The following is a 72,089-nucleotide window of genomic DNA, read 5'->3' as shown; positions in this document are numbered from 1 at the left end:
AAGCGGAGAGCGAGAACTTCACGAAAAGAATAATTTTATCAAATGAGGCGCTCTTCCACTTCAGTGGGTACGTGAGTAACTGCAGAATTTGGTGTAACGAAAATCCGCGAGTGACTGTGGAAGATGAGATGTATCCACAGCGCGTGACTGTGTAGTGGCGGTTCTGGGCAGGAGGAGCGATCGGCCCGCCCCTTTTTGAAAATGATGAGAAAGCTGTCGTCACTGTTAACGGCAACGGTTACCGAAACATGCATTCCGATTCATTTTTCCCTCTTATTAATGAAAATGATGATATTAGGTTTCAACAAGGTGGTGCGACATGTCACACATCCAGTGGAACGATTGCTCTGCTGAATGAAAAGTTTCCTCAAAAAATTATCTCCTTGCGTGACAGCCAGGAATCGCCTGCTGGATCATGCGATCTTACGCCTTGTGATTTTTGTTTGTTTGTTAAATCAAAAGTGTAACCTCAAACAAAATTGAAGTATGGAAATAGTGATACCGCTCCTGGCTCCAGCATTGCGTCATTGCTGGCCAATCGTCAGTGAAGTGATAAAAGATTCTCCTAAGATATATTGATTTTGTTCATTACAGTAAAAACGGTAACAGTTATTCACATTTAAACTAAAACTTCTTACATAACAATTAATGTGTGGGCAAAAACATCGTGAACCATGGTGCTGGTTGCGTGAGCGTTGGCTCGCATTTTCAGGTGACAGGCAGATGGTGTGACGCCGTGTTGGTAGCTAGAAAAATGTTCCAGAAAATATTTAATGCTCCCATCCTACAGCGTAATGGTAGAATTGTTTCCGGAGATATACCAGCGTCTTTGTTGTTCACAAAGTAGCTGAAGTGACGTCAGCTGGGAGAGATTAAGTGGCCCACTTGCGGGCAGTGTTTGAGGCATGATGAAAAATGAACTGAAACAACATGTTGTATGACAAGGATTGGAAGTACCCTTCCCGAAAGAAAGTTCGTTTGGCTAGAACACAGTCTCTCGTAACCTGAGGTGCGCAAAGAACATCTGGAAACATAGCACACGTGGTTAAATATTCATCTGGTGCGACGTCAACCACACTATATTCAGTAGAAAAATAGTGTTATTCGCTACTAGCGTATATGTTCTGCTTAATTAATAAGCCACCGATACTGAGAACGGTGGTCAGTGTTCCAGGAAAGCACTGTTCTTTATGCACGTGCCGGTATTCATGTGTCAAAAATTTAGTATTTTCAAACACGACAGTACATTGCGATATCTAAGCCTTGGTAAGGGGGGGAAGCTTGATGTAGTTCGTATTTTATCCACACGGCGATGGCACTGGATGCATAGGTTAGCGGTAATGTCAGTTGTTTACAGTCCCTTGATATTTTTTTCCAAAAGATATGGGTGAGTATCTGCGACATTTCTTCCGACGATACACCGATATGAAAATGGCAGTGTCGAGTGCAGGTATTTTTATTTTAAATCATATTTGTTCCACAATTTTCAGTAAATATTTGAAGCTGTTTTTCTTTTTGTAATTGTAGTAGAACATAAATTTACTTTCACTGTTTGAAGAAGTCTTGCTGCATTTTGAGCTTTCATCACGTCCAGTCTTTCTGTTTGACTGTGTGAAGCAAGTATACGTGGCACAAAAGCAGAAGTCCGATTGCAATGGGGATGGTGCTGAGATTAAACAAGATTTCCGATGCGAAGAAACAGAACACCAGTTGCGTTAAAACGCAACTATTGTGCTATTTCCTCATATAGGCGTTCTTCAAAAACGGTTGCCGAAAATGATGAAGAAAAATCTAAACGACCAGACTGGTCTGCGGTGTACAGAGTAGTATGGGAGGAAATGCTGACGTAATCGGTGCTCGGCGCTTCCAACAATTTTGACAGAACTGCTTGGTCGCTGGCTTTGGCAGAAACAAAAAAACAGGGAAGTCGATATGAAGTTGTGACGAAATCGAGAGACGGACCCAACGGGCACCTTTTATTGTGCCACTGACATGCAGTTACCGTTGTCAGCGAAGTGGTTACCGACAATCTTGAACGTCCATCGTTTTCCTTTCAATTCTTGCTCTAAGGAGATAGGCAGACTGCTAGCTTGTTGATCAACAGAATACCTATTATTAAATCACTACTTAAATATACAGCTCTAAAACCGCTAGTATATTTACAAAGAGCAGCCGGTGTTTTTGTAGGCCGGTACGTCGCTATTCTTTCCGTCGATACATCGATATAGCGATAGTTTTCTTTGCTATGTTGAAATCTGATAATGATAATTTATTAAATATCGATATATCAGATCTCGATTTTTTTTTAATATTTACAATCCTAGCCTACTTAACAGTTCGCAGAATTGTTCGTAGTTTGTGTAGACAAACGTGTCACAGTACGCCGCATTTCTGAACAAACAATACTTATGAATGCACTGAAACTCAGTACTAATAGTTAACTATGTACCTCAGTGTTTAATTACATTTTAATTGTCTAAAATTATAAGTAAATTGTCGTGCCCTCACCATAGGCGACTGACAATCGCAGTCAAAACACAGGTGAACTCAGTCGAAAACAGAACATGATACCTTCTCCTCTTCAACACGTCAGATCGCTGCACAGCTCTAATAGCACCTGTCAAAAGAAATGCTTATCGAGGCGTTAAAAAGGGTTCGTGGTATTCGGAAACAGGTGAGTGTCCACGCATACAGATCTCATTGGATCAGTATCCTACAAGAAGCAATATTCCCTATTGATCGACACCTTTTTGTCAAAGTAAAATGAGTGAATACTATGCATATCATACGTAATATTTCAAATAGAATCACTCAACTGAAATTCCGTGAATAGTGAAAAGCAGGAAAGTATATTACACAAAATAATATACATGTTGAAGAAAACCTTTTCATATATTCTATAATTATAATTGTGCATACATATGTTAAAACAAAGAATGTAATATTACTAACTATATACCGCTTTTAGGTAACATTTACATATAGTCTCTGTCTGTCAATCCGTACGTTGTTTGTGGAAGGGATTCAGATCTTGGAAGAATATAGCCCATTAGCCCTTCCGAATTGAGGTAGATTAGTAAACAGCAGCCAGGGTAAGGTATTCTGGCGATAAAGGCCAGAATGTAACAGCTGCCATTTCTCGTTACAGTGATGACAACGGATTAAAACTTCGTCACCAATCTGACAGGTGTATCTTTGATTTATTGTCATAGCAAAAAATTTCTTTCTCTTGCTGAATCTGAGAATATAATCATAATAGATTCTTTTGTAATCAGCTCTCTTAGTTGTGGTTCGCATAGCGTACGTCTGCAAATATTTCGAAAAAGTATAATATAATATCACACACTTTGCCCCTATTCTTCTCTTTGGTAGGCGTCCTGCTACACCAGTTGCTACGACTTACCACAGGTTAGTAGCTAAGATCAGGTAGAGTTCTTCTTTCGTACATGGGTTCAAGGGTTTTGCTTTCCGACAAGGCAGACATGCGTGTGTCACTTGCTGTACTTTGCCTCACATTGTTAAAGTAACAAGACTTGTCGGTTTTGCAAGCACACTTTACTGCGCCACGGTGGTCCCAGGCATGATGATATACCAAATGAGTTTCTCAGCTGTTTCGTCAGATATGTCCATAAGCCATCCTGCCTGAGATGCCATTGGTAAAATAGCACTCTATTGAGAAACCGTTGATGCTTGCAGAGCTCCGCAGGTGGGTTATCCTGCAAAAGATGCTTAATCTGTAACTAGTTTACCTCTGCATCCTGAATTTTTTCTGCACAGAAAAGGAATGTATCCTATTAACTTCACATGTAATTAGATAAATGTTAATATCGCATCCCTGATCGTTGACCAGGTATACCATCGAAACCTTCAGGTAACCGAGACAAGGCGCCAACCACAATATTGTCTTGGTCCCTGACAGGGTTATTCTGAAAACTGAGCTCTTGCAAGGACAAGGACCATCTTGCAAGTCTTGTGTTCAACAGCTTGTAACTTTGCAGGAAACTGAGTGCCTGGTGGTCAGAATAAGCTTTCGTGTTGTAGCCATACAAATAATAATGGAAACATTTAAACGCCCATACCACAGCCAGAGTCTCAAGCTCTGTGGTCATGTACGACCTCTCACAACTCGTAAGTACCTGCTTGCAAACCCCATGTAACGCACTGGTTCACTATCTATGTTGAACACCTGGAAAAGAACCACCCCCATATCAAAATTAGAGGCATATGTCGACAAACATAACTAATGTACTGTAGTGTAGCAGAATAGTAAAGAGTTGGAAACGTGGAATATTGTCAAAGTTTCGTTGCCTATGCCGAGAACCAGAGGCAGTAGGTTAGCCAAGATGTGTCCGGTTTGATCCCATCTCGTGTGATTATATGGCAAAGAAACTCGAGGCTTCTTCATCCAAACTTGGATTTTTGTAGGCTATCAGTTACCCCAGCATCTTTAAACATCTGCAGCACTTGCTGTACGAGGTGGCGATCAACAAACCATACACAAACAGAATCATTCAGTGTAGTAATTCCGGTCGTAGTACCACATCCTGGGCAGAAACGAACATTCCAGAGCTCACGTTAAAGCCGAAGGGTAACACTGTGACCTTATAGCTGACCCACAAATATAAATGCAATATACTTGCTCGCTTGACCCTATGAAAGCGCTGGATTTTCTCTTCTATGTTTCCCTATCAGGGTTCTGACCGGGACTAGTACTCTATTTATGTCCCTGTCATAGAATATTATCTGCAGTTTTCCTCCTGGTTTCATGATAGCTACTAATGTATTGCTGTAAGGACTGTTTGAGGATGCAGTTATTCTCTAGTCAAGCATTTTCCGTATTTCTTTACAGACTACCGGTCGCTTGGCCCAGGGGACACGGTTCGAGTTGTGGAGTTGTGGCAGAACATTTTATGTGGATGATCATCTAATATGTATTCATAGCCTCAGATAATTCTCAGTCTCATCAGAGACTATAACATTAATAGTCATTATTCGTTCTGACAGCTTGTTCGCCAGCATGAAGATAATCTGACTCTTACATTTTTCTGCATGTGAGTTTTCATGCAAGGGCACATTGATTGTCATTTTGTAATTGCACGGCATGCCAGGCTCGATGAGCTCCCCAAGAAATCTAATTCGTACTCCTTGGCAGCATTTGTCAGGTCCAAGGTAACGTCATCACAACCTACTCTTACATTCTGATTGCAACGGAGAAGTCTATTATTGCCCTAGCGGCCAAAAAATCAGTGTCTACTGTGCATTCGATAGTTAAACCGTCCACGACGAGGAACGAGTGTGCAGACTGCACTTCCCCTAACTTTACCTGCAGCAATGCCTCGAGCTTGATGGGGTAAGATCTTGGGCTTAAGGCTCCAAGAATTTTGCGTCGACTTACTCTAAGCTTTGGAACTTGTTCCTGCTGACTAATCCTACAAAATAATCGGGTCGATACGGCACTCAGATGTACGCAAGTATTCAAAACAACGGTAACAGGTAAATCATTTACCGTGGTGCGAATGGCGGCTTGTACGTCGCGTTTCGCATATGTACTGCACCCGTTGCACTCATGGCACAACTGTCCTGTGATTCTTATCCCCTCATTAACACTTAATAGATTTCCATGGTGTTCTAAGCTCCTACAGTCCACCAAGACCGAGACAGCGGGGTTCTGTCGGTCTCACGTGGTGACTTGTAGTGAACATCTTTGGAGTGAACATCAGTGATAGTCACTCCACGCTCACAACTAAGTGATCTTTTATCTCGCCTGTCCGAAAAGCGATCATGCCACGATTGGGCTAGCCGTCTACAATTTGTTTCGCGATAACGCTTTTTTGTCGTTTGGAACATGTTGTTACATGTAGCGGAAAATAGGCAAATATTCCGAAGATACGAGAAGAACCCAGGGCGTATATCAGTTCAATGGATGGTATACAGAATCACTGTTAAATATTGTAGTTGGTAAGATGATCAAGCAGAGGAATATTTATTATGGAAGAGAGGATACGATCTTGCAGAGAAAGACATTTTGCTGAGTGGTTACTTTTGTTCGCCGGGTGCCGTATTATGTAAAGATCGCGTATATATCATTTGTGTGTCAGACAACACAAAGCTGAGTCTGCGTCATCGCAACCATTCTGCTACTACTCTAGTTCTTTCGTTACTACTGACGCTGTAGTCACATCGTAGTTGCAACCCGAAGTATCAGAATGTCTCTACCTTCTGCAGATTTCGGCTGTTGATATGCAGCATTGCAGCTGTGGAAACTGTCCCAAGTAATTCCAGAATGAGATTTTCACTCTGCAGCGGAGTGTGCGCTGATATGAAACTTCCTGGCAGATTAATCTGCCAGGAAGTTTCTGTCCCAAGTAAGTTTCTGTGATATTTAATTGGGATCCAAACTGCATCGCGCAGTCTTAGGTTGCCTAGAGTAATCGCTGCAGTTCATCACTTACAGAGGCATCTGCGATTTTCGCACATATTATATGATGGACAACAGAGTAACCGTATTTTGTGCTGTCCTCTTCATTCCTTACCAATTTTGCCCAATTTGTTATTTTAAATAGATCAACTATTTACTTTCTTGGCCTCCCCTTACATTTCTTACCAAAAATTTCTCCTTCGAATACGGCTGCTATAAACTTACTGTGCCGAAGTTAATGTCCAAATAGTTTTATTTGCCTTTGTTTGATAGTTGCTTCGGCATTTCTCTGCTCCTTGATCTCTGTCAAACATCTTCATTTGATTATCTTTCTGTTCTGCTGGTCCTCATTAGCCTTATCCAGTGCCACATTTCGATCCCTTTTTGCCGCTGTCTGTCATCACTAGTGTCTAGCTTCCATGGACATAGCACATTTCACTTGAACATCTTGACAAATTCTTACTTTTTTATTGGATGCTAACTACATTTACACCATTTTAAGCGACCATTTCCTGCCATTAGGCCTGTTCAACTATTCACTTGCGGTTGTGTAAGATTTCGAAATTATGAGAAGCGGTAGTTTTGTTTGTGATATTTGCCACAGAAAGCACATTTTCTGAGTACATGTGCAAAGGCGACTCTCTAGATTTCAAAGTTTGTATTGTTGTCGAGTAGTCAGTCCGCACTGGTGGGAACTACGCTTTCAAGTGTTGGTTGAATCGGATGTGTTGACTTGGCCGTGCTGGTGTGGTGGTCTGACTTCCGAATGTTATTGCTGCAGCTTGGATCATATAGATGAGGTAATATCTGGCTATGAATTCGCGTGCTCCGACGTGGCAGAAAATAGCTTGTCGCGTTTAGGGATCATTTCAGTTTTGGGCTGTCAGTACCTTAATTTGTACTTTAACTAGCAGGATATTATATGAATGCGCCGTGTCTCTTCTTTTGCTCATGTACGAAAGAACGGACACCGCACCGAATTCGGAGCTGTGATGCACATTACGTAAACTAAAGGTGGAGGGGGACAAAGGAATGGAAGGGAAGGAACTGTCGAGGTCAGCTGCATCGGGACTTTATCTGGAAGCGGTCGCAACGAGCGAAAATGAGTGCTGGACTGGAATTCTAACCTGGAGTCTCTTGCGTACTATGCAGTTGCGTTAGCCACTACGCCACCCGGACACAGTGTTTACCACAAATGCACGGACTAGGTCGGCACACCTCTCGACTAGCCCACTTTCCCACTTAGCGCCACCTATCTGCAGTATCCGTCCATGTCCTTCACGCTCGCTTCTTTGAGATGTCGCAAAGAACAGAGACCATGTACTCACGTAACTGACTCGCCTCGATGGGAAATAAATCCACCGTCTTTAGTGCGGATGCATAATTACGTTCGACCTCCTGTGAGACTCTAAAAGTAGCAAGTAAGGATGACATGGACAGGCACTGTGGATAGGTCGGCGGGGAACATGGGTCGGCCGAAAGGCGTGACGAGATAGTCCGTGCATTTTCTGTGTCCGGAAATGGTTGTTGTGCGTGCAACGCCAACAAATCGCCGCGCAAAACAGTACGGCATAGCATCCGTGTCACAACAGATGCTGAAAGTGGCCTCCATGGGGTGCAATGCACGTGTTCACAAGTCGGTAAAGAGAACTGATGGTATAAATTCTATAACTGTGATGGTCTGGTGCAAGGACAATCGACAGAATCCTTCTCGTAGAGAGAAATCTGCTGCTGATAATCCTTTCACTCATTGCAGCTGATTGGGCTAGTAATGTGTAAATAGGCTGTTTAGGTTTTTATGTTGGTGAAGCCACGTAGCGCTCTGTATTAACCCTAGGACGCCCAAGCCTTTTTTTCTAACTTGGTCGCCTATGGCGGGGGGGGGGGGGGGGGGGGGCGTGTTGGCGAACCCACAGGTTTTAAATAAGTTTACTGCCGAAAAATTACAATTTTCAAAATGGTTTATGTACTTTAACTAAGGCATCGGTTTATAAATGTCGTTAATTGTTATAAATATTGGATTGAGTGAATAAAAAATTGACATATTACAATACAAAATACAGATCTGTTCATATACAATAGACTACTCTGAGTCCTCAACGTCAAGGCAAGAGAAACACTTCACAATTTTTTCTGAACGTGTGTTACACACATGTGTATGACACTGTCCACAATACTGTTTTGGTTTACTTAGATTGTTGCGCTTCTGCTTCTTTGTTTTAGCTTCTCTTACACAAATATGGCACCAACCTTTCCCTGCAGGAGCCTGACGTGCTCCTGTTGTCATTTCTTTGATTTTCTTTTGTAGAATAGTCTCCATTGATTGAACAATTTGGTTAGCTAACCCTCTTACATTGGCACTTCTTTCTTCTACCTCCAATTTCACTAGTTCCATCCCAGCTTGCAGAAGATAAAGTTTCCAATTGTTGTGTTTCTTTTCATTCCATCTTGGATGTTGCTGGATGAATATGGTGGTTGCATTGATAGCACAAATTTCGATGAGAGAGTAAGTACAGATGAGGCCATCTCTTTGTTCCCGTCTTGCAGGTGTACATACGCGCCATTTGATCAATGGTATCAATTTCACCTTTAGTGGAATTATAATATGCATTTGTCTCGGTTTTATTCTTCTCTCCTCCAACAGTGCCTTTATCTTGGTGCATTGTTGACAACATCAGTAAGTTTTTACTTGGTTTCGTTTTTGCTATATAGGACACCAAATTTACTGGAGGCCTACCTGTTGATGGGTCTGTGAACAAGAACAATGATGAATATAGCTCTCGATTTGACGTGTTCTTCACTAGGCCTGGAATATGCTTCCTGTTTGACTGGAGAGCTCCTACTGTAGTAACATTGTAGTCTTCGTATAACTCTCCCGCCAAATCCATCGATGTGTAGTATCGGTCTGTAGTAATATTTCGACCAGAATTATTCACAAGTGCTACCAGACGTTTGACGACAGCTGCTGAACCCCGTTGTTCTTTCGACAAATTCTGAACATTACCTGCATAGGGTTCCATATTCAAGACGTATCTGTCAACTGCATTGGACATCATGAGTATAAGGATGTCTTACTTTCCCGCTTTATCCTTCACACATACATTGAAGGGGCAGCGCCTTCTAAACTAGCTGAGCATCTCATCAGTGGTGAGGTGGACCCCTGGTTTATTCAGTAGTGGAAACCTATCATTCACTTTGTTGAAAACATCACGGATTGCTGTGAACTTGTCTGCTTCCCTTCTTAGCTGGCAGGTACTTTTGTCATCAAACCTTATGATTGAAATAAGTTCCTTGAAACGTTTTCTTGCCATAATACCCTTGTAAACTGGCCGACCCATTAGGTCTGACCAAAGATCGTGTACACTAACAGAATTGTCCTTATTTGCCCCCATAAGAATCAGGATTCCTATAAAGACATACAATTCTTTCTCATTAGTCAAAGTAACATTTCGCCTAACTGCCTCTTCATTTGAATGTTTTACTATAACATTCACGATGTCAGGCGTAAGAAGTAACTTCAAGGGTTCTCCAGGTGAATGGCAAACACCAGCTGGAGTTGCTCCTGCCTGCTCTCTTACTATATTAACAACAGAACTCCGAGGAATTCTAGGCTGTGTGGTTATGTACCTTCTTCCAGACTTGGCCACAATAACATCCTGTTGGTCACTGCCTGAAGTTGCGCTATCTTCATCTTCTCTAACATCCACTTCACTTTCCCGATTTGAATCATACTCCATAACACCATGCTCATATTCACTTTCACTCCCCTAGTCAGAATCTTCATCTAAAATTTCATTCAGAACTCTTTCTAAAGACGAGTCACGTATTCTTTTAGTCATTTCTAAGTCTGGGTGTGAACAGTAGAGAACTGCACTAACTCACTGCAAGTTTACAAGATAAATAACAGCTGACTGACATCAACAATCACTTCCTCTGAAAGTAAACCGATTGTTGTGAATATCATGAATACAATCAACAAGAAACTAACTTGTATTGTTGTAGAGATGAGATATACGAAATCCTACTGAGGGAAATCTTCTATAGCATGGAAGCCTAAGGGGGGGGGGGTTGTTGGATCCATAATAAGTTTATTTATTTTTTCTTTCAAAGCAGGAATTTTCTATAAAATATATTGACACTAACGTTTCATAAAATAGCCAACAAACAATAACTCAAAGGGAATATGTAGTATGAAAGTTACTTGGGCAAAAGCAGGGAACATAAAAAATTGTGGGTTCAACGAACCCCCCACCCCCCACCCCCGCTTAGGCGTCCTAGAGTTAAAATCGCTGACTGCGCTGTGTGCAGTCTGTGGCTGATTGGACTCATTGTTGGATTATTCGCTTCTGTAGTGTTGGGCAGTTGCATGTGAAAAGCCTGTAGCGTTGGGCAGTTTGAGGTGAGCCGCCAGCAGTGGTGGATGTGGGGAGAGAGATGCCAGAGTTTTGAGATGTTAATATGAGCGGACGATCTGGACGTGTGCCCGTCAGAAAAAGGAAATTTGTCAAAATAGATGTCAAGAAAATATATATATTATGTCTTTTGAACACTATTAAGGTAAATACATTGTTTGTTCTCTATCAAAATCTTTCATTTGCTAACTATATGCCTATCAGTAGTTAGTGCCTTCAGTAGTTAGAATCTTTTATTTAGCTGGCAGTACTGGTGCTCAGTGTATTGCAGTAGCTCGAGTAACGAAGATTTTTGTGACGTAAGTGATTCATGAAGGGTATGGGTTATTGTTAGTCAGGGCTATTCTATTATAGGGATTATTAAAAGTCAGATTGCGTTGCGCTAAAATGTTATGTGCCAGTTTAGAAATGATCAGAATAAGTAAAGAGAATGCTGTCTGAGTACGTTCAGTTTTGCTCAGCTGTTTCTGTATCAAATAACGTAAAAGTTTACCAGCACAGCCTTTCTGTACGTTCAAAGGGGAAGTTTCAAATGGTTGTCATGGAGGATACACATAATCGTACTTTTGTTCACACCATGTTGGTGGGCCACTTACCTGGAGCTTGTACTAGAGTTTGTCTGTAGAAACCGGTGCTTTCGAATCTGATGTAAGCACAGTCTGCCACCTCCCCGTAAGTTCGTCTGTCTGAAAGGACCCATGATCACACAAACGCCCAAAAAGGATTGAAATGTTGTGTTATGTGGTTGGTGTCAGCGAGGGTACTTGTTTTGGTATGGCCTTGCTGCCTATCGACCGTTTCCATCTGTTTGCCCTTACACAAACACTATCTTTGCTCGTTCCCGACGTGAATATCGGACCATCCTGCTGCTCACTGTACGCTGCATCAGTCACACAGCCTGCAACACGCAAGGAAGACATGGCGCACGGTCAGGGGAGCTGTCGTTCGTCAGCGCCATCTACCGTGGCAATGATACATTCCCGGACACATGTTTGTAAGACATTTGTGCCTCCATTTCCAGTCAGGAATCCGTCACTGCAGTTTGTCGGTTTTAGTAACGTTCATCCTGTATGTATGTATGTGTGCGTGTGTGTGTGTATGTGTGTGTGTGTGTATGTGTGCGTGCGTGCGTGTGTGTGTGTGTGTGTGTGTGTGTGTGTGTGTGTGTGCGCATATGTGTGTGTGCGCGCGTGTGTGTGTATGACTGCATGTGTGTGTGTGCGTGTGTGTTTTCCTCAGTTTATCTATGCTACTTGTCACAGAAGCCTTCACGAATACTCGGTGAATGGCGAAGAGATGTGAATAAGAAGAAAAAAGAAGACTTTAAACCCCTAACACCGCTGCCAATGTGTATAGCGAGGTGACATCATGACTGTCAGATAATTTTTGTGACAACACAAGAGTTACCGAAGGGAAATGCATTGCCAAGACTGTAGCTTCTAGACACTCGAAAAATAAACCACATCCTTTTCTTTACTTAAAAATTACTCTTTATTTTTAAAATACAAAAAAAGGTTTACATAGTTTGTGCAGAATTTATATCTACGAAGCGGTAAAAACATTTTAGCTTGGTGAGATACATCAGCACAAAGAAATAACTTGTTACAGAGTTATTCAAGAAAACGTCATGTATTATTCAGGTTGTGAAATTCTTAGAGAGGACGTAACTGTCTATTGTTGCAACTTGACGCCTTACAGATACAGTTTCCGGTGATACGTGAAAAATTACACTACCTGTAAACAAATCAGCTCTACCGCAAATTAGGCAGTTTCATTCCGACATTCTGGTAGCGATCGAAACATACCAAGGAATACAATTACTCTTCATTGTACAAGACGACTTGACTTCAGAAAACTGTTCGTTATACTTTTTGTTGGAGAGCCACAGATATGAGCTACGACTGAGTTCTCAAACTCATCAATAATTTGTTTTTATCATGTGGGAAACAATATACCCACATTCTGAAGAATATTTCTCTCCTCTGTTCGAATGTTTATGTTAAATATGCGCTCCGGTAAGGTATTTTCAGCGTGCATCCTTGTATTACGAACTACTATTCATTTTAAGGGGTTTTTTAGTATGTAGTATTTACAAAACATAATTCCATCAAGAAAGATTATGAAAGAATGTGAAATGTCCAGTGTGATTGCTATCGGAACATTCACGTATCTCGAAACAGATTCACTGATGAGCCAGATTCACTAATGAGCTAGGCGCCTATTCATATGGTTGTTGAGCAACTTATCAGAATAGAAGAAATTTAGGGACAGAGTGAAAAATAAGCGCGACAAGATGATTGCACGATAACATCACGGGGATGATTAAGGAATCTAGTGCATAATGTGCAGATGTATTACAGAATGTCATGTCTGAGCTTCAAAAGACAGGTAACAACCAGTCACCAGAGGATCGGAATGCAGTCACCGTGGTAGGGAGAATAATCTTTGTATAATTGCAGTAAAAAGTAGTAAACAATAAATTAGGCTTATCAGTATGTGCTACAAGTGGCCATTAAGATGTGACAATAGGGCCTTGGAAAGACATAAGTTAGTAATAAACAAACGAGATAATAAGAAAATAATATTATTTCAGTTGGTGAAAATACTTTGGAAGTGGACCTAATTAGCTAAACTATGGTAATAAAATTTTATTGTCAGACACTGCAAGTGGATATTTCGCGTTCAAAAGTAACTCAGGCCCTTTCGTGTCTAGCAGAATATTCGTTGACACCTGAACCGTAGGGGACGTAGTCGTAGGGATAGTAGGGAGGGTAGCCCGTCGGGTAATAGTTATTTGTGGGATAGTTCGCAGGAGGGTAGTTAACTGTGGGGTAGGTGGGATAGTAATTGTTGGGATAGGAAGGGTAATATCTCGGGTAGCCCGGAGGGTAGTAAAAATCGGGGCTGTACTCCGGGTAGTAGCGGTTGTAGCCGATCATGGCGGCGGGGAAGCGGCTGCGCGGGGAGGCCTTGGCCCCCAGTCGACTCTCCTTGACCAGTTCCTCCCCCGCCGCCCCCACCGCAGCCCCAGGGTCCTCCACGGCGTTATCAGCGGCCTCAGGATCGACAGCTGTGCAGCGTCCCACCATCAGCAGCACCGTCACGAACACAACTGCCGTCGCCTGCAACAGGTGGCAGCACCGATCCGTCAAATTTAGTCCACGACCACACAATGCGCTGGATAACTCGAATCAGCAAGTTTAAATTTCGTAGATGGTTCAAATGGCTCTGAGCACTATGGGACTCAACTGCTGAGGTCATTAGTCCCCTAGAACTTAGAACTAGTTAAACCTAACTAACCTAAGGACATCACAAACATCCATGCCCGAAGCAGGATTCGAACCTGCGACCGTAGCGGTCTCGCGGTTCCAGACTGCAGCGCCTTTAACCACGCGGCCACTTCGGCCGGCCAAAATTTCGTAGAGTGTCTAACACACCAGTTACAGCGCTCCACCGTCAACTCAGTCGCCATATTGATGATGGTCAGAACATTGAGAGCAACCAGTAAATCGTTTACCTGTATGGAGAGTCAACTGCTTTATTTGGTGAATAGTTTAATTTTTCTTTGCGATTTCGCTAGAGAAATATATATTAAATATGCCTAAAGTGCGTTTAGTGTTCAATTGGTCGAAACGATGTGACAGGAGCTAATACAGAAATGGGCAACAATTATGAAACGGGATAAGCGGTTCGCATTACGACGAGCTGCATCTGCCCAAACCACTTTGAAGAAGTCAATGGTGGCTCGTTACAACAATTTGCAAATGGGTCGTTTTTTGGAGCTGTATTTACTGGAAAGTTTTTGCTTCTGTCATCGTAATCTTTCCCCTCGTGTTAGTATTTGCTATTAATTACGATACACAGCGTATACAAATATTACAGCTCAGCTCTTCTGACTTCCCTCTCTGCTTTTCGTCCCAAGAGGTCTTTTATGTCGCCTGGGCCTTACGTGGACTTGGTGTTATGTCAAGTTCATCCGATGAAATTCTGTCAAAGGAAACACAAATGCGAAACCGAGAATCAATGTATCTCCTCTACGGTCGACTTCAAGCATTCGATCTACATGAAATCGATTCCTTCACATCGAAACGTAATCTAAGTTTTCTCGTAATAAAAGGTGATTCCTGCTGGGAGTCAGGGGAGGGGGTGACGTAAAAGTATGTGTGGGGCAAACTACACACAAGCTTTCTGGTCCTTTAAGCAAGATTTCACCACGCCCTCACCAGGCAGCGCATACGTCGTCGTCATCTCAGTTCTGTACTGGGACCTCGTGGCAGTAGGGCACTTGCAGCTGGATAAAACGTGGTAAATCACTTTTGTACATTATCGATCTAAAATCGTATATTTTCGACTGAGTGTCAGGCGACCGTAAATCCGTCAAAAAATTGGATAAATTCTGTACCAGAGCTGACGGCTACAAGTTTCCAACACCCTAATCTATCTCCATGTCTTGAGTTGTATGTGTTATCTGTAAATTGCTGAAAAAGGTCTAATGGGGTAGAAGTTCACATTGCATACTTTTACTCCATCAAGACAATATTTGTGAACTTTACCCCGTAACCTGTACTTTGACTTGTAAAGTCCCTTCTAGCGTACTGAAGCCCTTTTATTGGCGTTTATTTACAGTAGATGCCCATTGCTCACCTTAGAGAACACGAACTAGTGTTTATTTTCTGTACCTTTTTTTTCGTTGGTTAGTGGTTTTTTCAAACACACTTCGAATATAGTTGCGTCTCGCGTAGTGCCATTTTTCCTCAGAAAGCGATGAAGAACATCAACTCGGCAGCCTAAAATAGCCGCTCTACTATCAAGATCTTGTGCTTACCGAAAATGGGATCTCAACATGGCAATCATTCAAAGCTATCTGGTTTCCAGAGGCTGCCTTAAGAGAACGTCTTAAAACCATCAAAGCTAGTGAGCAACTCGGCCGACTGACAAACTTTTTTACTACAGGAAGAACAAGCCATAGTACAGCACAGAATTTCCCACAACAATCTTTTTTCGATATACTCTCAGATCGTTACGATATTTACTTTTTGAATTCGTTGTAAAATAAAGAATCCCTAATTTGTTTTTCCATGTATTTCCTTTTCATTTTCTTCAATATGCACGGCGTACTCTTGCCCCAGGCCTACATGCTCTTACCCTACAGCATGAAGTAAGAGCACACGAAATTATTTTTCAGGAAAATGTTTATTACTCCTCTAATAATAATTGAACGACAATCACGCTTTTACACAATGTTATTAAGTTGTCAAACTAGGTGTTGCAAGCTTATCTGATATAGTGTTATAAATTTAAAAAAAAGTAAAATAAAAAACTTTTACCCCATTCTCGGGTACAACAAGAAATTGCTCAAAACTATCCGTCTTTTTTTTCATATAAATCATTGTACTTACATTTACTGTCAGCTCTCATTGCGTGATTCAAGTTTCTGGTTTTGGTTCCGTTTTTAGAATTTATGTCCAACATTACCATTCTACTGAAAGTCAGAACCACTTGCCATTACCTGTGACATAACTGGTATTGTGGGGCCTACCTTTCATGAGCTAATTTCATGAACCCTGACATGAGAGCACTGCTGAACTTATTTTTTGACACCTTCTGAAAAATCATTTAGAAGCAACTGAATTATCTCATCCAGAGCTGGACGTCGAAACTATAGATTCAATTAAATAGTTTCACCTAGAAGAGGATGTTTCGAATAATGTTAACTAACTGAAAGATTTATAAAAATCCATCAACAGTTTTAAAATACATTGCCTTGACAAAATCAGATTTCAGTTTCGTACTCCCCTAACCAAACACAATCATTTGATGTACATAATAACAATATTTTGTTTAACTTTTATTTTTTATTTTTGTAATGATTTATTTTACATATGTCTTAGCACTTCTGACCAGATGCATTTAACATATTATAAACATGATCCGCATACTAATAGCACCTGGAATTTGTGAGGGTCTCAGGTTTTTATTATACTGCCCAGAACCATTCATAAAATTGGCGTAGTTTATTTATTTATATTTTGGGTCCTCAACGTAGTGGCTAGTTTGATGTTTTTTCCTCGAATTCCTCTCCAGTACTTGTACTCTACATCCTCAATTATTTGTTGGAAGTATTCCAGTCTTTGTCTTCCTGTAGCGTTTTTACCCTCTACAGCTCCCTGTAGTACCAAATGTCTTAAGAAATGCCCTACCTTCCTGTACCTTCTTCTTGTCAGTGTTCTCCATGTGTTTCTTTTTTCGCCGATTCTGGAAGAACTTCCTCATTCCTTAACTAATCTGTTCATCAAATTTTCAACATCCTTCTACACTATCACATCTCAAACGCTTCGATTTTCTTCTGTTCCATTGTTGCTACAGTCTATCATTTACTACCGTACAATGCTATTCTCCAAATGTACATTCTCAGAAATTTCTTTGTCAAATTTACGCCTATGTCTGATGCTAGTAGACTTATTATTCTCAGGAATGTCCCTTTTGCCTGGTCTAATTTGTTTTTTATGTCCTATGTGCTTCGTCCGTAGTGTGTAGTTCTGCTTCCAAGTCAGCAGAACACATTAACCTCGTCTACCAGAAATGGTCCGCAGTTTTTATCTCATATCTGTTACTCCTCATTACATTCATCTGTCTTTGATTTACTCTCAGTCTGTATTCTGTACTCATTAAACTATTCATTCTGTTCAATACGTCCTGAAATTCTTCCTTAGTTTCATAGAGTACAGTAACGTCATCAGCGAATCTTATCATTCATATTCTCTCACCCTGAATTTTAAATGCACGCAAATGTTTTCCGTCATTGCTACTTCGATGTACAGTTTGAAGAGTAGGGGCGAAAGACTGCATCCTTGTCTTACATTCTTTATAATCCGAGCTCTTCGATCTTGGTCTTCCAGTCTTAATGTACCCTTTGGTTCTGGTGCATACTGTATATTGCATAATATAGTTTACTTCCATTCTCTCAAATTACGAATGTCTTGTACCATTTGACATTGTCGAACGCTTATTTCCAGGTCGACAAATCCTACGAACTGCTTCAGCCGGACGGTGTGGCCGAGCGGTTCTAGGCGCTTCAGTCTGGAACCGCGCGACCGCTACGTTCGCAGGTTCGAATCCTGCCTCGGACATGGATGAGTTCGGTTAGGTAGGTTTAAGTAGTTCTAAGTTCTAGGGGACTGATGACCTCAGATGTTAAGTCCCATAGTGCTCAGAGCCATTTGAACCATTTCGAACTCCTTCTCTGGTGCTGTCACATTTCCAAACAATATCACTTAGAAATCAAACGAGTTCCTGGTCCTGATAAAACGACGTTGATAAATCGACATCAATAACGGTAATACAAAGGCTATTGGAAAAGAAAGTTCCGATCGTTCGCCAAATGGAAGCCACTGTGAAAATAAAAAATGTTTTATTTACAACAGTTAGCAACACCTTCCAGCCACTTCACTTCGTAGACGGCACTCCGACTTAGACACCTGTCGTACCGTTGCACCAACTTTCCAATCCCCTCGTCATAGAAGGCAACCGCCTGTGCTTTCCGCCAATACTCTACGCTGGTCTACAGCTCGTTGACTATACCAAAATATTGCCTTCAAAGCCAGCGCTTCATGTGAGCAGAGATGAAACTAGGGGCCTTCCAATTACAGCCTATTTGTGAGTGATCAAACACTTCCTACTTAAAACGTTGCAAGAGCAACTTCACTGACGCTGCAGAGTGTGGCCGAAAGTTGTCATGAAGAAGGACCCGCATGACAGTTGTGTTATGTGTGCTGCATGACATCAGGCGAAATCTCTGACCAGGCCCTCATACCTGGCGGCAGGCGCTATTTCCTAGACATCTTTGTGTGATCATTTGTGAGCACTCAGAACTGAAAAGAGCGACGTGACGCGATCGATGGGCATACTAGAGACACTGCCCAGCACACCTCTGCAAAGCTTTATCGGATTTTCACAGTGGTTTCCATTTAACGTTAGGGCGGAAGTTACATTCCAGAAAGCTCAAAAATGGCTCTGAGCACTAAGAGACTTAACTTCTGAGGTAATCAGTCCCCTAGAACTTAGAACTACCTAGAGCTGACTAACCTAAGGACATCACACACATCCATGCCCGAGGCAGGATTCGAACCTGCTACCGTAGCCGTCACGCGGTTCCAGACTGTAGCGCCTAGAACCGCTCGGCCACCCTGGTCGGCTTCCAGAAAGTCCTTGTATATTCATAAGAGTTTTTGATTTGGGTATCTACTAACTGGAGCTCGACTAAATGGCAGAAAACAAACATAGTTCTGAATGCAAAGGGTACAATATCAGCAGATGTGACGGTTCAAACAGAGCTGAATAAACGGGTCAGTGGAACAGAGTGTCATACTGTGATGGCTTGTAAAGGGCACGTTGCTGAAACAGTGATGCGTGTATTGGGCCGGTGTTTAGAAGAGGGACATACATAGTCAAGCAAGGAAAATTGGTGCTTAAGTCCCATCGATGATGAGGTCATCCGAGATGGAGCTCGAGCTCTGACTGGGGAAGGAAAGTAACTGTACTAACGCTAAAGGAAGTATCCCAGCATTCGCATTAAAGTATACACGGAAAGCACAGAAAATCTAAATCTGGATGGCCCAACTGGGGAATAGAAGTCCAGAATGCCTCAGTACATGGTACTGAACAATTAGTGGATCATGCTATTTAACTACTCGATAGGATCACTGACTTATTGTACTTATGGCCGTTAGGAGCCAAACAGTTTCATTCATGTTGTCAATTAGAAGCACTTTGACACGTAGACCTGACTATCATCCACAGCTAGAATCTGCCGCGGGCAGGTCTGGTGGAACACTTCCCGTTGCGTCGGTTTCCACTGTGGAGAAATCACGAACGTTTCAGTATCGCCGTCGCTGTCTTGTGAAGTGGCAAAACGTAGTGTTTTCGGACGAGTCCTACTTCAGCCTGCTGTACGGTGACAGCCGTGTAGAAGTCAGGTGCTGGCACAGCGACTGTGATCTGGAAGCCCGCACGTTGAAACAGCTTGCCAAACTCAGTGCATGTCAGGCATCCAAAAAGTTGGGAGACTGATTTTATTCCTTGCGTTTAAGCGACGTCAACGCATTAACTAGGGTGGTAGCTTGAACTAACAGCTCTCAACAATAGATGTGCATTCGATCAGTCAGCTGTGAACAGGTTGTGTTAAGTAGTGGATTGCTGGCGCAGTGTTTTTTTGGGTCACAAACTGCAATGGAGGAACGTCTCTAAATGAACTGTTCAAGATACTCATTAGAATCTTTTGAAGGATAGGAAAGGGTGTGCAAAGTTTGTACAGCACAACTTAACTCCCGAACAAAAACGACGACTCGTAGGCACGGACCACAACCTGACTGAAAACGAAACACGGACAGGTTTTTCCTTGGGAGACATTATGAAGGGTGAGGAGACCTAGTATTACCAGCACAAACTACGGAAAATGAGAAAGTACAGTAACTGACATGAAGGGTCAACGCTTTGACGACGTTAATGCCATTTGAACCTATGTTAAACGTGAGCTGAGCATCCCAAAGAATGACATTTATGATAATTTTATATGGTTTAATAAACGACTTGTGCATTGTAATCAGTTGAGGCGAGGCTATATAGAACACTTCAACCATTAAAATCACCATCTTAACTTCCCCTCCATTTTTCATTGATGCAGTATCAAAAATTTTTGGACTACCGTGGCATTCTGGTTTGGGACGGCAATGGATAAACAAGTTACCTGGTGGTTATAATTAAACTTTCACTATTTAACATGTTGTTTTTGTTGTGGTCTTCAGTCCTGAGACTGGTTTGATGCAGCTCTCCATGCTACTCTATCCTGTGCAAGCTTCTTCATCTCCCAGTACCTAATGCAACCTACATCCTTCTGAATCTGCTTAGTGTATTCATCTCTTGGTCTCCCTCTACGATTTTTACCCTCCACGGTGCCCTCCAATGCTAAATTTGTGATCCCTTGATGCCTCAAAACATGTCCTACCAACCGATCCCTTCTTCTAGTCAAGTTGTGCCACAAACTTCTCTTCTCCCCAATCCTATTCAATACCTCCTCATTAGTTACGTGATCTACCCACCTTATCTTCAGCATTCTTCTGTAGCACCACATTTCGATAGCTTCTATTCTCTTCTTGTCCAAACTAGTTATCGTCCATGTTTCACTTCCATACATGGCTACACTCCATTGAAATACTTTCAGAAACGACTTCCTGACACTTAAATCTATACTCGATGTTAACAAATTTCTCTTCTTCAGAAACGCTTTCCTTGCCATTGCCAGTCTACATTTTATATCCTCTCTACTTCGACCATCGTCAGTTATTTTACTCCCTAAATAGCAAAACTCCTTTACTACTTTAAGTGTCTCATTTCCTAATCTAATTCCCTCAGCATCACCTGACTTAATTTGACTACATTCCATTATCCTCGTTTTGCTTTTGTTGATGTTCATCTTATATCCTCCTTTCAAGACACTGTCCATTCCGTTCAACTGCTCTTCCAAGTCCTTTGCTGTCTCTGACAGAATTACAATGTCATCGGCGAACCTCAAAGTTTTTACTTCTTGTCCATGAATTTTAATACCTACTCCAAATTTTTCTTTTGTTTCCTTTACTGCTTGCTCAATATACAGATTGAATAACATCGGGGAGAGGCTACAGCCCTGTCTCACTCCTTTCCCAACCACTGCTTCCCTTTCATGCCCCTCGACTCTTATAACTGCCATCTGGTTTCTGTACAAATTGTAAATAGCCTTTCGCTCCCTGTATTTTACCCCCGCCACCTTCAGAATTTGAAAGAGAGTGTTCCAGTTAACATTGTCAAAAGCTTTCTCTAAGTCTACAAATGCTAGAAACGTAGTTTTGCCTTTTCTTAATCTTTCTTCTAAGATAAGTCGTAAGGTCAGTATTGCCTCACGTGTTCCAACATTTCTACGGAATCCAAACTGATCTTCCCCGAGGTCGGCTTCTACCAGTTTTTCCATTCGTCTGTAAAAAATTCGCGTTAGTATTTTGCAGCTGTGACTTATTAAACTGATAGTTCGGTAATTTTCACATCTGTCAACACCTGCTTTCTTTGGTATTGGAATTATTATGTTCTTCTTGAAGTCTGAGGGTATTTCTCCTGTCTCATACATCGTGCTCACCAGATGGTAGAGTTTTGTCATGACTGGCTCTCCCGAGGCCATAAGTAGTTCTAATGGAATGTTGTCTACTGCCGGGGCTTTGTTTCGACTCAGGTCTTTCAGTGCTCTGTCAAACTCTTCACGCAGTATCTTATCTCCCATTTGGTCTTCATCTACATCCTCTTCCATTTCCATAATATTGTCCTCAAGTACATCGTCCTTGTATAAACCCTCTAAATACTCCTTCCACCTTTCTGCCTTCCCTTCTTTGCTTAGAACTGGGTTGCCATCTGAGCTCTTGATATTCATACAAGTGGTTCTCTTCTCTCCAAAGGTCTCTTTAATTTTCCTGTAGGCTGTACCTATCTTACCCCTAGTGAGATAAGCCTCTACATTCTTACATTTGTCCTCTAGCCATCCCTGCTTAGGCATTTTGCACTTCCTGTTGATATTTTTGAGACGTTTGTATTCCTTTTTGCCTGCTTCATTTACTACATTTTTATATTTTCTCCTTTCATCAATTAAATTCAATATTTCTTCTGTTACCCAAGGATTTCTATTAGCCCTCGTCTTTTTACCTACTTGATCGTCTGCTGCCTTCACTACTTCATCCCTCAGAGCTACCCATTCTTCTTCTACTGTATTTCTTTCCCCCATTCCTGTCAATTGTTCCCTTATGCTCTCTCTGAAACTCTCTACAACCTCAGGTTCTTTCAGTTTATCCAGGTCCCATCTCCTTAAATTCCCACCTTTTTGCAGTTTCTTCACTTTCAATCTGCAGTTCATAACCAATAGATTGTGGTCAGAACCCACATCTGCCCCAGGAAATGTCTTACAATTTAAAACCTGGTTCCTAAATCTCTGTCTTACCATTATATAATCTATCTGATACCTTTTAGTATCTCCAGGATTCTTTCAGGTATACAACCTTCTTTTATTATTCTTGAACCAAGTGTTAGCTATGATTAAGTTATGCTCTGTGCCAAATTCAACAAGGCGGCTTCCTCTTTTTCCTTCCTTCCCCCCAATCCATATTCACCTACTATGTTTCCTTCTCTCCCTTTTCCTACTAACGAATTCCAGTCACCCATGACTATTAAATTTTCGTCTCCCTTCACTACCTGAATAATTTCTTTTATCTCGTCATACATTTCATCTATTTCTTCATCATCTGCAGAGCTAGTTGGCATTTAACATGTTATAACACGGAAACTAATTACCGTACGAGCACCAGACTTCGTAGCATTAATGTCCAGAATATGGGGTGCATGATTTCCACGCGTCACAGCGTCGCCACTCAATTCCAACTATGGCCACCAGGTGCCGTGATAAATCATCGTGATTCACAGTCTCACCAACCTGAACAGGAACAGTGCACTTGCTGACGTGTCAACATGAGCATGGACAAAAGGAACACGGCATTGTTGATGAAGCTCTATTATCAAAACAACAGTAATGCTGCAGCTGCACTTCGAGAATATCGCCAGCAGAAACGATTAGGGGAGGGTCCTTTTTCTCCCCCTGCTGTGCTGCGCAAGATGACAAAGCTCGAATCAACACAGGAGCACAGGACGTCGCTCCGGCAACAGGCCGACTACCGGCTGCACCACAGGTGGTTGATAAAATCGCTGTTGCTATGGCAGACAATGCTGCGCATAACTCCCAACCGTCAGGCAGTGCGCGTGCTATATCACGATAGCTGAACATCCCGTGCTCCACTGTACGGAAGGAGCTTCAGACTATTCTCAAATGGTATCCGTACAAGATCGATATCGTACAGCAGCTTGTACCGCATGACGCACAACGATATGTTGACTTCACTCTCCACTTTCTCGCAAGGATTGAAGAGGGCTCGCCGTGAACCATCCTGTGGACAGACGAAGCTCTTTGGTCACTGAAGGGTGAGGTAATGAAAAAGAGCGTTTGGCGTCTTTGGCCCGGAGGCGCCTTGCGGGGCAGGTCCGGCCGCCTTGGTGAGGTGTTATAACATTGGAAGCCACATTGGGCGACCTGCGTCCCGGATGGGGGTGAAAAGATGATGAAGACAGCACAACACCCAGTCCCAGAGCGGAGAAAACCTCCGACCTAGCCGGGAATCGAACCCGGGCCGCCGGCCGTAGTGGCCGAGCGGTTCTAGGCGCTTCAGTCCGGAACCGCGCGACTGCTACGGTAGCAGGTTCGAATCCGGCCTCGGGCATGGATGTGTGTGATGTCCTTAGGTTAGTTAGGTTTAAGTAGTTCTAAGTTCTAGTGGACTGATGACCTCAGATGTTAAGTGCCATAGCGCTCAGAGCCATTTGAAACATTTTTGAACCCGGGCCCGTAGGACGAAGGGTGAGGTGAACAAACAGAACTGCCGAGTGTGGCGAACTTCACCTCCAGTCACTATGCATGAAGTTCCTCTGTATGGTGAACGTGTCACCGTATGGTGTGGCTTCACGGCTACGTTAATCACTGGCCCATTCTTTTTTGAACAGGTTGGCGCTCAAGGACCAAAGGCGTTCATTATGTATGACCAGCGTTACTGCGGTATGCTTCGCAGGGTATGTTTTACCCAACCTATGCGAAGCAGACGCATTAAACTCAACAGTTTTATTGCAAGATGGGCCCCCCACCGTACATCGCTCGTGAAGTTCATCTGCTTCTCCGAAACACATTTGGAAACTATCGAATTATCAGCCGATCGTTTCGAAATTCTTGGGTGGCACGACACCTGGTCTCACTCCCTATGATTTCTGGTTTTGGGCCTTCCTGAAGGACAGCATATCAAGAGAGGTAGCCAGTATACTTACGAACAGGCACCGTTCTGCTGTGCAGAATGCAATCTTGCGCTTTCATACTCTTCTGTACACATATGGGTGGCATATTGTGCCCCCTTTTGTAGCAATAAGGGTACCGGTATGTAATGGTGTGATGTACCGTAGCAGCACATTAAAAGTGTTTCAACTGAAGTGATTCTGCATTATTTTTCGTCTCCATGTCCTTAAAGTTAATGCTACCAAGTTTGGTCCTCAAACGGTAATTATTTTCCGTGTTATAACGTGTTAAATAGGAAAAGTTTAGTTATAACCTCCCAGTATATCGACTCTTATGTTTTGAGAGCAATGTGAAAAGCAGCTGTTACATCATATAAGTTTAGAATACGAAGTACTAACTTTTCTTCAATCAGTTTCAGTTGCAATATTTCAACGGGTAAGTACCCAGCTAGATGTGAGAATAATGTCTAGTCTTCGTAGGAAAACAAATGGAAACACTACTCCTGTGATGTGCAAGTCAGCTGAGATGTCGACAATCAAACATACCTAGCAGCCACAGTTTTTCCAGTTATTTTAAAAGTTTATCTTTCCTAAATAAATAAAATGTTTAGCGGTGCTATCATTTGCTAAGGTACAGTTACATTTTACATATTCACAAATATTAGTCTTATAAATGATATCTATGTATAATTAATAATATAATATCTTTCGTATATTCTCTGAAATAATAAAATATGTATGTTTGTAGAAATACTGCATGTTTAACTTTGAGTTGTTCTAAGTTTTGTTTATAATTGTGCTGTATAATCGAAAGCGTATGTACATGTACATAATTATATTTTCTTATACTGTACTTCCAAACCATGTACACCCTGCTGAAAACAGTACGTTATTTTTCGATGTTTCATAATTTTATAATCTTATATTCACAGTGTCCCATGTTGTAATTACCAATATCATCTTACCGGGACCATAATTAACCTAAATTTGGAAAGAAAATTGATGTAGACTGTTAAAGCACCTGGCGATGAGCCCCAGGGCTCGAAATGCGTCGTGTTTTAAAATAAAATCACGACTGTGACTGAAGGTGGTTATCTTTATTTTACGAAAGTAACAAACACTGACAGAAACGGGTAAAACTGAGATACCTAGGATATGATTGGCAAATAACTTGGTCGTTACTATTCTTCCACAACGATTATTGATGATTTTTAGGGTATAACAGGTGTAGTATTCGTTATGAATAGGAAGGTAGGGTAGAGGGTGTGTTACTGTGAACAGTTCAGTGACCGGGTTGTTCTAATCAGAATAGACATGAGACCAACACCGACAACGATAGTTCAGGTATACATGCCGACGTCGCAAGCTGAAGATGAACAGATAGAGAAAGTGTATGAGGATATTGAAAGGGTAATGCAGTATGTAAAGGGGGACGAAAATCTAATAGTCATGGGCGACTGGAATGCAGTTGTAGGGGAAGGAGTAGAAGAAAAGGTTACAGGAGAATATGGGCTTGGGACAAGGAATGAAAGAGGAGAAAGACTAATTGAGTTCTGTAACAAGTTTCAGGTAGTAATAGCGAATACCCTGTTCAAGAATCACAAGAGGAGGAGGTATACTTGGAAAAGGCCGGGAGATACGGGAAGATTTCAATTAGATTACATCATGGTCAGACAGAGATTCCGAAATCAGATACTGGATTGTATGGCGCACCCAGGAGCAGATATAGACTCAGATCACAATATAGTAGTGATGAAGAGTAGGCTGAAGTTTAAGACATTAGTCAGGAAGAATCAATACGCAAAGAAGTGGGATACGGAAGTACTAAGGAATGACGAGATACGTTTGAAGTTCTCTAACGCTATAGATACACCAACAAGGAATAGCGCAGTAGGCAGTACAGTTGAAGAGGAATGGACATCTCTAAAAAGGGCCATCACAGAAGTTGGGAAGGAAAACATAGGTCCAAAGAAGGTAGCTGCGAAGAAATCATGGGTAACAGAAGAAATACTTCAGTTGATTGATGAAAGGAGGAAGTACAAACATGTTCTGGGAAAATCAGGAATACAGAAATACAAGTCGCTGAGGAATGAAATAAATAGGAAGTGCAGGGAAGCTAAGACGAAATGGCTGCAGGAAAAATGTGAAGACATCGAAAAAGATATGATTGTCGGTAGGACATACTCAGCATACAGGAAAGTCCAAACAACCTTTGGTGACATTAAAAGCAACGTTGGTAACATTAAGAGTGCAACGGGAATTCCACTGTTAAATGCAGAGGAGAGAGCAGATAGGTGGAAAGAATACATTAAAAGCCTCTATGAGGGTGAAAATTTGTCTGATGTGATAGAAGAAGAAACAGGAGTCGATTTAGAAGAGATAGGCGATCCAGTATTAGAATCGGAATTGAAAACAGCTTTGGAGGACTTACGGTCAAATAAGGCAGAAGGGATAGATAACATTCCATCAGAATTTCTAAAATCATTGGGGGAAGTGGCAACAAAACGACTATTCACGTTGGTGTGTAGAATATATGAGTCTGGCGACATACCATCTGACTTTCGGAAAAGCATCATCCACACAATTCCGAAGACGGCAAGAGCTGACAAGTGCGAGAATTATCGCACAATCAGCTTAACAGCTCATGCATCGAAGCTTCTTACAAGAATAATATACAGAAGAACAGAAAAGAAAATTGAGCATGCGCTAGGTGACGATCAGTTTGGCTTTAGGAAAAGTAAAGGGACGAGAGAGGCAATTCTGACGTTACGGCTAATAATGGACGCAAGGCTAAAGAAAAATCAAGACACTTTCATAGGATTTGTCGACCTGGAAAAAGCGTTCGACAATATAAAATGGTGCAAGCTGTTCGAGATTCAGAAAAAAGTAGGGGTAAGCTATAGGGAGACACGGGTCATATACAATATGTACAACAACCAAGAGGGAATAATAAGAGTGGACGATCAAGAACGAAGTGCTCGTATTAAGAAGGGTGTAAGAGAAGGCTGTAGCCTTTCGCCCCTACTCTTCAATCTGTACATCGAGGAAGCAATGATGGAAATAAAAGAAAGGTTCGGCAGTGGAATTAAAATACAAGGGGAAAGGATATCAATGATATGATTTGCTGATGACATTGCTATCCTGAGTGAAAGTGAAGAAGAATTAAATGATCTGCTGAACGGAATGAACAGTCTAATGAGTACACAGTATGGTTTGAGAGTAAATCGGAGAAAGACGAAGGTAATGAGAAGTAGTAGAAATGAGAACAGCGAGAAACTTGTCATCAGGATTGATGGTCACGAAGTCAATGAAGTTAAGGAATTCTTCTACCTAGGCAGTAAAATAACCAATGACTGACGGAGCAAGGAGGACATCAAAAGCAGACTCGCTATGGCAAAAAAGGCATTTCTGGCCAAGAGAAGTCTGCTAATATCAAATACCGGCCGTAATTTGAGGAAGAAATTTCTGAGGATGTACGTCTGGAGTACAGCATTGTATGGTAGTGAAGCATGGACTGTGGGAAAACCGGAACAGAAAAGAATCGAAGCATTTGAGATGTGGTGCTATAGACGAATGTTGAAAATTAGGTGGACTGATAAGGTAAGGAATGAGGAGGTTCTACGCAGAACCGGAGAGGAAAGGAATATGTGGAAAACACTGATAAAGAGAAGGGACAGAATGATAGGACATCTGCTAAGACATGAGGGAATGACTTCCATGCTACTAGGGGGAGCTGTAGAAGGCATAAACTGTAGAGGAAGACAGAGATTGGAATACGTCAAGCAAATAATTGAGGACGTAGGTTGCAAGTGCTACTCTGAGATGAAGAGGTTAGCACAGGAAAGGAATTCGTGGTGGGCCGCATCAAACCAGTCAGTAGACTGACGACCAAAAAAAAAAAAAAGGGTAGTTTACAAAAATCACGTGAAGGGACATTCCTCAAGAAAAATATCTCGGGTTTAGAGGCGCTGTTTACAGTACATGATCATTTCACATTTCCACCATGCGCGTTTATACGGCCCGAATCCTTTGTGGACTGCCACTAAAGAAACTTTGGAGGTCAGTTCAGTAACGCATAAATTTACAGGCTAGTAGAAACAGAAACTGTGTATAATGTTAAAATATCTCACAAATGATAGCTATTCCTCAACACGCGCCATCTCAAATGCTTGCCACCATGTCACGGAAGAATAGGCCATCGTCAGGCTGCAGGAACACCCCATATTATAAATGTCGGGTATCTCGCAAACGGCCATTAGTCATAATGGCAAATAAAGCTGCGTCTTCAAGGGCTCAAATAACCCTGAAACTGAAATGCACCTAACAGGAGACGCGTAGTGTATCCCAGAGACTCGCGATGTTTCCTCTTTCAGGTAAAGCAAGATATGTAGTGCATTGATGGACCATTGAGGTATTGAACCATGACTTGGGCCCACTTATTCAACTTATCGTGAACATAACATACCTGCCATCAATGTACTAGCTTCACACACACACACACACACACACACACACACACACATATATATATATATATATATATATATATATATATATATATATATATGTGTGTGTGTGTGTGTGTGTGTGTTCCACATCTCTTCCTAAACCCTGGACCGATTTCCACCACACTTGGACCCACATCCCTTGCTGTCAGACAACAGTCGTTGTGGGGGTAAGAACCATCTACTACCTATCGTAGTTCAGGAGAAATGACGTCATAAACAATGAGATGCGTGAAAAATTGCCGCATAGTGCATGACCCTTAGAAGTATGACTTCTGTGCTATAAACTGTATTCGCAATAAATTTCGCAGGCACTATCTACATATGCAGCTAAATGCATCTACAAATGTATATCATGGTACTCCACATAGTTCAGGAGATATTATGTCATGAGCATTGAGAGGAGTGAAAAAGTGCCGCATTATGTACGACGTTTGAATTTATTCTCTGTTGGTGCATCATGGTCAGGGGACATCGGCTGGTAAATAATTGTCAATGTCAATAAAATTCGCGAACTGCCGTATACTTTAAGATTTTATTTTATTTTATTCTGAAAGCATCCAGTTTCGGCATTTCATTATGCCATCTTCAGGCCCCGTACGCGTCTATCCAAATAAACGAATTTGTCGTATAGCGCCATAAAACAATGGAATGCGCGATATCCAGTTATTTACGGCGCTATAGGGCAAGTTCGTTTACTACCCTGACAACTGGCAGCGCTTTTGACAGCTTTCAACTGTGAAGTGCAAACGGCTGTAGGCGATAATGACATCCGTCTTTAGAGCAAGGAAGAGGCTTTGCCGCAGAGACGTTCATAAGACTGCGTTGTAGACAAGCGAAGCTGCTGCGTCCAGCTAACAGAAACTGTCCTGGATCAAGTTCCTTAATTTGGATACTGTACTTACGGTATATTTTAGTACATTATGCACTTTTTTTTGTACGACCGTTTCATAATTTCAATACATGAAGAAATAAAAATGAAATTTTTTCTGTGCTTCATTGCAAACACAGTTCACTTTTTTGTTTTCTTGTGTGATAGAAAACTGGCAGAATGAATAGCCAGGCAATGCCGGCTTTATCAGCTAGTAAAATACAAAATACTTTAAAATATATAAACTATGAAACAACAGTTTCGGCCGTATTACAACGGGATTCCGCAGGGAAAGGCCTGACTAAGGCCATTGTAATAAGGCTGAAACTTCGGCTATACAGCGGTCAAGTAAACTGACATACCACCGGGAGAGCGATGTGCTGGCCACATTCCCTCCATAACTGCATCCAGTGACGCCTGTGGACTAACGCCGAAACGGCGGCCGGTCAGTACCGTTGGGCCTTCATGGCCTGTTCGGGCGGAGTTTAGTTTTAGTCGGTTACATAGATTGTACGTTTTAAAATATTTTATTTTTTATACAGTGACGTGGTGCGACACTCAAAAGAATTTTATTCATGATGTTACTGTTGAGTAAGTGTTGACTTTCATTCTAAATCTCTAGGAGTGAGCTACGGACACTACCGCCTCTCAAAATAATAAATGCCATGTTCACAGGACATTACGTGTTTAAACGACCCGATCTTAACTCCAGAGAAAATGTCTGGGTCTGTTTGTAACTCCAGATGAAATGTAGCAACCAGTATTTCTGCAGTTGGGTGTTTCAACGGGATTTGATTTTCAACGTGTGGCTTTAGGCACTTGTCGGTTGTCCTCTTCCTTAAACTGACGCCATTATCAAGGCTAGAAGCGGTGTCCTGCACTACCAGAGTGATGTGTCCTGGAGGTGCACCAACATCTTATGCGACGTGCTAGGCTTATACTGAGTGTGCATGATGTTTATAAAATCAGAATAACTATTATCTCACAAGGGAACCTCCCCATCGCACCCCCCTCAGATTTAGTTATAAGTTGGCGCAGTGGATAGGCCTTGAAAAACTGAACACAGATCAACTGAGAAAACAGGAAGAAGTTGTGTGGAACTGTGAAAAAATAAGCAAAATATACAAACTGAGCAGTTCATGGGAACATATACAACATCAAGGACAATTGGATCGCCGGAGCGCCATGGTCTCGTGGTAACGTGAGCAGCTGCGGAACGAAAGGTCCTTGGTTCAAATCTTCCAATGAGTGAAAATTTTTATTTTCAGTTTATGTGCCAAACTCTTATGTTTTCATCACTTTTTTGGGAGTGATTATCACATCCACAAGAAAACCTAAATCGGGCAAGGTAGAAGAATCGCCAAGTGTACAAGTTAGGTGGGTCGACAACATATTCGTGTCATGTGGTGCACATGCCGTCACCAGTGTCGTATAGAATATATCAGATGCGTTTTCCTGTGGAGGAATCGGTTGACCTATGACCTTGCGATCAAATGTTTTCGGTTGCCATTGGAGAGGCACGTCCTTTCGTCTACTAATAGCACGGTTTTGCGATGCGGTCGCAAAACACAGACACTAAACTTATTACAGTGAACAGAGACGTCAATGAACGAACGGACAGATAATAACTATGCAAAAATAAATAAAGTAAAATTCTCACTCCAGGGAAGACTTGAACCAACGACCTCTCATTCTGCAGCTGCTCACGCTACCACGGGACCACGGCGCTTCTGAGCTTACAATGTGCATGATGTTGCTTATGTGGCCCATGGACTACTCACTTCGTATATTTTGCTTATTTTTTCACAGTTCTACACAACTTCTTCCTGTTTTCTCAATTGGTCTGTGTTCAATTTATCAAGGCCTATCCACTGTGCCAACGTATAACTAAATCTGAGGGGGGTGCGATGGGGAGGTTCCCTTGTCAGTAGGATCTATCTCTATATAAAGGGGCATTCAAATTAAACCCGGCCACTAGTGTAAAGTAATGGTAACGATTTTATTAACTCAAAAATGGATTTTTTACACAGTACGCACACTCTAATATAGTCGCCAAAACTGTTGGCACATTTATCCCATTGCGACACTAGCCGGTCGATTCCATCCTTGAAGAAGCTAACAGGCTGCTGTCGGATCCAGGTCTGGACCCAGTTACATACTTCGTCGTTCGTTGCGAATCGATATCCGCAAATAGCTTGTTTTAGAGGTCCAAACACCGATGGACCTCGTCCACGGTGATTCTGCGGTTGCCCCAGACTAAAGCATTCACTTCCGCAACCATTTCCTGTGTGATGACACGATGAGCCTCTCCAGGACGTGCATCGTCTTCCAGTCACTCGCGCCCCTCAAGGAATCGTTTGCGCCAATCCACGACACTCGAACGACTCGGACTGTACTCACCGCACACAGTCTTTATCCGCCGATACATTTCACGTCCTCCAGCTCCCTCCGCCGTCAAAAATCGAATCACTCCTCACCGTTCCTGCTTACTCACCTGCGTGGTCGGTGGTGGACGATAACTTGTGTGCCCTCCTTCTCTTCGGCGTGAAACCACACTGGCGCTATGCAACATCAAACGGTGCGCACGCGTCAATTTCTCTACCAGTAGACGGCGCCACCATACCCGCAGTTACAGGGTCTTTCAAAAATGACCGGTATATTTGAAACGGCAATAAAAACTAAACGAGCAGCGATAGAAATACACCGTTTGTTGCAATATGCTTGGGACAACAGTACATTTTCAGGCAGACAAACTTTCGAAATTACAGTAGTTACAGTTTTCAACAACAGATGGCGCTGCGGTCTGGGAAACTCTATAGTGCGATATTTTCCACATATCCACCATGCGTAGCAATAATATGGCGTAGTCTCTGAATGAAATTACCCGAAACCTTTGACAACGTGTCTGGCGGATTGGCTTCACATGCAGATGAGATGTACTGCTTCAGCTGTTCAATTGTTTCTGGACTCTGGCGGTACACCTGGTCTTTCAAGTGTCCCCACAGAAAGAAGTCACAGGGGTTCATGTCTGGCGAATAGGGAGGCCAATCCACGCCGCCTCCTGTATGTTTCGGATAGCCCAAAGCAATCACACGATCATCGAAATATTCATTCAGGAAATTAAAGACGTCGGCCGTGCGATGTGGCCGGGCACCATCTTGCATAAACCACGAGGTGTTCGCAGTGTCGTCTAAGGCAGTTTGTACCGCCACAAATTCACGAAGAATGTCCAGATAGCGTGATGCAGTAATCGTTTCGGATCTGAAAAATGGGCCAATGATTCCTTTGGAAGAAATGGCGGCCCAGACCAGTACTTTTTGAGGATGCAGGGACGATGGGACTGCAACATGGGGCTTTTCGGTTCCCCATATGCGCCAGTTCTGTTTATTGACGAAGCCGTCCAGGTAAAAATAAGCTTCGTCAGTAAACCAAATGCTGCCCACATGCATATCGCCCTCATCAATCCTGTGCACCATATCGTTAGCGAATGTCTCTCGTGCAGCAATGGTAGCGGCGCTGAGGGGTTGCCGCGTTTGAATTTTGTATGTATAGAGGTGTAAACTCTGGCGCATGAGACGATACGTGGACGTTGGCGTCATTTGGACCGCAGCTGCAACACGGCGAACGGAAACCCGAGGCCGCTGTTGGATCACCTGCTGCACTAGCTGCGCGTTGCCCTCTGTGGTTGCCGTACGCGGTCGCCCTACCTTTCCAGCACGTTCATCCGTCACGTTCCCAGTCCGTTGAAATTTTTCAAACAGATCCTTTATTGTATCGCTTTTCGGTCCTTTGGTTACATTAAACCTCCGTTGAAAACTTCGTCTTGTTGCAACAACACTGTGTTCTAGGCGGTGGAATTCCAACACCAGAAAAATCCTCTGTTCTAAGGAATAAACCTTGTTGTCTACAGCACACTTGCACGTTGTGAACAGCACACGCTTACAGCAGAAAGGCGACGTACAGAATGGCGCACCCACAGACGGCGTTGTCTTCTATATCTTTCACCTCACTTGCAGCGCCATCTGTTGTTGAAAATTGTAACTACTGTAATTTCGAAAGTTTGTCCGCCTGAAAATGTACTGTTGCCCCAAGCATATTGCAACAAACGGTGTATTTCTATCGCTGCTTGTTTAGTTTGTATTGCCGTTTCAAATTACCGGTCATTTTTGAAACACCCTGTATAAGGTGCCATCTTACGTGTAACGCAAAGGTAGACACACTGGCCAGGTTTCATTTGAATGAACCTATACACGTACACCGACAGTCAGCAAGCCACCTTGTGGTGTTCAAGTAATTCAGCCAGGTGGCATCGTCAACAACCGCGGATATTTCGACAGGTGCACACCCTGTCATTTTCAAGGCAAATCTGCTTTGAGTTAGCCCTTCTTGAGGTCACCTTTCGTCAGAGTAGTTATAGCGAAATCCAGATCACACGTGCGTTTCTCTATCGACCAACCGTGATCAGGATGAGAGATGATAATACGGAGTTGGCACCAAAGTCTACCACCCTTTTGCCTTACCCAGGAAGCATTTCCAACACATTTGGTCGTATTTTTAGAAAATGAGATACGAAACGTGATTTCCGACCTCCACTTAACATTAGGGTCCTTTTAGGTTCCGTAAAGGATGACGCTGGTTTTCGTAAGGTCAGCGTCTACCGTATTCCTTACAGTTGTGGCATGTCATATAGCCTGTTGATCTACCTGTCAGAACCGTGAAGCCCCGGTGTATTGAATATAAGCGTTACACACACTTACAATAACAGAGCAATTCTGCCATTGCAGTAAATTGTCTGGGGACCGGTCATCCTGTGGAATATAACAACTTGCAGATTTTGGCCTGCTCTTCCAGCTTTTGAGATAGTGTTACTAAGGAAGCAGTTGAAATTAAATTATTAAGTCACCTTGTAAATAAAGGTGCAGGTTTTTGCTTAAATTGTGCGAGGAATCCTCCTCTCTCGCTTGTCAAAAAAACAGAGGGACAGCGTTGAAGCTACTTCACACGTTGGTTATTAATTTCCATTATCGATAACTTCTGACGTTTGTCATTTCAAGTTTTTTTGTGGCGCTGGTGTTTACATCGTGTGTGTGCTATCCTCTCGAATTTCTCTGCGAGGTATTAAATTTCATTGCACAGCACTTACTTGCTGCAGTTTTGCTTTGAAAATGACGGGGTTGAGCACCTGCCGAAATATCGGCGGTTTCCGACACGTCACCCGGCTACATTCCCGTAAGCTATTTGCACACTGTTTTCACCGGGAGAAACTCAAGTCTCACAACTTATGGAGAGTGGCCTGTACCACTGCAAATTCCCCATTTCCTGTTTCAGTTACGAATTGTGAGCGGGAAGAATGATTGTTTGCAGGCCTCCGTGTGAGCTCCAACCTCCAATCTCCCTACTTTTGTCATCCTGCTTTTTCGTGAGGTACACGTTAGAAGGAGCAATATATTCGTCGACTCTTCTAGGAGTGTTGACTCTCCAAATTTTAGCACTAAACCACACAATGCTGTTAAACACAATGTGACGCTTCCACACTTCCTAAACGAACCTATGGCGAAACGCGCTACTCTGCTTTCGATTTTCTGAATTTTCTCGGTAAATCCTAGGTGATAAGGATCCCAGAGTGACGAGAAATACTCAAATGTTGGTCGAGCGAGGGCTTTGTAAGCTACAACTTCAATTGGTAGACATAGCTTCCTGAGGCGTCTTCAAAAGAACCTCAACCTGCCATTTGCCTTTCCTGCGATTAATTGCATGTTATCGTTTCACTTTAAATCGCTCCTTACGGGTATTCCCAGATATTCAATGGATGTGACTGTTCCAATTTACAGGAAATGATGCAATCATACGAATGTCAAATGCCAATCCCTGCACCAAGCTTCCGTTATCTATAGGTGTCCTGTATTTTGCTACAGTTTTCCAGCGTCGAGATTGCTCCATATACAACATAATTAGTATATACATCGCAATGGTTCTGGAAGATCGACGAAGAAAATATTGAGGAATAACAGGTTCAGATGGGCAACAGGAAAATAAAAGCAATAATAAACTGGCTAGAAGTACTTTTTTCCTGTCTTAGAATGACGTCCACTGGACTTCCCGCGGGCGCCACGTGCACAGAACAGCAAGTGCAACATTCAAGGACAGCTGATAAATCAGACCTCTTTTCCTTGCTGACGCAACCTGGACAGGTTATGAGTCGCAGTCGGCGGAGATAGGGAACAAGGTCTCCGCGCGAGTTGGCTATAATTGGGTCGCTTTAGCTCTGAAAGGGTCATTTGGATAACGACCCACTTGACAGTCATGCCTTAAAGTTCCACTAGCGCCTGCCATTATTCACAGATAAAAAACCACTAACAGACAGCTAGACAAAAGGAATCTACTGCTACAAAACAAACAAATAAATGGGCTTTACATCATCACCACCACCTATATTTCTAAGTATATCCCTCTGGTTTGAAATACATTTTTCAGTCGGTGGAAAATGACTGATATCAGTGAATTTGTGTATTGGTTTTCGTAATGTATTTTTTTAGAGCTCTGTGAACTGCTAGTCTACGTGCGGTGTAGCACAGTAAAAGAAAATAAATCGTACGCACTGTTAGCAACTACAAGGGCCAGCTTCAGACATTTCATGGGGGATATTGAACATTAATGTCTTGCGTCAAAAAATTCGTTTCTTGTGCCCTTAAGAGCTCGTACAACATGGTGAAGGTTGAGGTTCAATTTATTTGCTTTGTAGCACAGGAAAGGAAAATACACTTGGTAGCGTAATGATTTAATACTTAGAGAAAATTGAACGTACCTTACTCGTGTCAAAGTACAATTTCCTTTTCTGTGTCGCACACTGTGATATAACAGTAGCAAAGTTACAAAGGAGAACACAATTTCCTTATACAAACAGACTGTTGCCACACTGGACCCACATTCTGGACGACGACGGTTCACATCCGCGTCCGGCCGTCCTTGTTTAGGTTTTTCTTAATTTCCCTAAATCGCTTCAGGCAAATTCCGGGATGGTTCCTTTGAAAGGGCCCGGCCGATTTCCTTCTCCATACTTCCCTCATCTGATATGACCGTTGACCTCGTTTTTGGTTCCCTCCCCCAAATCAACCAACCAACACACACTGTAAACACTAACGCCACCACAAACCAAAGATGACTGACGTCAGAAGTTATCGATAGTGAAATTAATAATCGACAGGTGAGATAACATAAACTCTGTCCCTCTGTTTTTTCACCAATGAGAGCAGGATTCCATGCAGAATTTGAACAAAAACCACCATCTCTATTTATAAGTCTACCTGCAAATTTAATTCAACAGTTTCCTTAATATCACTATCCCAGTAGCTGGAAGTTTATGCCAGAATGGCAGGATGACCGATGTCAAGACAATGATCTGCAGTGGCAGGTTTGCTCGGCTGTTGTAAGTGTGTGTGCCGCTTATGCTCAGTACACCGGTGTTCCACAGCAGACCTTGCAACTGCAAGGAATACTGCAGACATCCGCCTAGCCGCGCGGGATTAGCCGAGCGGTCTCAGGCGCTGCAGTCATGGGCTGTGCAGCTGGTCCCGGCGGAGGTTCGAGTCCTCCCTCGGGCATGGGTGTGTGTGTTTGTCCTTAGGATAATTTAGGGTAAATAGTGTGTAAGCTTAGGGACTGGTGACCTTAGCAGTTAAGTCCCATAAGATTTCACACACATTTGAATATTTTGAACACCCGCCTAACGCAAATCAAGATCATCCCGCTCTTATATGAGAGTCGAAAAAGACACTTGAAATCATATTTCCTCAAAATACTACCAATCCTGTTCGAAATGCTGCGTAAGGCAAAAAGGTGCCATCTCGGTATTATCATCATTCACCCGGGGCACAGTTCTTCAGTAGCACAACTCACATCTAACCTGTCTTTCACTATTAATCTTCTGACTAAAGGTGACTTTGACATGGGATAGCTCCGCTAACGAACTCACAGATGACAGGGCCCTTTGAACAAAGGTACAAGGTACGCTTTCACATTGAGCCGGATAGTGACAACTGTCAGCATGCAGATACAAGTCAGTGTGAGTAGGCCCCCTACAAATAGCACCATCCACCTCTCTCCTGACTACCACATCGTGGAAGGGAAAGGAGTAATCCTTTTCGACCTTCATCATGAAACGATATTCGGGTGGATTGAATTCAGATGTAAAAAGTCGTTCAAAATCTCACTGCTGTTATTTTGTCCATTACGAAACAGAAACCACCTTTCTACCATAAATTGTGCAGAAATAGGGGACTGAAAACACTTTAACATTTAGGATATTAACTGTCATGGACCTAGGTACACGTTTCAGAGACACGCAGTTTTTTTCTGATTTTCATTCTTCACACTTCATTTTGTGTAATAAAATGATAGACGTGCACTGTTAAGAAAAGATTTTAAGTTGATCTTTTGGGGCAATTCTGTGCAATCACTAAGAATATTCTTAGCCCAGAAAAGGGCGGTCAGTCTAATTAACGGTGTCAGTTCGTTCAGAGGTCCCGGAATTCTGAATCTGCCATCCCTATATGCACATCAAGAGATTTGTTGTTAACAGTTGGCTGGCTCTGAGCACTATGGGACTCAACTGCTGAGGTCATTAGTCCCCTAGAACTTAGAACTAGTTAAACCTAACTAACCTATGGACATCACAAACATCCATGCCCGAGGCAGGATTCGAACCTGCGACCGTAGCGGTCTTGCGGTTCCAGACTGCAGCGCCTTTAACCGCACGGCCACTTCGGCCGGCTTGTTAACAGCACTGACTCATTCAGAATACACTGAAACATTCATTCTACATCTACATATACATGGATACTCTGCAAATCACATTTAAGTGCCTGGCAGAGGGTTCATCGAACCACCTTCACGATTCTCTATTATTCCAATCTCTCCTAGCGAGCGGAAAGAACGAACACCTATGTCTTTCCGTGCGAGCTCTGATTTCCCTTATTTTATCAAAAATGGTTCAAATGACTCTTAGCACTATGGGACTTAACATCTGAGGTCATCAGTCCCCTAGAACGTAGAACTAATTAAACCTGAGTAACCTAAGGACATCACACACATCCATGCCCGAGGCAGGATTCGAACCGGCGACCGTAGCGGTCACGCGATACCAGACTGAAGCACCTAGAACTGTTCGGCCACAGAAGCCGGTCTTATTTTATCGTGGTGATCGTTTCTCGCTATGTAGGTAGGTGTTAACAAAATATTTTCGAATTCGGAGTAGAAAGTTGGTTATTGGAATTTCGTGAGAAGATTCCGTCGTTACGAGAAACACCTTTCTTTAATGATGTCCAGCCCAAATCCTGTATCATTTCTGTGGCACTCTCTCCCATATTTCACGATACAAAACGTGCTGCCCTTCTTTGAACATTTTTGATGTACTTCGTCAGTCGTATCTGGTAAGGATCCCACACCGCGCAGAAGCACTCTAAAAGAGGACGGACAAGCGTAGTGTAGGCAGTCTCCTTCGTAGATCTATTACATTTTCTAAGTGATCTGCCAATAAAACGCAGTTTTTGGTTAGCCTTCCCCAGAACATTTTCTAAGTGTTCCTTCCAATGGAGTCCTTCAGTGGAGTCTAGACCGTAAACCGGTTCACTTCGAGCGTTGTAAGACAAGGTGTGCAATATTCAGAAGGTTTTATTTTAAGTAGGACTCCAGCAAGACTAAAAGAATTGGGGGATGAGCCCCCAGTATTCAAATGCAAGTTGTAAGATTTCCTTGTGGACCACTTCTTCTGTTCAGTATAGCAACTCCTCGCAGTAAATGTTGTTTATTCGTATACTCTCTCACAATTTTCCTGTTTTATTACCTGCTAAACTCTTTTGGTGATACATTTTCTGATAAGCAAAATATGTTCTGATTAGTTGCATGACCAAATAACTTAGGCTTGTATTGTTCCACGGAATGTGATAGATGAATAAAAAATAAAATAAGACATGAGATTTGCCTATTTTTATGCAAGAGGATTGAAAAGTGACGATAAAAGATGAAAAATGTCAAAAATTACACATGAAGCCTGTTGTACGTTTGTAGATAAAAGGCTACTTTACTGATGTAACAAAAATAAATTATGTGAAATTTATGTCCCAATAGAAAACGGAAATTTATTAATACTCTTTTTTTCTCGGAACAAATTTCAGTTGGGATTTATCGTGATTCCAGTGAGACAATTAACTGTAGATGACGTCTTCCTTCATATTTACTATAGACTCTCCTTCTTAAAGTGTGAGCGACGTCAAATATCGTAAAATAAATCTCTGATATGGCTAGGTGTATAGTGTGGAGTCTGAGAAAAGGTCAATGGGGGAAACCCAAGTGCAGGCCTCTTTCTCACTTGTCTTAAAATATCATAAAGAGATTGCTGGGAATATTGTTCTCAATAAAAGCAACACATGCCTTGACTCCATGGGACACTGTAGAGGTGTTTGGAATGTAGTTCAGGATACCAAGCCAACGGTCTTAACGCAGTCGAAACACCTGTTCCCGTTAGATCACAGAAGTTAAGCGCTGTCGGGCCTAGATAACGCTTGGGAGGGTGACCGTTAGGGTCTTCCGAGCACTGTTGGCAAGCAGGGTGCACTCAGCTCTTGTGAGTCCAGTTGAGCAGCTACTTGGCTAGAAATAGGGATTCCAGTCAAATAAACGGGCAACACACGGAGTGTGGTGTGCTGACCACATGTCCTCCATGTCTGTATTCAGTACGCCTATCGGTTTAGGATGACACAGTGGTCGGTCAGTACCGTTGGGCCTTTCAAGGCCTGTTCGGACGGAGAAAGTAGGAATCAGCATACATAATTTTGTTTTTCGTGGTGATATCTTCGGCCGAGGGAATTCATGAGCTGAGTTCTGATTTGGTAGGCGAGGGTGTCACTTTACATTTAATAGATTAGGCAGGATGATATTGGTTTCAAGTATTTACGAGTGGGAGGGGTAGCGAGGTTGGGCCAGGAAGTGACGGCAATCGCAGTGGGGAAAGAGCAGGGGGTTTCTACAACTGCCAATGAAATTCTTCTTGTATACTAGGCTATTCTACCTGAAGTAGGATTGATTGGAAGAACGACTTAGTGCCGTTGGTGGGGGTTCAGGACTCGTTCTGTGATCAACTGTAGAGCCAAATTCTGTGAATGTGCTCACGAAAAAAGCTTGGCCAGTCGTTGTTTCTTCGGAGAGCCTCCCACACAGGAATTTAGTTCAGATTCCACCTCTTATGCTGTGATCTCTGTATCATAGCTATGATGAAACATTAGATCAAATATGAAAAAAATAAAAGTTCGGTTCCAAAGAAAAGACAGTTAGGTCTGAGACAGTTTGGTGCTGGCTCGATCTCGAATGCGATATCTCGATTCGATTTTATGTGTGCTCTCATTCGCCTAAAGTTGGCAGCTGCCGCTCTTTAGCACCACCGTGGATTTTGGCGAGGCTTCTTGTAACGGTGAGGTGAAGAGCTCGCACCTAGTCGGCCCGGGAAGCGAAACAGTGAAGTTCTGCCTCACGACTGTGGCTCGTTCTCGGCACCAGTCAATGTTTATCTGTGGACCTGCATGTAGTGTGCGTAAACAGCGCAGGTGCAACCGTGGTAACGTTGATGCCCGAGTCTGGTAGGTGCAAGGGGAAACCTCATTCTCACTCGTCTCTGGGCAGCCTGTGTCTACTCATGCCCGGCATCACTTGTGACTTACGTTACACGGTGGGATCTTCGTAGAGCTGAGTCATTAGTTGGAAGTCGAACGTACTTGGTTATTTTGGGACGAGGCATGACATGGTAAACTCTGCAGAATAGTGGCCGCAGGTGAGGGGGTCATTTGCGGAAACTGTTGACCCAAACCGCTGGAAGGGTCGTTTGGCAGGGTGCTGTTTGCATAAGGTTGTTGAACACTAATCTTAGCACGAACTGTAAGTTGTGGAACTAGAATATTTTGTTCACCTCATTGTGAACTGTTGTGCACTATCGGAAGTACGCAAGCTGTTCGCTATAAATCATTTGTCTGCTGTGGAGCAGCCACAGAGTCATTGAGTTCGCTGTAAAGTTTAGCTTAGTTAAATTCATGAAGTTTTCCAGTAGGTTAGATTTATATAAACGTTCTTAAAGAGTTCATTACCTACAGCTAAGATCATAAGCCTTGAATTTTATAATTAAAAAAAAAATCTTAAATTTTACTTGTTGCTTAGTTCTTTTAAGGTTCCTTGTTTTTATTATCTAGATTTCTTTATTTAGTAGCTTGTTGCTCAGTTGTTAAAATGGATCCTTAGAATTTCACTATTTAGGTTATTTGTGGCCGATTCCTTGGCCCCTTAGATTTTATGTTTTACGTCTTTCAGTCTACCTTTTCTCAGTTTCAGTTGTGGCTTCCTTTTCCAAGAGGCCAATACAGTGGGTCGGAACTGTATATTTGTCGCATTAAATTTGAAGTGTTCTTCCTGTTGTAAAATGCAAAATTTGGTAATGAGATGTTACCCTCTTTGTTCATGGATCCAATCGTTCTGTGTGTGTTAAATATTTTCATGAATCAATAAAGTGACTGTTTAGGGTTGTTAAATATTTTCGTGGTCTACAAGTTTACTGCTCAACCTAAATCCTCGCTACGCACCAAGGTCAGCTTACTCGAATGTTACGCAAACACTGACTTAGCATTTCTCTGCGTTATAACCTAATTGTCAGACGCAATATTTTATTAAAATAAATGTAATTTTCAAAGGATAAAACTTTTGCAGAGACTGGTGCTACCGAAAAATTCGTTACTGTATCCTATGAACAACCCTCTCATACTCCCCTGGAGTACACACAATATCACTTCTGTGCAGAACACTTTCCATTCAAAATAATTGGGTGATTTCTTCCAACATGACGTTCTCAGTCGGTTGTAAAACCTAGCTGTATATCCAATCCGAACATATTAACATGTGCCAATGTGACACAGAATCGGAAGTTTTCCGATACTACAAACAGTGAATCGTCCTGGTTACCAATACCCAACGTTCTTCTGCTGTAATGCGTGAATATTGCAAGTTGGGTTCAATGTGGTCAATATTTTCCGAATCCATCGCTCTTCCCGCGCAGAGAAGAGGCGTGTTAACCACTTTGACTTTATTCTATAAACCTGAGGCTGTCAGAAGTGTGTCACGTGGAGTCGTGATTCTGGGTCTACGTTTCGCTGCCCTTTTTTTTTTTTTTTTTTTTAGGGGGGAGGGGTGTTGCCAATGCTTTTCTGCAAGATTAAAGAATAGTTCTCTGCTTAACAAATCTTTTGTAAATTATAGTCGATAGCATACACAAATTCTGCATAGAATCTGGTAGATGCTCCGTCGAGGTGTTGTTTAATTTCAGCAATTTACGCTGCTTTTGAACAGCAGTATGTTTGACTGTTCGCCTCTATAGCCGAGTGGGCTGCGCGTCTAACTGACATGAAGACCGAGTTTCGATTCCCGATACAGATCGGAATTCTCCTTGGTAGGAGGACAGAAATGGGGTCCACTAAGCCTCCTGCTGCTTCCTGAGGAGCTACTTGAATGAGAATTAGCGGCTCCAACGTCTGGAAAGCCAATAACGATTGGCTGAGCATTGTACCGATCCCAAGCCCCTCTAAAGCGCACCCTAATGGCTCCATATAGTAGAGGATATAGCAGTTCGGCATCGTGCTGTCCTCTGGACGTGACTGCAGAGTCTTTTTTTTCAACACGTTTGCTTATTACGTATCTCATGTCTGCAGCGGTATGTCACCACGGCGATATTCCTTATTCTCCTTTGTGAAGAAACAGCCTAAGAAAATATTGATCAATTTAACTTTAGTTTTGTTATTTGTTTTGATCTCATTGTCTGTAGTAAGTGGCTCTAATTTGGACTGTCTTAAGATATGACGTAAGCTTCTTACGGTTCTGCGGAAAATTTCGCAACAGTTTTTTTGTTACGGTTATTATTGGAGGCTACGTGGATTGCCGGTCAGGTAGCAGAGACCTTTTTATTCTGGCCTGCCTATTCGGACTATTCGGTTCACTTTTCGCCTGTGTTGTAACAAGCACCGTTTCTTAAGATGCTGTCCGATACTGTTTGTATGCCAATCGGGGCCTCAGCTATTTTTCCTGCTAAGAATACATTTCTGAATATCCTGATCAACTATTCGCTTTCACTTGTGCCAAAACAGCTTTTCCTTGCCCAAATCAATAAATTTTAGCTTTTTTGTGAGAGATAGTTACCACGTACAAAGTTGCTGAACATTTAGTCTCTTTTGCTTTCAGTACTTTGTAGGCTGTTGATCATTGTTACTTTAAAACAACTGATTCGATGTCTGAGAGAACAACGACAAATGTGTACAGACTTGGCTGCCAAAGATCTAACATATTTCCATGATTGATTGCAGCAAGGACATCGACGAGTGTAACTTTATAAGAGCACCATTACAACAACCCTGTTGTTGCTTCCCTTTTGCGATGTACAGGGTGTTTCAAAAATGACCGGTATATTTGAAACGGAAATAAAAACTAAACGAGCAGCGATAGAAATACACCGTTTGTTGCAATATGCTTGGGACAACAGTACATTTTCAGGCGGACAAACTTTCGAAATTACAGTAGTTACAATGTTCAACAACAGATGGTGCTGCAAGTGATGTGAAAGATATAGAAGACAACGCAGTCTGTGGGTGCGCCATTCTGTACGTCGTCTTTCTGCTGTAAGCGTGTGCTGTTCACAACGTGCAAGTGTGCTGTAGACAACATGGTTTATTCCTTAGAACAGAGGATTTTTCTGGTGTTGGAATTCCACCGCCTAGAACACAGTGTTGTTGCAACAAGACGAAGTTTTCAACGGAGGTTTAATGTAACCAAAGGACCGAAAAGCGATACGATAAAGGATCTATTAGAAAAATTTCAACGGACTGGGAACGTGACGGATGAACATGCTGGAAAGGTAGGGCGACCGCGTACGGCAACCACAGAGGGCAACGCGCAGCTAGTGCAGCAGGTGATCCAACAGCGGCCTCGGGTTTCCATTCGCCGTGTTGCAGCTGCGGTCCAAATGACGCCAACGTCCACGTATCGTCTCATGCGCCAGAGTTTACACCTCTATCCATACAAAATTCAAATGCGGCAACCCCTCAGCGCCGCTACCATTGCTGCACGAGAGACATTCGCTAACGATATAGTGCACAGGATTGATGACGGCGATATGCATGTGGGCAGCATTTGGTTTACTGACGAAGCTTACTTTTACCTGGACGGCTTCGTCAATAAACAGAACTGGCGCATGTGGGGAACCGAAAAGCCCCATGTTGCAGTCCCATCGTCTCTGCATCCTCAAAAAGTACTGGTCTGGGCCGCCATTTCTTCCAAAGGAATCATTGGCCCATTTTTCAGATCCGAAACGATTACTGCATCACGCTATCTGGACATTCTTCGTGAATTTGTGGCGGTACAAACTGCCTTAGACGACACTGCGAACACCTCGTGGTTTATGCAAGATGGTGCCCGGCCACATCGCACGGCCGACGTCTTTAATTTCCTGAATGAATATTTCGATGATCGTGTGATTGCTTTGGGCTATCCGAAACATACAGGAGGCGGCGTGGATTGGCCTCCCTATTCGCCAGACATGAACCCCTGTGACTTCTTTCTGTGGGGACACTTGAAAGACCAGGTGTACCGCCAGAATCCAGAAACAATTGAACAGCTGAAGCAGTACATCTCATCTGCATGTGAAGCCATTCCGCCAGACACGTTGTCAAAGGTTTCGGGTAATTTCATTCAGAGACTACGCCATATTATTGCTATGCATGGTGAATATGTGGAAAATATCGTACTATAGAGTTTCCCAGACCGCAGCGCCATCTGTTGTTGAAAATTGTAACTACTGTAATTTCGAAAGTTTGCTTGCCTGAAAATGTACTGTTGTCCCAAGCATATTGCAACAAACGGTGTATTTCTATCGCTGCTCGTTTAGTTTTTATTGCCGTTTCAAATATACCGGTCATTTTTGAAACACCCTGTATGCTATTATGAGAACTCGCAGCATGTGAACAAGATGCAGGGTCGTTCGCCGATATATTACACATAAAATAGAAGTAACAACTAGACGTAACTCTCGGGTGCACACCATTAATCAGGAACCCCGAGAAAACCTGAGAGATCTCACCAAATACAATAACAAGTCAAGAGAAAGATTTCAGTATTCACGTTCTTCGTGAACGAAATACACCTCCTCAGGAAACTTCCAATAAATTAGCGTGTTACACCTACTTTACACACAGATATAACTATCTAATACTCTGTAATTAAACTGCTCCAGTTGGATACCTTTGTATGTGGGTGAAAGATAGGCAAAAATAAACTGCTCTGCAAAACTTAAGGACGACATAGATGAAGTACACTACTGGCCATTAAAATTCCTACACCACGAAGATAACGTGCTACAGAAACGAAATTTAACCGACAGCAAGAAGATGCTGTCATATGCAAATGATTAGCTTTTTAGAGCATTCACACAAGGTTGGCGCCGGTGGCGACACCTACAATGTGCTGACATGAGGAAAGTTTCCAAACGATTTCTCATACACAAACAGCAGTTGGTCGACGTTGCTTGGTGAAACGTTGTTGTGATGCCTCGTGTAAGGAGGAGAAATGGGTACCATCACGATTCCAACTTTGATAAAGGTCGGATTGCAGCCTATCGCGATTGCGGTTTATCGAATCGCGACATTGCTGCTCGCGTTGATCGAGATCCAATGGCTGTTAGAAGAATATGGAACCGGTGGTTTCAGGGGGGTAATACGGAACGCCGTGCTGGGTCCCAACGGCCTCGTATCACTAGCAGTCGAGATGAGAGGCATTTTATTCGCATGGCTGTAAAGGATCGTGCAGCCACGTCTCGATCCCTGAGTCAACAGATGGGGACGGTTGCAAGACAACAACAATCTGCACGAACAGTTCGACGTCGTTTGCAGCAGCATGGACTATCAGCTCGGAGACCATGGCTGCGGTTAGCCTTGCGCTGCATCACAGACAGGAGCGCCTGCGGTGGTGAGCTCAACGACGAACCTGGGTGCACCAATGGAAAACGTCATTTTTTCGGATGAATTCAGGTTCTCTTTACAGCCTTATGATGGTCGCATCCGTGTTTGACGACATCGCGGTGAACGCACATTGGAAGCGTGTATTCGTCATCGCCATACTGGCGTATCACCCAGCGTGATGGTATGGGGTGCCATTGGTTAGACGTCTCGGTCACCTCTTGTTCGCATTGACGGCACTTTGAACAGTGGACGTTACATTTCAGATGTGTTACGACCCGTGGCTCTACCCTTCATTCGATGCCTGTAAAATCCTACATTTCAGCAGGATAATTCGATCCCTGCGAAACCCTACATTTCAGCTGGATAATGCACGACCGCATGTTGCAGGTCCTGTATGGGCCTTTCTTGATACAGAAAATGTTCGACTGCTGCCCTGGCCAGCACATTCTCCAGATCTCTCACCAACTGAAAACGTCTGGTAAATGGTGACCGAGCAACTGGCTCGTCACAATACGCCAGTCACTACTCCTGATGAACTGTGGTATCGTGTTGAAGCTGCATGGGCAGCTGTACCTGTACACGCCATCCAAGCTCCGTTTGACTCAATGCCGAGGCGTATCAAGGCCGTTGTTACGGCCAGAGATAGCTGTTCTGGATACTGATTTCTCAGAATCTATGCACCGAAATTGGGTGAAAATGTAATCACATGTCAGTTCTAGTATAATACATTTGTCCAATGAATACTCGTTTATCATCTGTATTTCTTCATGGTGTAGCAATTTTAATGGACAGTAGTGTATATAGTGGATGTACGAGTGCAAGTTGTAGACACATGCTTGACGACGTAAACTTTGGGTCTGGTCGTCGATGGTGCTGTGATAGCCAAATGGTAAGGCGACCGCTCGCGATAAGCGGGAATCAGGTTTCTAGTCCTGGCCCAGCAGAAATTTTCACTCCCGTAATTTTGTTGTACAGCCTATGGTTGTCCATATTCGCAACTGCAAACACATTTCCTGTGTTTCATAACGGCTGTAGTCAAATAGTTCAAATGGCTCTAAGCACTATGGGACTTAACATCTGAGGTCATCGGTCCCCTAGACTTAGTACTTAAACCTGACTAACCTAAGGACATCACACACAACCATGCCCGAGGGAGGTTTCGAACCTGCGACCGTAGCAGCAGCGCGGTTCCTGACTGAAGCGCCTAGAACCGCTCGGCCACAGCGGCCGGCTATGTTACTTGGCAGTGACGCAACATGTGAAAGTTATTTTCGCTCTTACTTTCTAAAATCAGGATTTTAAATCCTTTTAGTCTGCTTACCAACAGTATATGATATTTTATTACGTTAACCATCAGGTGTCATTGTTTGCACTGAACGTTGAAATCCCACAGATAGCTGCAATATTTTAATGGTAGACCACCTATGTTTGTTGTCCACAAACAATGTCAAAGAGCTTTCAGTATTTACGTTACTGAATACTTACAGTTGTATCGTATTGCTTTCAGTCCACTCGACGATACATCTTCCACGGATGAGAACAACCTACTGAGTTTTGATAAATAAAGTTGCGGGAATTCCGACGTGAGAAGACGAAGATTCACACACAGATTTGTTCAGATTTGTTCACGTAGTCGCATGCGCGTACACAGGGTGATCAGATACAGTCTGAAAAGGTCTTAAGAGTGTTGGAAGGTAGGTTGTGCTGAGAAATAATTGTTACGAAAAAAATCGATACGTTGCACCGTTTCAGATTTAATTGGGATTGACGTTAGTCAATCAGGTGGTTGCGCGCGGTAACTCACCTGTCCGCACTAAAATGCGGTAATGCACAAACGTCGGTCGGTCTGTGAGTTACCTCTTGTTGAAATGCTCATTACCAGCTACAATGTACCTCTGAGCAAAAGCTACGTTTATTCGGTTTGAGAAAACCGCACGAAGAACAGTAAATGTTTTCTCAATTGCGAATATTGGCAACCATCAGCTGTAGAATGAAATTACAATGAACATTTGTGCCGGACTGGGACTCGAACCCGGATTTCCCGCTTATCGCGAGACGTCGCCTTGTCGTTTGGCTACCCGTGCAAGACTCACGGCTGGACTCAAAGTTCCGTATGTTGTCCACTACGCCTCTACGACCTACACTCGTACATCAATTATGTATATTCCCGGAAAAATGAGACATTTTATTTGAAGGTCGCTTTCCCGGTGTGGCGGATAAATAGGATATTGCATTGTCTGTTTTATTCTGAATTACGACGCAAAGTACCTTTGCACATGCATGTACGAAGAACACGATTGATGACACTGTTTATGGCAGGCTGTCTTAATTTGCCCGTGCAACTACCTGATCCGGTAACGTCAATGCTAATTAAGTCGGAAACGGCGCAATGTACCGCATTTTTTTCTTAGCAGTTACTTCACAGCACAACCAACTTTGCAACATTTTTACAAGCTTTTCATACTGTTTATGAACACCCTGTATAATAGGTGACAGAGCAGGCCCATATCGAAGACATCAAGCATGCATCGTTTTTTACATTGCTAAAAAGCCGAGCTTCACCTTGTTGGTCCGCGAAATCTCATCTGCCCCATAGTTGTAGCATCATCCAGTGAAACCTGTCCGCTTGAGTCTGAGAACATGTGCGGAAAATTGTTTCACTCAGTTCCTTTCCTCGATATTTCACCAAAGAAAGACGTTGTTTCAGGGGCTGTTAATGTAAAGTATGTAAGCATTAAAATTTTTTATTCTGTTCTCAGTACCTATGAAATTAATAGCGATCATTTGTGTGACAAAAGCGTGCACCTCTTTTCGTGCAGTTACCTGGTTTATAACAATCCTTCAAAAGTATAATTATAATCTGGAGTGGTCCTACAAAACCATCTTTATTTTACTTTATTTATTCAGTAATTCATTTTAGATGGTTGTTTTATTCGTTCGTTCTTCGTTACCTTGTTCCTCTCCGACATCGGCTAACCTTTACTCCACAAGGCAGCGATGTATTTTATTACTACTGTTTATTCAGTTCTCCGCGATCATTAGCCTAATTTGGATATTACCAAACTGGAGACCATTCACGACCGTAGCTGCTAGTGGTTGAAATGCCAGATGTGTAGCGGGTGGACTGGTGAACACACTTCGGTGCTCGATGAAGATGACAACAAGTTCAGGCGTGAGTTTTGTAGGAACGAATATCCAACTTGTCGGAGGAAGCTCAGCGTGGGATGTTTTAAGTGCAAAGTGGCAGTCACTCGTTAAAGCTAATCTCGATGTGTTAATATTTGGTTATTTCACTTGTGAACTCGGGTCAAGATTATTGCATTGTTTGCTTTATGTTTATCTGTACAGTTTTGTGATGCATAAGGATGTTAATTACTTGTAAAAAGCATGTATTGTTCTCCGAAAAATAAAATGCAAAATTAATTACCTACAGCTGTTAATAATAAACCAGAGGAAAAATTATCTTTAGTGACGTATTTAACCATCCTTTTTCTCCGTATTTTACTTTTAACTGAAAAAATTCTCATTGATTGCTAAGATAATGGAAATGCCGTGTGGCTAGGGACTCCCATCGAGTTGATGCCATTTCGGCGACTTGCGTGTCGATGGGGATGAAATGATGATGATAAGGACAACATAACACGCAGTCCCTGAGCGGAGAAAATCTTCGACCCAGCCGGGAATCGAACCCAGGCCGTTAGGTACGACATTCCGTCGCGCTGACTATTCAGCTCCCAGGGGCGTACATGGCTAAGATAGCGTGTGGTTACAATTGAAGTGCAGCTACCTGCCAGAGTCCCAGTGTGGGTCATTATTATCGTGTAGCGACGAGACTTGTTAGGCATACTAACGCGCCGATGTGCACTGGAAAAAAATTAGTTCCAATTTTGGTCAGCAGGTGAAAATCTGGTGGTATACAGCATCTCGTCGATGTCTCTGGTGCTCAGCTGCACATTTTATGTAAGTGGCGGTTAATAATAAAATCGACATTATGGATTTTCATTTGTTTGATGTTTTGTGTCCACCTCCTGTCCCTAATCCAATGCAGACGGAAGCATTCCTGCGTTTACAGCGCATGATATGCAGCGGGTGACCAAAATCGGAACTATGTTTTTTTTTTTTTCAGCGTTAATCGGTTCCGCATTAACGCATCAGAATATCTAAGAAGTTTCGCTGTCATACAATAATTACAGCCAACGATGGACTTGTGTGAGTAGCTGCACCGCACGATACTTAAGAAAATAAATGCGTTACAGTTTCTGCATCCTTTGAAGATAATGAATTTTGACTATCATTATGCCCTGATCTCTATTACGCTTGTGGCTCCGCGAAAGTTCCATGCTACCCTCCCTAAATAATTGAAACATTTCCTAGAAACATGGTATGCTCCGTTGTAGCAGCACTATACAATGAACTGTTTCTAGGAGAGGAGCTTGATATTTCAGCTCCTTTGGATCCTTCACGAGCGAGAGAAATCAGTTACTTTCTAAGTCCTTAATCGCTTGTACAGATTTTGCTAAGGAATTTGCAGTAGGTTTTCTGAGTTTAAGGATGGCAAAGTAACTCTGAAAGGTAAGAAGTTTGAGGATAATACCAGCGCTGAGCAAAAGCAAACATTTCTTCTGTAGCGTGTAGATTTACGAATGCCATGACTAGAAACTGGGACGTATCTCACTGTAGAATTAACGTATGGTGCAAATCTGTTTTGTGTAAGTTTCAAAAGTTTATCTTGTATAGGATTTCATGCAGTCTTACGGATTACATAAGACCCTTTCACTGATTAGTGACACGAAATGTTGAATCACTGTAATAATATCCTATCAAGTTTCTTAGATCATTGAACGGTGACACGATATAGTTGTATCTCTGTTATTCCAGAGATAATGTGTTAGTCATGAAGTATTCACTGACGATAATGCGATTAGAAAATTAAAGAGGATAAATGTTATCGGAATAAATCTCTGGTAAAGGGACTACTGGCATACAAGAAAAGAGATCAAGTGAGGTTTTAAACACAGCTAATTAGTTCCCAATCGAATGACGATGGAAAATTTCATTCGTGGGGTTTTCGTATTTACGTAATTTGTTTCCTGTTGAAGAGGTATGACGCGTAATTACTTCCCAATCGGATGACAAGTGAAAATCTCGTTCGTGCGATTTTCGCATTTACGTCATACCTGTTGAGGGTATGACGTGAACCATTTTGCAGCAGTTCTGTGGCACTATAATATTATAATTTATAGAAAGTATATTATGGTTTACGCAGTGAAGTGCTTCTGAAAAGAGACAGAAAATGTCGGGAGTCTGTAGTTTATTATTTAATTAGTTACATACATTATAGCTGTTCGTTTAAGTAGCGTTCTACAAATCCAATATTTGAAATGGAAAATATTTTTATGCACATAGAATTGAAAAGCTGCTTAAACAAATTTTCTATGAATAGTTCTAAACGAGTTGGCAAAAGTGAAATTTTTATCCCCATTCTTGCACAGAGTCTTAAGTTTAGCTTGTTTCAGTCAATGGGGAAACGCTGTAGTCATAAATGATTAGCTGCGCAAATAACCTAAGATGTTACGAACCATACAAATCAATTCCATAATTGCTGTTTCACAAGATTTTAGTCTTGATGTTACGTATTCTGGTGAAGGGTGTTTCATATCAACGTTTCTGACGTGTGAAGACTGACAGAGTTAATAGAGTGCAGCAGTAGTTAAACCTGACATCCTCATATCAGTAACAACATATATAAAAAATAATTGAAGAGATTTAACTCACTACACACCTCTGTTACCATTTCACTCAAACTTGTTTGCTCTTTCTCCTTTCTAGTTGTAGCAGGTCCCTCCTTGGCCATGTGCTATGTTTATATTTCGTTGCATGGTGTTGTCATGTTCTTCCCTCAATCTATTTTACTTTCTCTATTATTACGCTGTATTTAACACACTGACAGTAAAATGAAACTGGAGCTTACACAGATGCTTACCGGACGTTGTTTTTTCCTTGCACCACTCGAAAATGAAACTGCATACAGCTGGGGACAATAAGGGTACAAGAGCATGTACATACAATCCGCGTCACACAACAAGACGGCATGTGCCCTACAATTCTAACTAGAGCTGTTACTGACAAACTTCGTACATTCCTATTAGAAGTAGTTACATCTTTATTCCTTCCTATTAGAAGAGTGGAGAGAAGAAGAATAGTCCAATTACAACGAAAAAAAGAAAACGGCAAAGTCATTCTCACCTGCATACTGAGTGCTACACACTCACTCCCAGCTTTGACGGCGGTGTTGAGCAAATATCCTTCCCCGACAGACCTGCGCTCTTTTAAGTGCCACCAGCTTATCAGCCAAGGCGAACCCCCAGCATACTCCTCACTGATAACACTGCAGGCAGGCAGTCACAAAGGGAACTTGCTCGACATTAATGAGCGGCGAAGGTTATTCCGAAGGTTACTCATTAGCCAACAACAGTCACTTCTCTCCGATAGTACGCTCAACACGCGAACGTGAGTCAGTTCAGGAAAGTGGAATAATTTTTTACGTTTGAAATGGATGATTACGGGGTCGAAAGTGGTGGAACATTGCGAAGTTTTTGCATGAAGAACAGCGACGTGTTTACAGGGTGGCCGGAATAGACATGGATCCCAAACTGGACTGCATAGACCAACGCAAATGCATTATTCTGGAACTCTGACGTGATGCGGTCATACTATTCAGTGCTCCTCACCGAACTGAAATACGAGGAGTAGGTAATGTTACGATTTAGGGAATACAGACAGACCACAACCTTATTTGGAAAAAATCAAAAAAATGGTTCATATGGCTCTGAGCACTATGGGACTTAACATCTGAGGTCATCAGTCCCCTAGACTTAGGCTACTTAAACCTAACTAACCTAAAGACATCACACACATCCATGCCAGAGGCAGAATTTGAACCTGCGACCGTAGCAGCAGCGCTGTTCCGGACTAAAGTGCCTAGAACAGCTCGGCCACAACGGCCAGCCCTTGGAAAAATCACACCTCAGAACTAATTAAGCACCTTATTTCAGGTACGCTTGCAGTTCGCACTATTTCCGCTATAAGTGATGTAAACATCAAGAAACTAGTTTATTCTGCACGTCTCCCTAACGAGTTGTTGTTGTTGTTGTTGTTGTTGTCTTCAGTCCTGAGACTGGTTTGATGCAGCTCTCCATGCTACTCTATCCTGTGCAAGCTGCTTCATCTCCCAGTACTTACTGCAACCTACATCCTTCTGAAACTGCTTAGTGTATTCAGCTCTTGGTCTCCCTCTATGATTTTTACCCTCCACGCTGCCCTCCAGTACTAAATTGGTGATCCCTTGATGCCTCAGAATATGTCCTACCAACCGATCCCTTCTTCTATTCAAGTTGTGCCACAAGCTCCTCTTCTCCCCAATTCTATTCAATACCTCCTCATTAGTTATGTGATCTACCCATCTAATCTTCAGCATTCTTCTGTAGCACCACATTTCGAAAGCTTCTATTTTCTTGTCCAAACTATTTCTCGTCCACGTTTCACTTCCATACATGGCTACACTCCATACAAATACTTTCAGAAACGACTTCCAGACACTTAAATCTACATTCGATGCTAACAAATTTCTCTTCTTCAGAAACGCTTTCCATGCCATTGCCAGTATACATTTTCTATCCTCTCTACTTTGACCATCATCAGTTATTTTGCTCCCCAAATAGCAAAACTCCTTTACTACTTTAAATGTCTCATTTCCTAAACTAATTCCCCCAGCATCACCCGACTTAATTCGACTACATTCCATTATCCTCCTTTTGCTTTTGTTGATGTTCATCGTATATCCTCGTTTCAAGACACTGTCCATTCCGTTCAGCTGCTCTTCCAAGTCCTTTGCGGTCTCTGACAGAATTACAATGTCATCGGCGAACCTCAACGTTTTTATTTCTTTTCCGTGGACTTTAATACCTATACCGAATTTTTCTTTTGTTTTCTTTACTGCTTGCTCAATATACAGATTAAATAACATCGGGGACAGGCTACAACCCTGTCTCACTCCCTTCCCAACCGCTGCTTCCCTTTCATGCCCCTCGACTCTTATAACTGCCATCTGGTTTCTGTACAAATTGTAAACAGCCTTTCGCTCCCGATATTTTACCCCTGCCACCTTTAGAATTTGAAAGAGTGTATTCCAGTCAACATTGTCAAAAGCTTTCTCTAAGTCTACAAATGCTAGAAATGTAGGTTTGCCTTTCCTTAATCTATTTTCTAAGGTAAGTCGTAGGGTCAGTATTGCCTCACGTGTTCCAACATTTCTGCGGAATCCAAACTGATCCTCGCCGAGGTCGGCTTCTACCACTTTTTCCATTGGTCTGTAAAGAATTCGCGTTAGTACGTTTCAGCTGTGACTTATTAAACTGATAGTTCGGTAATTTTCACATCTGTCAACACCTGCTTTCTTTGGGATTGGCATTATTATATTCTTCTTGAAGTCTGAGGGTATTTCGCCTGTCTCATACATCTTGCTCACCAGATGGTAGAGTTTTGTCAGGACTGGCTCTCCCAAGGCTGTCAGTAGTTTTAATGGAATTTTGTCTACTCCCGGGGCCTTGTTTCGACTCAGGTCTTTCAGTGCTCTGTTAAACTCTTCACACAGTATTGTATCTCCCATTTCGTCTTCATCTACATTCTCTTCCATTTCCAGAATTTTATCCTCAAGTACATCGCTCTTGTAGAGACCCTCTATATACTCCTTCCACCTTTCTGCTTTCCCTTCTTTGCTTAGAACTGGGTTTCCATCTGAGCTCTTGATATTCATACACGTGGCTCTCTTTTCTCCAAAGGTCTCTTTAATTTTCCTGTAGGCAGTATCTATCTTACCCCTAGTGAGATAAGCCCCTACATCCTTACGTTTGTCCTCTAGCCATCCCTGCTTAGCCATTCTGCACTTCCTGTCGATCTCATTTTTGAGACGTTTGTATTCCTTTTTGCCTGCTTCATTTTCTGCGTTTTTATATTTTCTCCTTTCATCAATTAAATTCAATATTTCTTCTGTTACCCAAGGATTTCTACTAGCCCTCGTCTTTTTACCTACTTGATCCTCTGCTGCCTTCACTACTTCATCCCCCAGAGCTACCCATTCTTCTTCTACTGTATTTCTTTCCCCCATTCCTGTCAATTGTTTCCTTATGCTCTCCTTGAAACTCTGCACAACCTCTGGTTCTTTCAGTTTATCCAGGTCCCATCTCCTTAAATTCCCACCTTTTTGCAGTTTCTTCAGTTTTAATCTACAGTTCATAACCAATAGATTGTGGTCAGAGTCCACATCTGCCCCAGGAAATGTCTTACAATTTAAGATCTGGTTCCTAAATCTCTGTCTTACCATTATATAATCTATCTGATACCTTCTAGTATCTCCAGGATTCTTCCATGTATGCAGCCTTCTTTTATGATACTTGACCCAAGTGTTAGCTATGATTAAGTTATGCTCAGTGCTAAATTCTGCCAGGAAGCTTCCTCTTTCATTCTTTACCCCAAATCCATATTCACCCAATGTGTTTCCTTCTCTCCCTTTTCCTACTCTCGAATTCCAGTCACCCATGACTATTAAGTTTTCGTCTCCCTTCACTACCTGAATAATTTCTTTTATCTCATCATACATTTCATCAATTTCTTCATCATCTGCAGAGCTAGTTGGCATATAAACTTGTACTATTGTAGTAGGCATGGGCTTCGTGTCTATCTTGGCTACAATAATGCGCTCACTATGCTGCTGGTAGTAGCTTACACGCACTTTTATTTTTTTATTCATTATTAAACTTGCTCCTGCATTACCCCTATTTGATTTTGTATTTATAACCCTGTATTCACCTGACCAAAAGTTTTGTTCCTCCTGCCACCGAACTTCACTAATCCCCACTATATCTAACTTCAACCTATCCATTTCACTTTTTAAATTTTCTAACCTACCTGCCCGATTAAGGGATCTGACATTCCACGCTCCGATCCGTAGAACGCCAGTTTTCTTTCTCCTGATAACGACGTCCTCCTGAGTAGTCCCCGCCCGGAGATCCGAATGGGGGACTATTTTACCTCCGGAATATTTTACCCAAGAGGACGCCATCATCATTTAACCATACAGTAAAGCTGCATGCCCTCGGGAAAAATTACGGCAGTAGTTTCCCCTTGCTTTCAGCCGTTCGCAGTACCAGCACAGCAATGCCTTTTTGATTAGTGTTGCAAGGCCAGATCAGTCAATCATCCAGACTGTTACCCCCGCAACTACTGATAAGGCTGCTGCCCCTCTTCAGGAACCACACGTTTGTCTGGCCTCTCAACAGATAACCCTCCGTTGTGGCTGTACCTACGGTACGGCCATCTGTATCGCTGAGGCACGCAAGCTTCCCCACCAACGGCAAGGTCCATGGTTCGTGGGGGAGATTACGGAATCATTTTAGAAGTAAGCTTATTTGCAAAATACATTAGCATGCTATGAGAATTATGTCTGAAGTTGGGAGATCTCTACAGAACTTAAGTATTTAGGCAACTGTTTCTCTCTCACAGAACATCTTTGATGTTACCACTATATTTTTTCTCTAGATAGACTGTAATACATCAATATAACACTCAGACCGAAAGCAATTTCTGTAAAAATCTCATGCCTTAATATTTGTATAGAACCGATCTGACACGCTGACACAAATACATTTAGCACTCCTCATTTAATATTAATTGTCTTACCTGTAATAAATTTCTGTTAGGCATGTCCTACTTCATGAGTTAAATAATGAACTAGTGCATCATTTACATATTTTTTCATGCTTAGCACGACGTCTTTTGAAAATTTATTCTGATTATCAAGTGCATTTATTTGTATAAATATATTTCGTGATCTCTGCATGTGTGTTTTTATACCTCTCTTGCATTAGGGCCTATAGTCGCCTCTTTGAGATTACTCTGCAACCGGAATATCAATGGTTCAAATGGCTCTGAGCACTATGGGACTCAACTGCTGAGGTCATTAGTCCCCTAGAACTTAGAACTAATTAAACCTAACTAACCTAAGGACATCACAAACATCCATGCCCGAGGCAGGATTCGAACCTGCGACCGTAGCGGTCGCGCGGTTCCAGACTGTAGCGCCTTTAACCGCACGGCCACTTCGGCCGGCAACCGGAATATCTTGGGATGTTTTTATATGCTAATGTTGGAACTACACTCCTGGAAATTGAAATAAGAACACCGTGAATTCATTGTCCCAGGAAGGGGAAACTTTATTGACACATTCCTGGGGTCAGATACATCACATGATCACACTGACAGAACCACAGGCACATAGACACAGGCAACAGAGCATGCACAATGTCGGCACTAGTACAGTGTGTATCCACCTTTCGCACCAATGCAGGCTGCTATTCTCCCATGGAGACGATCGTAGAGATGCTGGATGTAGTCCTGTGGAACGGCTTGCCATGCCATTTCCACCTGGCGCCTCAGTTGGACCAGCGTTCGTGCTGGACGTGCATACCGCGTGAGACGACGCTTCATCCAGTCCCAAACATGCTCAATGGGGGACAGATCCGGAGATCTTGCTGGCCAGGGTAGTTGACTTACACCTTCTAGAGCACGTTGGGTGGCACGGGATACATGCGGACGTGCATTGTCCTGTTGGAACAGCAAGTTCCCTTGCCGGTCTAGGAATGGTAGAACGATGGGTTCGATGACGGTTTGGATGTACCGTGCACTATTCAGTGTCCCCTCGACGATCACCAGTGGTGTATGGCCAGTGTAGGAGATCGCTCCCCACACCATGATGCCGGGTGTTGGCCCTGTGTGCCTCGGTCGTATGCAGTCCTGATTGTGGCGCTCACCTGCACGGCGCCAAACACGCATACGACCATCATTGGCACCAAGGCAGAAGCGACTCTCATCGCTGAAGACGACACGTCTCCATTCGTCCCTCCATTCTCGCCTGTCGCGACACCACTAGAGGCGGGCTGCACGATGTTGGGGCGTGAGCGGAAGACGGCCTAACGGTGTGCGGGACCGTAGCCCAGCTTCATGGAGACGGTTGCGAATGGTCCTCGCCGATACCCCAGGAGCAACAGTGTTCCTAATTTGCTGGGAAGTGGCGGTGCGGTCCCCTACGGCACTGCGTAGGATCCTACGGTCTTGGCGTGCATCCGTGCGTCGCTGGGGTCCGGTCCCAGGTCGACGGGCACGTGCACCTTCCGCCGACCACTGGCGACAACATCGATGTACTGTGGAGACCTCACGCCCCACGTGTTGAGCAATTCGGCGGTACGTCCACCCGGCCTCCCGCATGCCCACTATACGCCCTCGCTCTAAGTCCGTCAACTGCACATACGGTTCACGTCCACGCTGTCGCGGCATGCTACCAGTGTTAAAGACTGCGATGGAGCTCCGTATGCCACGGCAAACTGGCTGACACTGACGGCGGCGGTGCACAAATGCTGCGCAGCTAGCGCCATTCGACGGCCAACACCGCGGTTCCTGGTGTGCCCGCTGTGCCGTGCGTGTGATCATTGCTCGTACAGCCCTCTCGCAGTGTCCGGAGCAAGTATGGTGGGTCTGACACACAGGTGTCAATGTGTTCTTTTTTCCATTTCCAGGAGTGTAGTTTTCTCGTCTGCTTACTTTCAGGTAATGTGTCTCCTCCATTACACAGAATACCAGACACACGCAATTCATTATCCACACTCTTTTTTTTAAAAATCAAAATATGTTATAAATATTTTAGTAAAGCGGTTTAAAAAGGAGTTTAGATACAGTCAGAGGTGTTACTGTTACATTTTCTGTGGATTACTTTATATTATATTTATAAATTTATTTTACTGTTACTGACTATAACAGACTTTTAAATTACTGATTATGACTTATAGTCTAGTTTGTTGTAAATATTGAGTAACGTCTATGACAAAAGTGAACAGAGTTATGGAATTTACTAAACTTACAGTATAAACGAGAAACATTTGAAAAAAAATTAATTGATTCACTTCCTAGTTTATTACTGAGATTTTTTCCGCTTGCTTTTTGTGGTGTACAATAAAATCCAGCATCTCCATTAAATCCATCACACAATATTTCTTGATGTGGTAGTGTATCTTCAGCACTTCCTTTTCTTTTTTTTTTTTTTGAATGGGTGGCCAGAGTTTTTAAGTGTGTTGCTATTGTCGATTTTGTGAGTTGGTTTTGTGTGTAACAGCTGATATGTTCAGCGTATCCAGTACCAAAGTTCCTGCCAGTTTATTCTATGTAGTAGCCTGAGCAAGTTTTACATGTGATTTTGTATATTCCTGAGTGTGACAATTTCTATTTTTTTATTTAAGCTGTGCACTATTGTAGTTTTTTGTTTGTGGAGATTGCTACTTTCAGTTTATGTGACCTATGTAGGTTTGATATTTTTTGACAAATTTTGCCTGCATTTAGTTGCTGGGCACACATCTCTTCCGTTATTGGTTCCTTTAAAACGTCAGGAATTTATTTCTTTTTTGCTGTTTATTTCTTGCATTTTGTCTATCATTGAGGTAGGTAAGTTAGTAGCCATTGCAGTTTGCTTAATGATATCTAATTCCTTCCCCTTGTCCTATGCTTGCTCTGTGTACAGTCTTTTGGTATGTAGCCTTCCTGTGTATATTTGGATGAGATGATGTGGCAAGAATTGTGTTGAGGAAGTTGTCTTCCTTCTATATAACTTGGAATTGTGTCTGTTGTTATGAAATTCTATGCAAAAATCTGCAAAAGTAATGTTATTACTGTTTTGGTAATCAGCTGCAAAACTTATTTTCGAATGAACTTTGCTAAACAAACCTATGATGTTATGGGTGTCACTGGTTTTACCTTTGACTTCCTTAGTTTTAATAAAGGGTGACACTAAAGAGACCAATAACATCATAAATTTTCTCCAGCTCATTGATGGACAAAGTGCAGAAACAGACAGCAAAAAAGAAAGAAACTCCTGACTTTTTAGAAGTAATCAGTAATAAAATAAAAACTGTGGGTATACTGGCCAGCACAGAGTTATGTTGGTAACATTTCTCAAAAAATAGCAAATCTACTTAGGTCACATAGGACATAGGGTAACAGTTGCTTTTACACACACACACACACACACACACACACACACACACACACACACACACACACACACACAATAAAAATAAAAAAAACAGAAATTAGCACACACCTTAAAGAATGAAAAGGATAAATTTTCAGACTCAGTAATATACAAAATCACATGTAAAACTCAGACGTCCACGTAGGACTGACTGATAGGATCTTTGATACTAGATGCACTGAACACCTTTGCTGTTATACACACGACCAACTCACAAAATCGACAATAGCAACATACATGAAAAAAACTGGCCATCTATTCCGAAATATAGACTTCCAGAAATCGCATGCAATGGAGAAACTGGAAATTTTTGTACACTGCAAACGTAAGGGGTAATATTCTCAATGACTGACTAGAAAGACACCCTATTTAATTTTTCTCGAATGTTTATCCTTTGTGTAATAACTATACTAAATTTCATAAAAGTGTTCATGTTTTCGTAGACCCTATTCAACATTTGCAACAAAACGGACTACAAAGCATAATCAGTAATTTAAAATTCAGCAATGGTAAAGTAAATTTGTGATGGACGATTTTATGTAAATAATGTAATCTTCAGAAAATGTAACACCTGTGATTGTATCCAAATTCTCTGCAAATCCATATATATCTATAACACATTTTAATTTAAAAACCAAACAGCGTGAGTGAATTGCATGTATTGGGTATTCTCTGTAATGGAAGAGAGACAGTACCTGTCTGTTGACAGAAAGAAAAAAAAGTACTTCAAACACTGGTGTATAAAAACATCCCAAAATTTATTTTGTACGATTTTCCGATTCCAGTATAACTTCAAAATGGAGGACTGCAGTGCAAGAGATGAAGGAAAACACGCATGCAAAAATCACAGAAAATACTTATGTAAACAAATGCACTTGACAATAAGAATAAATTCTCAAAACGCACCCTGCTAAACATGAGAAAATACATAACTGGTTAGTCGCTCATAATTTAAATCATGAGTAACACAGTTTCGGCCTTTCCAAAAACATCGATTATGATGAATGAAATTAAATTATGTCCTAGTACGAATAAACCTTCACAGAAACCTATGATATAATGATAAGGTAATTTTATAATTAATATTAGCTCTGTAATGTAATAATATTTCAAAATCGTGTTGCATTAAGTAATAAGTATATCACTGAGTTGTTTCTATAACTGAGAGACGACTCTTAGTAGGAATCCTTGCAAGAATGTAAAAAAGTATGTAACCGATGTTCAGACTCCTGATGCATGATGTCGTGTGTTCTGGATTCACATTACATGTACTGGGACTCATCAGAAGAAATAAAAAATAATGGATGCACAATTGTTCTATTACCACAATTGTTCTATTACCACTTAATGCAGAAACCAACATGTAAAGAACTGACTGCCGCTTTTAGCTATGCTCAATAGAAAGTTTGTAAGGATAAAGAGGCAAATCTTTTTTGATAATATTGTAACACGATGATCTTTTAATTTCCTGTAGCACAAGTCACCGGCGTTGTTGTTTTGTCAACCTCGGCTGCGCTGAATGATTCCTGATGGTTGGTTCACTTTTCGAATGATTAGTTTTCTGTTTGAGTACGATAAAAAGAAGGTGCTGTGAAAAGTAATGCTTCTTTTGTATCCCGCCCGGAAGGCGGCGCATAGATCTGCTCCTGCGAACTGAAGGGTTGGCCGAATGAAGAAAGCGAGTAGGAGCAGGAGGGGACAAGCACTTCGGTACTGTGATTAAAATATTAGATGTTTACTATAGGCAAAAACAAGTTAGTAAATGGTTACATAACTTTGGGCACATCCCGTCGTGAGTAGTAAAAAAACTGTTCAAATGTGTGTGAAATCTTATGGGACTTAACTGCTAAGGTCATCAGTCCCTAAGCTTACACATTGCTTAACCTAAATTATCCTAAGGACAAACACACACACCCATGCCCGAGGGAGGACTCGAACCTCCACCGAGACCAGCGGCACAGTCCGTGACTGCAGTGCCTTAGACCGCTTTTTTTTAAAATTCTTTGTTGATCTCACTTTGTTCTATTTTGTTCGTTGTATATGACCGGCGCGGACGTCACATGACGCCCGTTCAGGTTGTTCGTTGAACCGTTCACTCAGTTTTTTTATTAGAGGGTAGCTAAACCCTCTGACCGAACACGCTGAGCTACCGTGCCGGCTAGTCGGCTAATCCCGTGCGGCGGTGAGTAGTACAAGGTCTCAATAGCAAGTCAACATAAACACTGTAGTTTCAGCGCTGTTCCAGGCCGTCTGCTCTCGATGGAATGAGAGAATCTGGAGCGGAGCTCGTAGAGCTCTCCCACTCCGGCTAGAGTGCGCTTTCGTCGGTGTCTGTTGTAGTGCCAACTTTTGAAATTGTATTTATGCCGTGGCATCGTGGCTATCGATACCACACTTCTGATTATTTTAATATGATAACTCTGTAAGCTTCTTAAGTAAAACAACAGTTATTAACATCCTACACCTTCACTCTTAATGTCTACATGTCTATTTCACAACTTAGTCACCCTGGCGACGAATACATTTCTCACAACGAGAGACCAGTTTGTTGACACCATCTCCGTACAATGTTTGAATTTGTTTACGGAGCCACAACCTCACCTCTGCTTGCACCGCTTCATCACTATCAGAGTGAAGTCGTCAAAGGTGCTCTTTACGTTTTGGGAACAAATGAAACTCGGATGGAATCAAGTCGGAACTGTATGGAAAATGATCGATGATACCGCAGCGCTCGTGTGTGGTGCGGCATTGTCGAGAACTCTTAGTATCTGAAACTCAAACACGCACCGGCTTCTACCATGTTACACGCTACAATTCGCAGCCCTCTGTCAGCAAAAGGCTACAAATACACAGAAACGAAGAATAAAGATGTAGAATGCTAATAAAGTTTGTTTTATGTGAAAAGCTTAGAATTTTCACATAAAAAATTCGAAGGCATTACTATTCAGCGCGTCTTCGATTCTCAGGTTGTTTTATTTTGTCCATCCTTTATTTCTGTGCCGCCTTATCGTATATGGGACGCGTAATTTATATACTAGAATGATGTGTTCTGCTTCCTACTGTCCTGACATGGGTCTCTCAGAAGGGATTCAAACGCAAGGTACTGAATCTGACCGACCAACTGATAAGGGAGGTAAAGAGTCGTGTGAAGTTAGCACCCCTTTTTCGAGAAATATACATTTTTTCAGAGTTCTTGATAGATATGGCATAGTTCTAGAGTTCTTTGTACAAAATTTCAATAGTTCTGCAGAATTTAGCGAAGAAAACAACAATATTCGAAAAAATTTTCGTATCGAAAACGTTCTTTGGCAATTTCCGCAAAATGTAAATAAGTACAAGAGTTCTGAGCACAGTTCTGAACAGAGCTCCAAGAGTTCTTTCGAAAATCCAAGTAACGTTTTTTTGTGCAGCTAATAGTTTACGAGATAATTGCATTTTAATGAGGAAATCCTTTCACTTACTGTGAAGTTGGCACCCTTTTTTTCAGAAAGATATATTTTTTTCAGAGTTCTTGATAGATATGGCATAGTTCTAGAGTTCTTTGTACAAAATTTCAATAGTTCTGCAGAATTTAGCGACGAAAACAACAATACTCGAAAAAATTTTCGTATCGAAAACGTTCTTTGGCAATTTCCGCAAAATGTAAATAAGTACAAGAGTTCAGAACACAGTTCTGAACAGAGCTCCAAGAGTTCTTTCGAAAATCCAAGTAACATTTTTTTGTGCAGCTAATAATTTAGGAGATAATTGCATTTTAATGAGAAAATCTTTTCACTAACTGTGAAGTTGGCACCCTTTTTTTCACAAATGTATACTTTTTTCAGATTTCTTGATAGATATGCCATAGTTCTAGAGTTCTTTGTACAAAATTTCAATAATTCTGCAAAATTTAGCGACGAAAACAATATTCGAAAAAAATTTCGTATCGAAGACATTCTTCGTCAATTTTCGCAAATTGTAAATAAGTACAACAGCTCTGAGCACAGTTCTGAACAGAACTCCAAGAGTTCTATCGAAAACCCAATTAACATTTTTTTGTGCAGCTAATAGTTTACGAAATAATTGCAATTTAAGGAGAAAATCTTTTCACTTACTGTGAAGTTGACACCCTTTTTTTCACAAATGTATACTTTTTTCAGATTTCTTGATAGATATGCCATAGTTCTAGAGTTCTTTGTACAAAATTTCAATAGTTCTGCAAAATTTAGCGACGTAAACAACATCCGAAAAAATTTTCGTATCGAAAACATTCTTCGTCAATTTTCGCAAATTGTAAATAAGTACAACAGTTGTGAACAGAACTCCAAGAGTTCTATCGAAAACCCAATTAACATTTTTTTGTGCAGCTAATAGTTTACGAAATAATTGCAATTTAAGGAGAAAATCTTTTCATTTACTGTGAAGTTGGCACCCTTTTCTTCAGAAATGTATATTTCTTTCACAGTTCTTGACAGGTATGCCATAGTTCTAGAGTTCTTTGTACAAAATTTCAATAGTTCTGCACAATTTAGGGAAGAAAACAACAATACTCGAAAAAAATTTTCTATCGAAATCATTTTTTGTCAATTTTCGCAAAAATTAAACTGGTACAACAGTTCTGAGGACAGTTCTGAACAGAACCCCAAGAGCTCTATCGAAAATCCTAATAACATTTTTCTATGGCGATAATAGTTTGTGATAAATTGATTTAATGTGGGACACACTTTCTCTACAGAAAATATAAATATATTCGTACAACAGTTCTGATGACAGTTCTGGACACCACGTGAAGAGTTCTATCGAAATTCCTAGTAGAATTTTTTAGTGCAGGTAATAGTTTAAGAGGTAATCGCAACTTAATTAAGAACCCCATAAGAGCTCCTACTGTGAATCTGGCACCCTTTTTTTCAGAAATATATGTTTTTTTCAGAGTTCTTGATACATAAGTCATAGTTATAGAGTTCTCGGTACAAAATTTCAATAGTTATGCAGAATTTAGCGAAGAAAACAACATTGTATAACAAAGCTGATTCAGGAACCCTTTCCTTTTGATACAGTTCTTCCTGTTGCCACAATAAATCACTTGTGCATAGATTCCAACTGTACTGATCATTACAAAAATACAACCATTGACCAGCGGCGCACATTTCTTGCAGCGTTGTACAAAGCATTCGGCTTATCCGCTGTGAAAATACCACACTTAACGCTATTTTAAAATTTACTGTGGATGGCTTCCGTTTATCTACAACGTCAGCATCTATCGAATTATCTTCATGCAAACGTGATGCCTGGATCACTCACTTCCCCTTTTAGGTACGGAGGAAACTAGAGTTCAGTCTTGTGGAAGTCAAAAAAGGAAATATGGGCAGCCCTTCTTTTACTGATAGCAAACTCTAGAGAAATCTCCACACTTGTTTTTCTTCATCATGCCAACAAAAGAAAAACTCTCCCTTCATAGCTCTATTATCATTCCAGTACTAGTAAACCAGTTGTCAGTTTTCACATTTCGACCTGACTGATATATAGGTTTACACAGTCACAGAACAACATCAAATTGTTTATTGCTCAGTTGGTAAATCCTTCTGGTTGCAACACAGCGTATATTTCCAAATTGTACAGGTAAAATACTTAAGAATCCACACTTAAGAATCCATACTCGTTTGTTTTGATTGATACATATTGGCGAAAACTGTACCTTCCACAGAATCCTTCCAGCTTCTTGCCTACTGTAACATTTTCTCCAAGGGTGTAAGATTTGTGGTAGTTGCGTACAAACACAGTAAATATTTCCCGAATAGCTGTTAGCTTGTCTAATTGTCTCCTTTCATCACGAATAGCGCGACTGTAAAATCTAAGTCTCTCCAGAATAAATTTGAAACGTTTTATGTTCGTTTGCGAGGTGAAATTTTTCAATGCCATCACCATCAGTTCCACACAGATCTTCCAGGCTTTATCTGTTACTTTTGTTAACAACAATTAAAAACAAGAGACCGATGAAGGCTTTCAATTCAATATCATCTATTGATTTTACCCCTCTCTCACGCTGAAATGAGGCTTTGATGCTCTCAAAATTCTGATTGGAATACAAAACTACAATAGACAAATATCGTTATCTATGAGGTAATTACAGCATCACAAATGCTGCTTTGGCTGCACCTATTGGTACAGGTAAATTTCGAATAATATTATGCTCTTCGAACAATATGCTTCGAATTTCTTCAACATTATCTAGTACTTCCCACTTAAAATAATAAAATTCCTATAAAATAACGCAACCAGGCGCAGTGTATTAATCTGATATTTGACGTTCAGACAGCGGACACTGACTATTAAACAGTTCAAACAGAATTTAAGTGCAGTTTACATTCTGGATTAGCTTTGTACTACTTACTACGTTGATAAACAAATAAACTAATCGCTGAAATGAAATACGAAAGGGCACAGTGGATAAAAACGAGCAATCGGCTCATATCTCATCAAGAGAGCATTAGCGTCGATACTGAATCATACATACAACAATGAAAGGCACACATGAAGTGTATATTTTTAGAATCAGGAAGAACCAGATGAATTTTATCACGTAAAACAGTAATTGTTTTGAACTCTCATGACATCCAGGACCCACTAACAGCTAAAAATATGCCCAGGACCCTCATGGATGAAAGTTATATTGCAACATCACCAGCCGCTAGGATACATAAAAACATGTGCTGTGTGTAACGAATAAATTTGAAATTGATGTCGTTAATGTTGTTGCAAACATTTGTTCTAGTTAGAAAGGAAGTGTGGAAGTTTGATGAGTTACACTACAGCGAGAGTTAAAAGTCTTTACAATGTATAGAAATGTAAGTATATTTACTGAATATATCGTACAAACGAACTAAGTAGTATGTTTAAATCCTAATTCAATACATGACTGATAGAGGTGTTATAATGTTGACGGGATACAGTATTAAAGTTAATAAGAAGTTCGAAATTTGTAAATAAGAACCTCGTTTATTTGGTCCTCAATAATCCGGATTTCCGGTTTATCCGGATTCATATTTTGTGTCCCTTGGTATTTTTCTCTTTTTTTTCTTATAACATGAAGATGTGTAGTCCGTGAGGTATATAGGCTGCTTATCACCAGGCCGGTAATTTAGTCTAGTACTGAGTGATAAGAAACTCGGAGTGTGTGAATGACACTGTTTCTCAAGTATTGTACATTAATATAACGGTGTATTGATGCCCATCAAGTAAGTTGCATAGTAACCACGCCAACAGCACTCCACCACAGCTCATTGTACCTCTGGTGCGATTCTCGACAGGTGTGACACCATCTGGTTAGTGGCGCGTGTGAATGTATCTGCTCTCTCAGCCATCTGTTTGTTTTGCACTGACGAGCCTTCTCTCCTTGAATCATCTAAGCGTGCACATCCCACGCTTCCACCTACAGTTACTACAGTCAGTCTTAAGAAGGTGTACTGGCATTTGTATAGTGCTGAACATTTAGACTTTTTGTATTTAGTAGAATATACATCCGGTTTTCGATTTTCGGTTTTCCAAAATGAAAGTGAGAATTTACGATCGTACTCATAGCTGTACTTCCAGCAGTACTTCATCTCCTGCGTTCCCAATTTCGTAGAAGTTGTCCTACGAAAATTGCAGAAGAAGCACTCCTGGACGAAAGGATATTGTGACGATATTCTTTGGTCACAGCCTGGGGTTAGAGACCCGGTCCGGCACACAGTTTTTATCTGCCAGTAAGTTTCACATCGGCGCACACCCACTGCAGAGTGAACACACAATCTATTTCATAATCTACTGGCACCATAAAAATGTTATGAGGGTTTTTAAAAGAACTCTTTCAGTGCTATCCAGAACTGGCAGCAAAAGGGTTGTGCCAATTTATTATAAAGTAGAACAAGTGGGTCTCTCGAAAATGCTATTATCTCATTAACTGTTATCCCCACAAAAAATGTTATTACTGTTGTCGGTAGAACTCTTAGGGTCGTATTAAGAAATGCCGTCAGATCTTTTGTACGAATTTATTACTTTTACATGACAAAAGTGAGTCCCACATTAATTATCTCATATAATGTCATCGTCACAAATAATGTTATTATAGGTTTTGGTAGAACTCTGTGGGTGATATTCAGAACTGTCATCAGAACTATTCTACGAATTTTGCTATATTAGATAAAGTGAGTATCAGATTAAAACAATTATTGTATAAACTATTATCGCCACAAAAATGTTCTTATCATTTTCAATGCAACTCTTCCGGTGCTATCCAGAACTGCCAACAGAACTGTTATACAAATTTATTTTTTCCAAACTGACAAATAATTTTTTACCATACCAAAATTTTGCCGTGTTATTGTTTTCTTCCCGAAATTCTGTAGAACTATTCGTGTTTTGAGCAGGGAAATCTAGAACTATTGCATATATATATCAAGAACTGTGAAAAAAATTTATATTTATCGTAAAAGGGGTTCAAACTTCACGGGAAATGCTCATAAGCATTCCCTAATAATGGCAGTTACTACGTAAACAATTACCTGCACAGAATATGTTACTAGTTTTTTCGATAAAACTCTTACAATGCTATCCAGAGCTGGCATCAGAGCATACGAACAGACATAATTTTTTTTTTTGAGTAAGAGTGCCCCACAATTAATCAATTACCATACAAACTATTACAACCACAAAAAATGTTATTATGATTATAGATAGAAGTCTTGACGTGTTAACCAGAACTGTTCATCAAAACTGTTGAACGAATTTACTTTTTCTGTGGAGAAACTGGGTCTAACATCAGAGCAGTTACCGTATAAACTATCATCGTCACAAAAAGATGTTATTAGGATTTTCGATAGAGCTCTTGGTGTTCTGTTCAGAACTGTTGTACGAATTTACTTTTTGCGAAAATTGACAAAGAATGTATTCGATACGAAAAATTTTTCGAGTATTGTTGTTTTTTTCGCTAAATTATGCAGGACAATTCAAATTTTGTACAAATAACTCTAGAACTATGACATTTCTATCAAGAACTCTGAAAATATATGTATATATTTCTGAAGAAAAGGATTCCAACTTCACAGTAAGTGAAGAGGTTCCCTAATTAAATTGCAATTATATCGTAACGTGTTAGCTGCACAAAAAATTGTAATTATGATATTCTATAGAACTATTGGGGTTCTGTTCAGAACTGCCCTCAGAACTGTTGTCCGAATTTACTTTTTGCGAAAATTAATAACGGATGTTTGCTATACGAAATTTTTTTCGAGTATTGTTGTTTTCTTCGTTAAATTCTGCAGAACTATTGAAATTTTGCACAAAGAACTCTAGAACTATGCGATATCTATCAAGAACTCTGAAAATAATATACATTTCTGAAAAAAAGGGTGCCAACTTCACAGTAAGTGAAAAGATTTTCTCCTTAAATTGCAATTATCTCGTAAACTACTAGCTGCACAAAACTATGTTACTTGGGTTTTCGATAGAACTCTTGGAGTTCTGTTCAGAACTGTGCTCAGAACTGTTGTACTTATTTACAGTTTGCGAAAATTGACGAAGAATGTTTTCGATACGAAAATTTTTTCGAATATTGTTTTCGTCGCTAAATTCTGTAGAACTATTGAAATTTTGTACAAAGAACTCTAGAACTATGGCATATCTATCAAGAAATCTGAAAAAAGTATACATTTGTGAAAAAAAGGGTGCCAACTTCGCAGTAAGTGAAAAGATTTTCTCCTTAAATTGCAATTATCTAGTAAATTATTAGCTGCGCAAAAAAATGTTACTTGGGTTTTCGATAGAACTCTTGGAGTTCTGTTCAGAACTGTGCTCAGAACCGTTGTACTTATTTACAATTTGCGAAAATTGACGAAGAATATTTTCGATACGATAATTTTTTCCAATATTATTTTCGTCGCTAAATTCTGCAGAACTATTGAAATTTTGTACACAGAACTCTAGAACTATGGCATATCTATCAAGAAATCTGAAAAAAGTATACATTTGTGAAAAAAAGGGTGCCAGCTTCACAGTAGGAGCTCTTATGGAATTCTTAATTAAGTTGCAATTACCTCTTAAACTATTACCTGCACAAAAAAATTTCACTAGGATTTTCGATAGAACTCTTCACGTGGTGTCCAGAACTGTCATCAGAACTGTTGTACGAATATATTTATATTATCCGTAAAGAAAGTGTGTCCCATATTAAATCAATTTATCTCAAAACATTATCGCCATAGAAAAATGTTGTTGGGATTTTCGATAGAGTTCTTGGGGTTCTGTTCAGAACTGTTCTCAGAACTGTTGTACAAGTTTAATTTTTACGAAAATTGACAAAAAATGTTTTCGATACGAAAAGTTTTTCGAATTTTGTTGTTTTCTTCGCTAAATTCTGCAGAACTATTGAAATTTTGTACAAAGAACTCTAGAACTATGCCATATCTATCAAGAACTCTGAAAAAAATACATATTTCTAAAAAAAAGGGTGCCAACTTCACAGTAAGTGAAAAGATTTTCTGATTAAAATGCAATTATCTCGTAAACTATTAGCTGCACAAAAAAATGTTACTTGAATTTTCGAAAGAACTCTTGGAGCTCTGTTCAGAACTGTGCTCAGAACTCTTGTACTTATTTACATTTTGCGGAAATTGCCAAAGAACGTTTTCGATACGAAAATTTTTTCGAATATTGTTTTCGTCGCTAAATTCTGTAGTACTATTGAAATTTTGTACAAAGAACTCTAGAACTATGGCATATCTATCAAGAACTCTGAAAATAATATACATTTCTGAAAAAAAGGGTGCCAACTTCACAGTAAGTGAAAAGATTTTCTCCTTAAA

General features: G+C 41.5%; 1 protein-coding gene across 2 annotated transcripts; it reads right to left on the bottom strand.

Annotated features, from left to right (window-relative positions):
• Positions 1-12,696: 12,696 nt before the first annotated feature.
• Positions 12,697-53,480, bottom strand: LOC126481444 (adhesive plaque matrix protein-like). 2 transcript variants are annotated; one of them, XM_050105208.1, is made up of 3 exons: positions 53,385-53,466; positions 53,122-53,169; positions 12,697-13,952 (listed from the first exon to the last, which is right to left on the bottom strand). In XM_050105208.1, exons 1-3 carry the CDS (start codon positions 53,388-53,390, stop codon positions 13,524-13,526), a joined length of 483 nt encoding a protein of 160 aa, XP_049961165.1. In that variant the 5' UTR covers positions 53,391-53,466; the 3' UTR covers positions 12,697-13,523. The 2 variants fall into 2 exon arrangements, with proteins under 2 accessions (XP_049961165.1, XP_049961166.1); XM_050105209.1 differs by lacking the exon at positions 53,122-53,169 and having other exon boundaries at positions 53,385-53,480.
• Positions 53,481-72,089: the final 18,609 nt, after the last annotated feature.

The sequence above is a fragment of the Schistocerca serialis genome, chromosome 5 (genome assembly GCF_023864345.2).
Source record: "Schistocerca serialis cubense isolate TAMUIC-IGC-003099 chromosome 5, iqSchSeri2.2, whole genome shotgun sequence".
Taxonomy (NCBI): domain Eukaryota; kingdom Metazoa; phylum Arthropoda; class Insecta; order Orthoptera; family Acrididae; genus Schistocerca; species Schistocerca serialis.
Note: the sequence above shows the minus strand (reverse complement) of the source record. Positions and strands in the feature narration are given on the sequence as shown.

What these genes read in the sequence shown, in the direction of transcription:
- LOC126481444 (XM_050105208.1), bottom strand. An exon ending in CAAGGAAAAAACAACGTCCG is followed by an intron (nt 13,953 to 53,121) that starts GTAAGCATCTGT and finishes CACCTGTTGCAG; the next exon opens with GCGACGGCAGTTGTGTTCGT.